General features: G+C 38.4%; 1 protein-coding gene across 5 annotated transcripts; it reads left to right on the top strand.

Moving 5' to 3' along the window:
• Positions 1-26705: 26705 nt before the first annotated feature.
• On the top strand, positions 26706-59561 carry CPSF6 (cleavage and polyadenylation specific factor 6). 5 transcript variants are annotated; one of them, XM_055394548.2, is made up of 11 exons: positions 26710-26911; positions 35468-35677; positions 37052-37155; positions 40517-40662; positions 41553-41726; positions 41856-41966; positions 42415-42919; positions 44972-45087; positions 45878-46031; positions 47873-48065; positions 54780-59561. In XM_055394548.2, exons 1-10 carry the CDS (start codon positions 26852-26854, stop codon positions 48060-48062), a joined length of 1770 nt encoding a protein of 589 aa, XP_055250523.2. In that variant the 5' UTR covers positions 26710-26851; the 3' UTR covers positions 48063-48065; positions 54780-59561. The 5 variants fall into 5 exon arrangements, with proteins under 5 accessions (XP_088693134.1, XP_055250523.2, XP_055250524.2 ...); XM_055394549.2 differs by having other exon boundaries at positions 26715-26911; positions 47876-48065; XM_088837008.1 differs by lacking the exon at positions 54780-59561 and having other exon boundaries at positions 26706-26911; positions 47873-48068.
• The last annotated feature ends 12528 nt before the right edge of the window (positions 59562-72089 follow it).

The following is a 72089-nucleotide window of genomic DNA, read 5'->3' as shown; positions in this document are numbered from 1 at the left end:
AGGACTATGTTCTCCTCCCTCCCATGCTTTCTTAAACTGTTCTTTGACAGAAAACCCGTAGATGACCTGGGTACATTCCTCCCTGCTGGAGACGTGAATTAGGAATGGCTTCAAAATTGCTCAAAGTTGGAATTTTCATGGTAGTGCTATGCCCTTTTTCCTATTTCTGTGATAAGTGATTAGTAAAGCCTCTTTGAAAATTTTCCTTGCTAAGTTACCTCATCCATACATGATGATGAAAAAACAAAACAAAACTTCAGGGACTTGAATTTGTTCATTTATTGAAAGACCAAAATAGGTACTTAAGAATGATCCTGTCTTGGTTATAGTTACTCCTTTGGCGAACCTTTGAAATGAGGAGGGTGTGGGAGATTGTAATTTACAGATGTGGCTGCAATAACATTTTTGTTCCCAAATGCTTCTCTAAACTCTACCACTTCCCCATCAATACCTCCTGGAGTCTTTATCCCTTCCTCTTGAACCTGGGCAGACCTTTGTACACTGCCTCAGTGGATGGACTGTGGAAGAAGTGACAGTACGTGGTTTCCAAGGCTAGGTCAAAAAAGGTAATGTGACTTCTACCTGACTTTCTCTCTCTCTTTCTGCCCTTCTCCCTCTCCCTCTTTCTTTCATTCTGAGCCACCATGTAAGAAGCCCAGCTAGCCTAAAGCCATGCTGCTGGAGAGATCATATGCAGAAGCCACATAGAGATACAGTTATGCAGTTGCACAGGTGCCCAGCTGTTCCAGCCCCAAGCTGAATGAGTCTCAACCTGGTACCAGACATGTGATTGAGCAGACCTTCAAGTGATTCTAGCCCCGGTCACTGTCTGCAACTGCATAACTGCCTAGTTAAGCCCATCCAACAGCTATAACTACAAGAGATACTAATAATAACCATTGTTTTATTTTTAATTAATTAATCAATTTTTGGATGCCCTGGGTCTTCATTGCTGTGCATGGGCTTTCTCTAGTTGCAGGGAGCAGGGGCCACTCTTTGGCTGCGATCTGCAGGCTTCTCATTGCAATGGCTTCTCTTGCTGTGGAGCACAGCAAGTTGTGTGGGCTTCAGTAGTTGCAACACACAGGCTCAGTACTTATGGCACACGAGCTTAGTTGCTCTGGAACATGTGGAATCTTCCCAGGGCAGGGGTCAAACCTGTGACCCCTGCATTGGCAGGCGGATTCTTTTCCACTGTATCTCTCCAGGGAAGTCCACCAATGTTATTTTTAAGCCATGAAGTTTTAGGGTAGTTTACTAGGCAGTGATGGGCTTCCCAGGTAGTGCTAGTGGTAAAGAATCCATGTGCCGATGCAGGAAACACAGAAGACTTGCGTTTGATCCCTGGGTTGGAAAGATCCCCTGGAGGAGGGCATGGCAACCCACTCCAGAATTCCTGCCTGGAAAATCCCATAGACTGAGAAGCCTGGTGGGCTCTGGTCCACAGGGTTGCAAAGAGTTAGACATGACTGAAGCAACTTAGCATGCACACACTAGGCAGTGATATATAACCCCCACCCCCCAAAAAGGGAGAAAGAATTAGTCATTCATTCTGAAGAATGTTTTGGTTAGGTGCCTCAATTTTCATAAAAGCTTGAAGAAAATATCTTTGGATAACTCTTGCATGTATTACCATCCTAAATGAACAACATAGAACAGTCACCCTTCAGGCTTTGAGAGATGATAAAAACTCCAATGATCCGCTCTCAACCATTGTAAGAGATCTAGTTCAAAGAAGTGATCTTCATGGAGAAAGTGTCTGAAGGACTTCTACTCCTCTGGATTTTCTGGATGTATTATTTGATTTAGCTAAAAGTTTAGAAGTTTCCATCTCAAACCATATTACCCTCATTTCCCATAAAACTGCTTTTGGTGAGTTGCACTATGGGTCAAGCACCAGGTTTTAAGCACTCTGTTAAGACACAGAGCTTCCCAGGTGGTGCTAGTTGTAAAGAACCTGCCTGCCAATGTAGGAGACACAAAAGCCACAGGTTTAATCCCTTGGTCAGGAAAATTCCCTGGAGGAAGGCATGGCAACCCACTCCAGTATTCTTGTATAGAGAATCCCATGGATAGAGAAGCCTGGCAGGCTACAGTCCATAGGGTCACAAAAAGTCAGACATGACTGAAGCAACTTAGCAGGCACACATTAAAACACAGCTTTAGAAACACTTTATTGAATTTGTTGTAAGAACATCATTAAGGACACTGTTTACCATGTTACTTAATGTCCCAGGTATAAAACATCATATCAGAAAAAAAATTTTAGAGCTAAGTTCCAATAAAATCTTTAAAAAATATAGAATGTTTTGCTTTTATAGTCAAGAAAAATTATGATTGACCTTTATTTTTTCAGCAGAAAATTCAAATTCTTACCTGTGGCTCAGCTTAGATAATTCTGTGGAACCCTATTGCTTATATAATTCATTCCGCTCCACTGACTTGTTTTTACTGAATAGATGTTTCTAATGATCCTATTTATTATTTATATTTTCTAATGGATCATATGTATTGTTGCAAGCTTTTCCAAACCCTTACAGAAGAGGAGAGAATAGAAATAAAATGAGAGGAAAATGAATATATATGTAAATTACTCTTCTGAGACCTTACCAGGCCTCCCACAGGTCTCATTTAATGATTTATTCATTTACCTCACAAATATGGATTAAACATCTACTATGAGCCAGCCCGGAGTAGGAAATGGCAACGCACTCTAGTATTCTTGCTGGGAAATCTCATGAACAGAGGAGCCTGATGGGCCACAGTCTATGGGGTCACAAAGAGTCGGACATGACTTAGCGCCTAAACACAACAACAACAAATGAACCAGGCATTGTATATAGGGAGAGTATGGGCTAAAGCAATTATCACACACACACACACACACACAGAGATAGCGTGCCTGACACACACACACACACACACACACAGAGATAGCGTGCCTGACACACACACACACACAGAGATAGCGTGCCTGACACACACACACACACACACACAGATAGCGTGCCTGACACACACACACACACACACACAGAGATAGCGTGCCTGACACACACACACACACACACACACACACAGATAGCGTGCCTGACACACACACACACACACACACACACACACAGATAGCGTGCCTGACACACACACACACACACACACAGAAATAGCGTGCCCGACACACACACACACACACACACACACACACACACATAGCGTGCCTCACACACACACACACACACACACAGAGATAGCGTGCCTCACACACACACACACACACACACGCAGATAGCGTGCCTGACACACACACACACACACACACACACAGAAATAGCGTGCCTGACACACACACACACACACATACACACACACACACAGAAATAGCATGCCCGACACACACACACACACACAGAAATAGCGTGCCTGACACACACACACACACACGCACACACACACACACAGAAATAGCGTGCCTCACACACACACAAACACACACACACACAGAAATAGCGTGCCTGACACACACACACACACACACAGAAATAGCGTGCCTCACACACACACACACACAGAAATAGCGTGCCCGACACACACACACACACACACACACACACACACACAGAGAAATAGCGTGCCTGACACACACACACACACACACACACACAGAAATAGCGTGCCCGACACACACACACACACACACACACAGAAATAGCGTGCCCGACACACACACACACACACACAGAAATAGCGTGCCTGACACACACACACACACACAGAAATAGCGTGCCCGACACACACACACACACACACACAGAAATAGCGTGCCTGACACACACACACACACACACACACACACACACAGAGAAATAGCGTGCCTGAGGATGGCCCAGAGGTTTGGGTGCCAACGGCGTCGGGCAGCAAATTCAAATAGTGACCTCTTTGAGTTCTCTCCCGATCTTTCCAACAAATGGGCCCAGGGTAAGGGTGGGAGTGGAAGTGAAGGTAGATCTTAGATGAAAATGCCCTTTATGTTCCTGGCCAGGAATGTCTAGAGGCTACCATCTCAAAAAACTCTTTCCAGTTCTGGAGAAGTCTTTGCTAAACTTGCCCTTAGACCTGGATTGCCACATCTACACTGACCAATTCCTTTATCCACCACAGGACAACACTTGTAACTGGTTTGTCCCACTGCTGCCAATTATACTTTACTGCTTTGTTTGACTCCTCCTCTGGTGTTCTGGTCTTCCCTAGTGGCTCAAATCGTAAAGAATCTGCCTGCAATATGGGAGACCCAGGTTCAATTCCTGGGTCAGGACGATCCCCTGGAGGAAGGAATGGCTACCCACTCCAGTGCTCTTGCCTAGAGAATTCCATGGAGGAATTCTGGAGCCTGGTGGGCTACAGTCCATGGGGGCGCAAAGAGTTGGACACAACCAACTAATGCGACTAACACTTGCACTGTTCCTCTGCTGTCTTCATTTGCACTGATTGCGTCAACTTTTGCATCTGTCTCTCAGGATACACCTGCGATCTCTCAGCTTCTTGTGCCAAGGGTGACAACAAACCTAATCTTCCTTGTCAACCTTAAACTTTTCCATTCTTATCCATTTCATTATTTCTTTTTTTTTTGGCTTGTCCGTGGAAGCCTATTTATTAATTTATCCTCTTTGTTGCATTAAGGTTTATTCAGGATATTGAATATAGTTCCCTGTGTTACAGAGTAGGACCTTGTTGTTCATTCATTCCCTATATAGATAGTTTGCATCTCTTAATGCCAAACTCCCAATCCATCCCTACTCCTCCCACCTCCCCCTTGGCAACCATAAGCCTGTTCTCTGCATCTTACTTCTTTATTTCTGACAGCATTTCCATGAATGTTTCTACTACATTTTTTTGGTCTGTTTTTCTTTGCTAGCCTTTGCCAGCAGGAGGCTCTGTACTCTTGTCTCCAGGAATTCCCTCTATCACTTGAGTCATATTTTGCTGTCTTCTAAGAGGGCTGTCCCTCCCTATTCTAAAGTTGGCAAATGTGGTTACTAATCATATTACCCTAGTATTGAGAGTACAAAGACCATGATGTTTGGTTTGCTAATGAGAATATTCATAAATATTTTGTAGTTAAATAATAAATCTCTTTTGGCTTCTCCAAATGCTGGGTTCTAGGTACTTAAAAATGAAAATAAGCTTGGGAGTTCCCTGGTGGTACAGTGGATAAGAATCTGCCTACCAACGCAGGGGAAGAGGGTTCAATCCCTGGTCCAGTAAGATTCCACATACAACTGAAGACCCTACTGAGCCCGGACTCTAGAACCCAGGGGCTGCAACTACGGAGCTCAACAGCAAGAACTAGAAGAACTAGAAGCCTGTGAGCCACAATGAAGAGTAGCCCCCACTCACTGCAATCAGAGAAAGCCCCCACACAGCAACAAAGATCCAGCGCATCCCCCTAAAAAAAAGAATTCTAAAAAAAAGAAAGAAAATAAGCCTGTCCTGTACAGGCCCTTGTCTATGGAGTTTTAACAAACTTTAGCACTCTGAGCGAAATTTAAATAGATACAAATTGCTTTTTTTTTTTTTAAATAGTCATATGCTGTCTTCCATTTACCTAATAAGAGATGCATGATCTCAGCTAATTTCTCTGACAAATCACTGTCGTAAAGTGTGAGTACTCTTCCTGGCAAACAGTCCTCATGGATGCCATTTTTTCCTCAATGGTGCATGAAAAGGAATAGAAATTCCCCTTCTGCATATAGGAAAATCATCGAAGAGGTGACTTTAGTAATTGTTCACATCACTGAGCACTCTTTGCTTAGTGATTGCTTAAAGTGTCAGTGCTACAGAATGAAGCTACATTCAGAAGATGATGGTCCCATGAATTCAATACAGCCTTGAAGGTTGAGGTCATCTCGCATCAATATGGTACTTTTCATCTCTTGTTCTAGCCCTCCATTAACACCATCCATCCGCCCCCCACCCCAACATTTTGTCAAGGAAATATCCACCTCTAAGAACTGCTGTGTTGGCTGCTATTTGAAGGATATGGCTCAAAAAGATATAATTTTTCATCTTCTTGTCCACTTGGTTGGGTGTATTGGTTACATCTTAGAGCAATATGCCATGCTGTGCTTCTACAGAGAAGAACTAGGTCTATCCCATAGCCAAAGTGGATTTTACACACAGATCACTGCATTTCACTACACAGAACACTTTCTTTCACAGCAGCGGGTTCCATGTTTGCTATTTATCCATACCTTTAAGTACCACCATTACCCGCATCAACTGGGCAGTATGGAAGAAGATATAAGCCACTAGAGAGAGCCTGCAGGAATCCTCCTACTTGCCAGAGAGCAACCTGTGCTTATTAACATGAACATCAAGGAAATACATTGAGAGGAGGACATCATCGACTAGTTATTTTTTTAATGCAAACATATTACCTGCCCATTATAAAACTGAGGTGACCAACATTGGCATTCCTCCAGGTCTTGAAAAACCATAACTTCATGGCTTACTCTATCAGTTAGAGCACTTTGCATTACAAGTGACAGAAAATCCAATTTAAAACCATTCAAACAACAAAGACAAAGCCTTTGGTACATCTTAACTCAAAGATCCAGAGTGAGGGTTGGTTTTAAGAAGCCTGAACCATCAGTACAAATTATATCATTAAGGACTGGGTTTTCCTCTCTCTGTCTCTCCACTTAGCCACTCTCATCCTCAGCCTTTGCAACAAGGTCCTCAGTAGTTCTAGAATGCTCTCATGATGACAAGATGGCTGCAGCAGTTCCAGCACATTCCATCATATCACAACATCTGGCAGATGCAAGTATTTCCTCAGGGACTGAGAGGATTTCTTAGAAGCATATATTCCTTGGATCTCATCAGCTGTGACTAAGATATATGACCATCCCTGAACAAATAACTGGTACCTAGGAAATAAGATCAGAGCTTTCTACCCCAAAGGAAATCAAGATGTGGAATGGATTTGGGGCAGTGAAAACAAAGTCTATGCAAGTATCTTACTCATGTGCCTATCTTCTACAATGTTCATGCTATCTGACACCAAGTAAAGAAATCTTTGCTTCTCTAAACTGATAAAAATTTTCTCCTTTCTACTCAGGAGGTCACCTTCCATGAGTTATCTCATCTACCACCAAGGCTTTAATACCCTCTGTAAAGATGCCTCTCAAAGTAGTACCTTCAGGCCAGACCTTTCTCTTCAGACCTTTCTCTTGCATGTTAAAGAGATATGACCAACTGTCTAATAGATATCTACATTTTTTTTTACTCAAAAGCATTTGAAACTCTTCTTTTTAAAAAATCCATGTGTTTTAGAGATATATGCTAAATATTTATAGAAGAAATGATACAATATTTGGAATTAGTTTCAAAATATTCCAGTGGAAAGAGGGGGATGTGTGAGTTTAGCTTAAATCAGATAGATGAAGTAGTTGTTGTTGAAGTTAAAGTTAAGTATCCATGACACTACCTACTATTCTTTCTACTTTGCATACGTATGACACTTTTCATAAGAAATTTTAAAGGCACCTCAAACTCAACATGCACATGAAACTTAAAATATGGTTTCGGCCATACAAATAAGACTTCAAATAATAGTGGCTTCACAGGAGAAAAAGTATTTTTCTTTTATGTAAAAGTCTGATAAGTCACTCCACAGTGCCAGGGGCCCAAGTTCCTTCTATCTTATTGTTTCCCTGTACCTATGGTGTTCTCTTGGACTTCATGGTCCCAGATATAATATCATATCACGTGTCAAACTCTTAGCAACCCCATGGACTGCAGCCTACCAAGCTCCTCTGCCCATGGGATTTTCCAGGCAAGAGTACTGGAGTGGGGTGCCATTGCCATCTCCAGAGTCCCTAGGTTATCCCATATAGCAGTTGCTATTATTGCTGCCTGGGGGATGTGGAGATCGCTCTTCTGAATCCTTGCCCTTTACTCTCCATGACCCAGATTTTACCCTATGGGAGGTTCTTTCTGTCCATTCTTGTCTCTGGTTACATCTAAAATAGTCTTTTAGAATGTGCTATACTTGGGGCTGCTTAGTTTTCAAAAGGAATATCTGTGCTACAGGCTTGGGGGCTATGGTGCACATAATTACACAGTCAAAGGTTTCTGCTAGGTATTTTTAAGCTGAAGACTGACCTTTTATCGAAAAGGCATGGAAACAGGTTCTCCACTGAAGCCTCCAAAAGGAATACAGTCCTGCCAATACTTCGATTTTAGCCCAGTGAGACCCATTTCAGTCTTCTGACCTCCGAAACTCTGATTTTGGAGGTTACCTTTAACTTTCTGAGTAACATATTTAACATATATAGTAATATAACATATAATCTGTATCTACCTTTGTTTGAAATTTTTCAATAGTTCTATCATAATGCAGAACAGAACCTTAGCACAAGCTATTATATTCTGCCATCATTATTGTGCTGGCTTTTTTCTATACGCTTACTGCCTCGTGGTTGCAATACTGTTGCCATAACTCCATTTGGTACCAAGTTTACATTCAAGGCAGAAAAAAGGAGGAAAGCATGGCAGTGAAGAAAAAGGTTATATCTATCCTATTTATTAAGAAACCAAAACTTTTCTCACATGCTGCTAGCAGAATTCCAATTAGTTTGCATTGGCCAGAACCAAGTCCCTAGCTAGAAAGGAAGTTAGGAAAACTAAGGCAACAGAGTATGTGTTGATAGTTTAGGATTCCATCTCCACTTTGTAAAACTTGATAATGGTTTTTAAAAAGGGAACAAAATGCATCCCTTCTAATTATTATCTGGAGCAAGTCACCTTCCTCCATTGTAAAATCAGCACGTTGTATTAGATTATCTTTGTTGGTGATGAAGGCCTAGGGCAAAATAATAATAATAACAGCAGAATGGAAAGTATTTGAAAAATAGAGAAAATTTTAATAGGTTTGAGACTGAATGAGCCCAGGCTTTTTGATAATTTGCTTTTTTTTTCTCTTCCTTTTTTCAACATACCTAGTAAAAACCTATATCTTAGTTCTAATTTATTTATTTATTCAAAAATTTGAATAATCTCTCTACCAGCAACCTGTTTAGGATTAGATTTTCTCTTTCATTAAAAAAAGGGGGAACTTGGATTCGTACATCCTTCTTAGCTCTGAAATTTCTTGATTCTTTTTTAAGAAGTCAATTCATCCAGCAATCATTTAATACCTTTTACAACTAAGACATTCTTCCAGATGCTGTCAAAAAATAAAGATGAGTGAAATATGTTCCTTGACCTCAAGAAATTCACAGTATAGTGTAAGTATGACATTAGGGTTGATCATCATCACCATCAATAATGCCAATGTTCTTTTCTTCAGGCCTGCTTGTTTCCAAGGTCAGTCTTAACACTGTTGTAGCCTAGTGCAGAGATAGTTTGTAACTTCACTGTAGGTATTTCCATCCCTGTTGTTGTTTAGTCGCTAAGTCGTGTCCATCTCTTTGTGACCCCATGGACTGTAGCCCGCCAGGCTCCTCTGTCCGTGGGATTTCCCAGGCAAGAGGACTGGAGTGGCTGCCAGGCTCACAGACTCTAGTTGTGTCTCACAGGCTTAGCTGCTCCCTTGCCTGTGGGATCTTAGTTCCCCATCCAGGAGTGGAACCCTTGTCCCCTGAATTGTAAGGCAGATTTTTAACCCCTAGACCACCAGGGAAATCCCTGGGATTGCTTCTTGAAGAAGGGAGTCAGCACACAGAAAAAGGAGTGGGTGGCAGGATTAGCTTTCTTTTGGAAGGATCCCTGAAAATGAGGTGGAGCTGAAGACCCACTAGCTTGCTAGTTAGAACTCAAACTCCATAATAGCTTTCTTAACTCCCGAGATGAAACATTTCTTCTTGACTTTGAGTGAAGAAGAGACAGTAAAAGAAAAAAAAAAAAAACTGGTATAAGTGCTCACTAGTGAAGAATTAAATCACTGAATTGGTCAGGTGGAGGCCTTAGCCATATTTGACTAACATGTTTTACTTTTTATTTTTCTTTATGGTTATGCTTTGAGATTTGTGGAATCTTAGCTCCCTGACCAGGGATCGAACCCACATCCCAGGCAGTGAGAGCTGTTTACTAATACATTTTAATCTCATTACTCTTAGGCTAGAATTTAGAACAACTCAGGATGTGAAGTAACATCAGCCTTGAAAGATCCATTTTCTGAAGTCCCAGTCTCCAAAAAGTTGAATTAAAGCTTTTTGCTCCCACAAGTGAACAAACATAGGAGGTAACACTTCCTTATTTCTTTACGTTCTGTGCTACACATTCTTCTTGGTCTCTCCAGATCCACTTTCTGCCATTTGGCACCCTTCTCTCTACCCCTTTATGGCACATCTTCCACCCTCCCAGTTGGCGTCATTCAATGAGAGGCCCTACCAGGAGATCCAGAGGAGAAATAACAGGTATTTACTTCCTAGGCTTTCTCTGCTGTGTGCCTCTACTGAAGGCTGCAGCCTAGGCAAGCAGTCTTCTCTTAAAAGTTACAGATTTCTCCCTGAGTTTCAGCAACTGATTGCTCTCTCTGTCCCTTCAGGCTTGCCCTACAGTGCTTCATCATCCTTAATTAGTTTCTCTTATCCCTGCCCATGCTCTCATAAATGATTGCTCAATTAAATTCTCTATTTTCCCCAGTAAGTGCGGCATCCCTTTCCTGCTGGGTTCTGACTGGCACATAGTCCCAGAGAATTCCAAAGGAATATCTGTGCTTCTAAGGATTACCAGCTCCCCCACCCCACACTGTGCATATACTTTCTAATTTGAGTTGATGCTTATAAAGCATTCATCTCAGGGTCTGGCACATATTACTAGATGCTCATTAATTGTTGGCTGTTTCCCATTTCTCATGTCTTCAACCTAGAACTCCATTTGAGGTAGATAGTACTAATATTATCCTTATTTTTTCAACAGGTCTCATTGAAGTTAAGTAACTTTTGCCCAAAATGTCACAGTTGGGTCTCAAATAACAGAGCTGGGTGTCAAACCAAGATCTGTCACATTGCAGTCTACTATGCCACTTCTTTCTACAACATGATGGAATTTTATTTACATTTGTAACACTTGTTACTACCTACTACAGTGGTCCACACACAGTAGTTGATTTAAAAATGTGTGTTGAGGGAATACCCTGGTGATCCAGTGGTTAGGACTTTGTGCGTTCACTGCTGAGGGCCCAGATTCAATCCCTGGTCTGGGAACTAAGATCTCACAAGATGCAAAACAAAAAAAGAAAAAAAAATGTGTTGAATAATGGAACGAATAAATTCTACATTATGTAGAATTTATTCGTTCCATTATTCAATTCTCTCTTTTTTTTTTTTTTTGTCTTGTGTCTTGCAGAATCTTAGGTCCCGGACCAGGGATTAAACCTTGGCCATCAGCAAAGAAAACACAGAGTCTTGGGGCTTCCCTGTTGGCTCAGACAGTAAAGAATCTGCCTGCAATGCAGGAGACCAGGGTTCAGACCCTGGATTGGGAAGATCCCCTGGAGAATGGAATGGCAACCCACTCCAGTATTCTTGCTTGGAGATTTCCATGGACAGAGGAGCCTGGCGGGTTACAGTCCTTGGGGTCACAGAGAATTGGACAAGACTGAGTGATTAACATTAACATTATACATTTATTTAGTTGCCATAGAAGTTGTAGGGAAAAAATTAAACAGTATGATTACTAATTTTGAGCCCCATTACTCCATAAAAAGTGATTTTTGATGTTGAAAAATACTTCCATTCACATTAATATTATTGTATTTTGCTGAAGTACAATCCTTCATATGGATTTTATATTTCCGTTTCACCTCCAGTAATTTCCAGAAACAAATCATTAAAAACACAGAGACAAATACATTTTACAAAGCACAAAATAAGATTAATTGTAACAAACAATACACTTTAAAGTCATGGAGAGAAACTTTTTATTGTTTTAAACATTCAGTTCAGTTGCTCAGTCATGTCTGACTCTTTGCAATCCCATGGACTGCAGCATGCCAGGCTTCCCTGTCCATCACCAACTCCCGGAGCCTACTCAAACTCACGTCTATCGCATCGGTGATGCCATCCAAACATCTCATCCTCTGTCATCCCCTTCTCCCACCTTCAATCTTTCCCAGTATCAGGGTCTTTTCCAATGAGTCGGTTCTTCACATCAAGTGGTCAGAGTATTGGAGTTTCAGCTTCAGCATCAGTCCTTCCAATGAACACCCAGGACTGATCTCCTTTAGGATGGACTGGTTGGATCTCCTTGCAATCCAAGGGATTCTCAAGAGTCTTCTCCAACACCACAGTTCAAAAGCATCAATTCTTCGGTGCTCAGCTTTCTTTATAGTCCGACTGTCACATCCATACATAGCTACTGGAAAAACCATAGCTTTGACTAGACGGACCTTTGTTGGCAAAGTAATGTCTCTGCTTTTTCATGTGCTGTATAGGTTGGTCATATCTTTTCTTCCAAGGAGCAAGCATCTTTTAATTTCATGGCTGCAATCACCATCTGCAGTGATTTTGGAGCCCCCAAAAATAGTCTCTCACCGTTTCCATTGTTTCCTCATCTATTTGCCATGAAGTGATGGGACTGAATGCCATGATCTTGGTTTTCTGAATGTTGAGTTTTAAGTCAACTTTTTCACTCTCCTCTTTCACTTTCATCAAGAGGCTCTTTAGATTTTTTTCACTTTCTGCCATACACAAATGTTGAAAAGTAGGCTATGGCAAACTACAGTGTAGCCTTCAGATGCTTTTATTTTTTAATCTGGTATGTGACTCATTAGGATTACAAGTTTCTAAATGCCAAGCTCCATCCTGAGTCCAAATGAATAGCAATACTGCATAATAAAATCTTAATTCTATGCTTTCTTCATTTTTAAAACAAAAGTTTAAAATTCTCTGGATTATAAAGTTAATAGATAGATATTAGGGCTTCTCTGGTGGCTCAGACAATAAAGAATCTTCCTGCAATGAAGGAGACCTGGGTTCGATCCCTGGGTTGGGAAGATCCCCTGGAGAAGGAAATGGCTACCCAATCCAGTATTCTTGCCTGGAGAACTCCATGGACAGAGGAGCATGGTGAGCTACAGTCCATGGGGTCACAAAAAGCCAGACACCACTGAGTGACTAACACACACACAGACAGATATTATAGCAATAATGAAAACAGAAATGTGTAAATAAATAAGAAACTAAAAATATTCAGAATCCCATTGCCCAAAAATGATATTAACATTCAGGTGAGTTTGTAGCCAGTATTTTGTCTATACATACTTGAGATGAGCTTTTTATTTTGACCAGTATTTATCATCCTGGCAGTGTGGACATGATCCTTTGCTATAGGTTTAATGTTCCAACCTTGGACATTGAATCTTGCGGGAATGTACAAAAAAAACACACCAAAAAACAGAATAGGTGCGAGGTGGCTGCAGCTCAGGCAAAGGTGTGGCAGTCTAGCAAGAAGCAACCTTTAAGGGTGGATTCCAGCAGAGCGACAGCAATTATCTAGTGGCAACAATACATAGTGAAAGCTTCCTAGGCCATTTATCTCTGCAGCAGTATCCTGACTCTACTTTGACTTCTTTGGTTTTTCTGCTTGTGTTCCAGACTTGGTTCTCAAGTCTTTTAGTGAATTTTGTTTTCACTGACACCTCACAGTGTATTTTCTTACTTTGACTGTCAGTTTGAGTCTTCTTTCTTTAACTTACGGCTGAGTACATCTTAAATGATATATTAGAGTGAACCTATGAGAAACAATGGAAGCAGTGTCAGACTTTATTTTTTGGGGCTTCAAAATCACTGCAGATGCTGATTGCAGCCAGGAAATTAAAAGACGCTTACTCCTTCGAAGGGAAGTCATGACCAACCTAGATAGTATATTAAAAAGCAGAGACATTACTTTGCCAACCAAGGTCCGTCTAGTCAAGGCTATGGTTTTTCCCGTGGTCATGTATGGATGTGAGAGTTGGACTGTGAAGAAAGCTGATTGCCGAAGAATTGATGCTTTTGAACTGTGGTGCTGGAGAAGACTCTTGAGAGTCCCTTGGACTGCAAGGAGATCCAACCAGTCCATGCTAAAGGAGATCAATCCTGGGTGTTCATTGGAAGGACTGATGCTAAAACTGAAACTCCAATACTTTAGCCACCTCATGCGACGAGTTGACTCACTGTAAAAGACTCTGATGCTGGGAGGGATTGGGGGCGGGAGTAGACGGGGACGACAGAGAATGAGATGGCTGGATGGCATCATGGACTCGATGGACACGAGTTTGAGTGAACTCCGGGAGTTGGTGATGGACAGGGAGACCTGGCGTGTTGTGATTCATGGGGTCGCAAAGAGTCGGACACGACTGAGCGACTGAACTGAACTGAACTGATGAACTTACCAATGTTAGACCATTGTTGACCTATAAAAACTGCAATTTTAGATGGTTCAGTCTAGCAGAACTTGGCTAACAGGAAGTGCAGTGTTTGAAATGTGTAAATAACTGATTCAAGGAGGGAATGTTCCCCACATTTCTGGACTTGTGATAGGTCTTTCTTATTGAGCCTTAGCAAAATAGTTGGTTTAACCAACTCCCTGAAGTGGAGTATACAAATCTGTTCATTGGGATATAGAAAAGTACTGTTATAATTTTTACTTAAAAAATTAACAAATTAAACTGAACTAATATTTAATATATGAGTTGACACTAGTGTCTTCACTCAATTTATATGTCAAATGACTTTATGTTTTTAAAATACGTAGAAGGCATGAATCGCAGTTTTCTGGGGCCTGATATGTCTATACTTAGGGAGCTTCCTTTAAAAAAAGGAACATAAAGATCATGAATACAAAATAAGGGATGAAGGCAAATTGTTATTTAGAAGAAAAGAAACACAGGAATTTCCATTTCATGTGATTTTCTCATAAATTGAAAAAAAATGTATAGTGAGTCAATAAATTTTTATGCTTCATTTTTGGTGTATTTCTGCCAGTAGAGACTTTCATTTCGACTGGGCATTCGTGAGAACCAAATCTTCCACTTATATTTTGTATGCCTTTTAGATTAAAAGAGTAGTATCTAATTTCACACATTTCAGTCTTTGTTTCTCCTCCACTACTCACTTCTAAAGCTCCTACTCACTTCTAACACTTCTAAAGCCTAGCACAGTTGAACACACCCAGATCACAGTATGACATCTGGCCTTCTATCTTTGTATCACAGAAGCTGGATAAGTTGGCATAATAGCAGTAAAAATATTCCTGGATGGTGGGCCAGCAACCCTACTGGGCATATATCCTAAGAAAACCATAATTGAAAAATATACACGTACCTCAATGTTCACTGCAGCACTATTTGCAATAGCCAGGACATGGAATCCACCTAGATGTCCATTGACAAATGAATAGATAAAGAAGTTGTGATATACATACACAGTGTAACATTCAGTTCAGTTCAGTTCAGTCGCTCAGTCGTGTCCGACTCTCCGCGACCCCATGAATCACAGCACGCCAGGCCTCCCTGTCCATCACCAACTCCCGGAGTACACTCAAACTCATGTCCACAGAGTCAGTGATGCCATCCAGCCATCTCATTCTCTGTCGTCCCCTTCTCCTCCCGCCCCCAACCTTTCCCAGCATCAGAGTCTTTTCCAGTGAGTCAACTCGTCTCATGAGGTGGCCAAAGTATTGCAGTTTCAGCTTTAGCATCAGTCCCTCCAATGAACATCCAGGATTGATCTCCTTTAGAATGGACTGGTTGGATCTCCTTGCAGTGTAACATTACTCAACCATAAAAAGGAAAGAATTTAGAATTAGTTTCAGTTAGGTGGATGAACCTAAAGTCTGTTATACAAAGTGAAGTAAATCAGAAAGAGAAAAAAATATATTGTATATTAATGCATATATATGGAATCTAGAAAAATGGTACTGATGAACCTATTTGCTGCTGCTGCTAAGTCGCTTCACTCGTGTCTGACTCTGTGCGACCCCATAGATGGCAGCCCACCAGGCTCCACTGTCCCTGGGATTCTCCAGGCAAGAACACTTTAGTGGGTTGCCATTTCCTTCTCCAGTGCATGAAAGTGAAAAGTGAAAGTGAAGTCGCTCAATTGTGTCCGACTCTTAGCGACCCCATGGACTGTAGCCCACCAGGCTCCTCTATCCATGGGATTTTCCAGGCAAGAGTACTGGAGTGGGGTGCCATTGCCTTCTCCGATGAACCCATCTACAGGGCAGGAATAGAGACACAGACATAGAGAAATGACTTGTGGACACAATGGGGGAAGGATAGGGTGGGATGAATTGAGAGAGTAGCATTAAAACATGTACATTACCATATGTAAAACAGAGTTCATGGGAAACTGCAGCATAGCACAGGGAGCTCAACCTGGTACTCTGTGACAACCTAGAGATGGGATGGGGTAGAGGTGGGAGGGAGGCTCAGGAAGGAGGGACATACGTATTCATATGGATGATTCACATTGTTGTATGCCAGAAACCAACACAGCACTGTAAAGCAATTATCTTCCAATTAAAAACAAATTTTTTAAAAGTTAAAAAATAATAAAACCAAAGTTAAAAAAAATATTCCTGGAAAGCATTCCTGTATCAGGATGGCTAGCAATAATTTATACATAAATATTTTCTTTTAACCCCAAATTAAATGTACCCCATCATTCAATTTCTACTTAGGTTAAAAAAGATGCCCGCTGCCACTCCAAATCCCATCCAGCATGAGGAGGGGTTGTATGACAGAACGGAAAATGGAGTGGAAAGGAATAGTGGTCTCAAATTGTAATGGGCCCATGAAAGTGAAGAGCTTTGTATGACTGATTTCTTTTCTTCCTACATCATCTCTCCTATTCGAGGCAATCCTAAGGAAAGAAGGGAATTTCATCTTCAACACAGAGGATTCTAAAAAGATTCCCTGCACAGGCACTTAATACACTTCACTTGCAGTGTATTATGATACATGGCAGTTTATGAGAGCCCAGTTACACAGACTCACAAATTATATTCTCTGGCCTTCCCTGGTGGCTCAGATGGTTAGAATGCACCTGCAGTGTGGGAGACCTGGGTTCAGTTCCTGGGTTGGGAAGATCCCCTGGAGAAGGGAATGGCAATACCACTCCAGTATTCTTGCCTGGAGAATCCCATGGACAGAGGAGCCTGGGGGCTACAGTCCATGGGCTTGTAGTGTATTATGATATATGGCAGTTTAAGACAGCCCAGTTACATAGACTTACAAATTATATTCTCTAATAGTAACTAAACTAACCATAAAAAAATGCCTAAGCATCTTAAACACAGTCCTAAGAAACCATGGTTACAGTTACTACTAACAAAGAAAGTATAAGCAAAAAACAAGAAAATGACAGAACCAACACTTATCATGTATGGATGTGAGAGTTGGACTGTGAAGAACGCTGCGCGCCGAAGAATTGATGTTTTTGAACTGTGGTGCTGGAGAAGACTCTTGAGAGTCCCTTGGACTGCAAGGAGATCCAATCAGTCCATTCTAAAGGAGATCAATCCTGGGTGTTCATTGGAAGGACTGATGATGAAGCTGAAACTCCAAAACTTTGGCCACTTCATGCGACGGGTTGACTCACTGGAAAAGACTCTGATGCTGGAGGGATTGGGGGCAGGAGGAGAAGGGGACAACAGAGAATGAGATGGCTGGATGGCATCACTGACTCGATGGACATGAGTTTGAGTGAACTTCAGGAGTTGGTGATGGACAGGGAGGCCTGGCTTGCTGTGATTCATGGGGTCGCAAAGAGTCGGACACAACTGAGCGACTGAAATGAACTGAACACTTACTACTTCTAATATGAACACTTGTCAAGTACCTAATAGATGAAAACAATGATGATGCAACCAGATTTGACAATAGCATATCCCAAATTTCAAGAAGATTTAAAATGTGGCTTAACACCCCACTAATGATATTAGCATTATGATTAGCAAGACATATATAAATCTTGTTTATTTCATCCTCCAGAAATTTTTGTATATATGTTCTTGGCACTAAAATGTCCATATCAGTTCAGTTCCGTTCAGTCGCTCAGTCGTGTTCGACTCTTTTCGACCCCATGAACCGTAGCATTCCAGGCCTCCCTGTCCATCACCAACTCCTGGAGTTTACCCAAACTCACATCCATTGAGTTGGTGATGCCATCCAATCATCTCATCCTTTGTCATCCCCTTCTCCTCCTGCCCTCAATCTTTCCCAGCATCAGGGTCTTTTCCAATGAGTCAGCTCTTCGCATCAGGTGGCCAAAGTATTGGAGTTTCAGCTTTAGCATCAGTCCTTCCAATGAACACCCAGGACTGGTCTCCTTTAGGATGGTCTGGTTGGATCTCCTTGCAGTCCAAGGGACTCTCAAGAGTCTTCTCCAGCACCACAGTTCAAAAGCATCAGTTCTTCAGCACTCAGCTTTATTTATAGCCCAACTCTCACATCCATACATGACCACTGGAAAAACCATAGCCTTGACTAGACGGATCTTTGTTGGCAAAGTAATGTCTCTGCTTTTTCGTATGCTGTCTAGGTTGGTCATAACTTTCTTTCCAAGGAGTAAGTGTCTTTTACTTTCATGGCTGCAGTCACCATCTGCAGTGATTTTGGAGCTCCAAAAAATAAAATCAGCCACTGTTTCCACTGTTTCGCCATCTATTTCCCATGAAGTGATGGGACTGGATGCCACATCTTAGTTTTCTGAATGTTGAGCTTTAAGCCAACTTTTTCCCTCTCCTCTTTCCCTTTCATCAAGAGGCTCTTTAGTTCTTCTTCACTTTCTGCCATAAGGGTGGTGTTATCTGCATATCTGAGGTTATTGATATTTCTCCTGGCAATCTCGATTCCAGCTTGTGTTTCTTCCTGCCCAGTGTTTCTCTTTGTATTCTGCACATAAGTTAAATAAGCAAGGTGACAATATACAGCCTTGACGTACTCCTTTTCCTATTTGGAACCAGTCTGTTGTTCCATGTCCAAGTCTAACTGTTGCTTCCTGACCTGCATATAGGTTTCTCAAGAGGCAGGTCAGGTGGTCTGGTATTCCCATCTCTTGAAGAATTTTCCAGTTTATTGTGATCCATACAATCAAAGGCTTTAGCATAGTCAATAAAGCAGAAATAGATGTTTTTCTGGAACTCTCTTGCTTTCTCCATGATCCAGCGGATGTTGGCAATTTGATCTCTGGTGCCTCTGCCTTTTCTAAAACCAGCTTGAACATCTGGAAGTTCAGGATTCACATATTGCTGAAACCTAGCTTGGAGAATTTTGAGCATGACCTTACTAGCGTGTGAGATGAGTGCAATTGTGCAGTAGTTTGAGCATTCTTTGGCATTGCCTTTCTTTGGGATTGGAATGAAAACTGACCTTTTCCAGTCCTGTGGCCACTGCTGAGTTTTCCAAATTTGCTGGCATAGTGAGTGCAGCACTTTCACAGCATCATCTTTTTGGATTTGAAATAACTCAACTGCAATGCCATCACCTCCACTAGCTTTGTTTGTAGTGATGCTTCCTAAGGCCCACTTGACTTCACAATCCAGGATGTCTGGCTTTAGGTGAGTGATCACACCTTCATGATTATCTTGGTCATGAAGATCTTTTTTGTACAGTTATTCTTGCCACCTCTTCTTAATATCTTCTGCTTCTGTTAGGTCCATACCATTTCCGTCCTTTATTGAGCCCATCTTTGCATGAAATATTCCCTTGGTATCTCTAATTTTCTTGAAGAGATCTCTAGTCTTTCCCATTCTATTGTTTTCCTCTATTGCTTTTCACTGATCACTGAGGAAGGCTTTCTTGTCTCTCCTTGCTATTCTTTGGATCTCTGCATTCAAATGGGTATATTTCTCCTTTTCTCCTTTGCTTTTTGCTTCTCTTCTTTTCACAGCTATTTGTAAGGCCTCCTGAGACAGCCATTGTGCCTTTTTGCATTTCTTTTTCTTGGGGATGGTCTTGATCCCTGTCTCCTGTACAATGTCATGAACCTCCATCCATAGTTCATCAGGCACTCTATCAGATCTAGTCCCTTAAATCTATTTCTCACTACCACTGTATAATCATTAGGGATTTTATTTAGGTCATATCTGAATGGTCCAGTGGTTTCCCCCACTTTCTTCAATTTAAGTCAGATGTCAATATAACATGTCTCAATAAAATAATATTTATATTTTCTTATATTATGGCTGCATGTTTTAAAAGTTTGGGGACCATAGGGCTAAACTATGACCAGTAGTATGTTAGAACCAAAATCATGTTCCTGTAGAGGTTATGGCCTTGACTTATTTGGGGTAAGTCAGAATGATAGCCTGTGTTAAGTATTTATGGATTGGATTTGCCGTCCCCAACCATCAGTTTTTTGTCTGTGTGATGTCATTCAATAAGGGGAATGTGTTAGATAACAACTGGAATGTTTGCTTGGTTCAGAGCAACCATCTTTCACTCACAAGACTCCACACTTCCCTAACTCACACAGTAGAAATTGTAAGCCAAGTTGTTACTCTGGGACCCCACTGCCTTAGACAAACTTGGCTGGACTAGGAGTGGACTTCTATTAAAGCTGCGCTAAACAGTTGCTTTCTCCTTAGGTTTTATAATCGAAACCAAGACAGATGGCCATTTTCTTGAATAGTGGTTATTTGAATTCTGCAGCTGAGGTTGCTGTTGTTAAAGATCATGTGCATGGAAAAGGAGAGAAGGTTCTTCCATACAGAGAAAAAGCAGATGTACAGAGAACCTTAGAACACGATCTCTCTTCTAAATATTTTAATTTTATATTATTTATATTATTAGAGTAATGAGATTGTGGAAAGGGGGTCATAAAGAAAGCATGTTGGCAGCCTCTAGGAGATGGATAAAGCAAGAAAATGAATTTTCCTCTAGAGCAGGGTCCTCAACTCCTGGGCAACAGACAGTTACCAGTCTGTTACCTGTTAGAAACTGGGCTGCACAGCAGCAGGTGAGCAGTGGGAGAGTGAGCGAAGCTTCATCTGTACTTACAGCCATTCCCCCTCGCTCATATTACTTCATTCTCACAATGTAATAATAATAGAAATAAAGTGCACAATGAAAGTAATGCGTTTGAATCATCCTGAAGCCATCCCCATACCACCAGACACACTGTCTTCAACAAAACCGGTCCCTGATGCCAAAAAGATTGGGGAATGCTGCTCTAGAGCCTTCTGGGATTCAGGCCTGCCAACACCTTGATTTTAGCCCAGTGAGATACATTTTAGACTTTTGATCTTCAAAACTGAAAGATAATATACTCGTGTTGCTTCAAGTCACTCTATGGATGGTAACTTGTTACAGCAGCAGTAGGAAACTAATGCAGGTGGGCTAGTAGGAAACTCCTCTACAACATTTAATATACGACTGTCACAAGGCACCTTGAACTTTCAGAGAATTCTCTGCAGCTTTAAGCAACAGAAATTTAGAACTGAGAGGGACCTTCATGGAGAATTTGAGGGAAAGGACTTGTCTAAGGTTACTTGGCTAATCAGTTGCAAATCCAGTACAAGAATCCAAGTCTCCTATCTTTCATCTCTGTACATTAACAACTGTAAGATGCCTAACAAAGAGACTGTTATGTAGAAGATACTCAATAAGCCACAGAGTTTGTCACTGCTGTCATTATTATTATGCATTTTCCTTTATAATTCACTACAATGCCATTTTGTGGCCAAATAAGGAAGTACCCTGGAACAACATTTTAAAATCATCGAAAAGTTGGGGGAATGTGAGATGCAAATTACTGGGTGTAAGACAGGCTCAAGGATGTATTTTAAAGTACAGGGAATATAGTCAATACTTTGTAATAACTGTAAATGGGAAGTAACCTTTAAAAGCTGTATATGAAAATTCCCTGGCAGTTCAGTGGTTAGGATGCCACATTTTCACTGCCAAGGCTGAGGGTTCAATCTCTGGTCGGGGAACTAAGATCTTGCAAGCCACTTAGCATGGCAAAAAAAAATTAAAATTAAGAAAAAAAACTGTATAAAAATTATTTTTAAAAATAAAATAATCAAAAAGCTAACCAAGAAGTGAGTTAGGAATTACCTGACCAAGAAGCAGAAGGGAATAATGTCCATACATTCACAGTGATTTTGTCCTAGGGGGCATTTCAATTTAATTTTTGTTTTTTTCTCCTTTTCTTTATTTCTTCTTGTTTAAAAATTTTATTTTTTAAAACTTTTTATTTTATATTCAAAGTGAAAGTGAAGTCACTCTGTCATGTCCAGCTGTTTGCAACCCCGTGGACTGTAGCCCACCAGGCTCCTCTGTCCATAAGATTCTCCAGACAAGAATACTGGAGTGGGTTGCCATTTCCTTCTCCATATTTTATATTGGAGTATAACCAATTAACAATGTTGGGATAGTTTCAGGTGCACGGCAGGAGCAACTCAGCCATATATATATATATGTATATCCATTCTCCCCTGGGGGGCATTTTTAGATTCAAAAGAGATGACTGAGAGGTTGAACTCCACTTTTGACAACTAGAAGAACAAAACATGGAGTCTTGGATCTGTCAAAAGTGTAATTCTGGACTCGTCAACAGCAGGTGATTTTCGGGACTTCCCTGGTTTCCAGTGGCTGGGGATCCGCCTTGCAGTGCAGGGGATGAGGGTTTAATCCCTGGTTGAGGAGCTGAGATTCTATATGCTATGAAGCAACTAAGCCTTTGTGCTGCAATTATGTGCGCCAACCTGATGCAGCCAAATAAATAAATATATACATATATTTAAAGTGATGATTTTGGTATACCACGATTTGGGCTGGTCTTCACAAGGGCAGTACTCTGGGAAGTAAAGGCCAGCCAAACTAAAGCAGTCTCCCCAAGGTCCCCAATCACCTGGGTTAGGGTGATCCTGTTTGTTGGTACTGCAACATGCCTCAAAGAAAATGAAAATCATCTTCCAATCATGGAAGAAAATCATATACATCTCACATTATTTCTTCAAATGTTTCAATTACGATGCCCAGCTTACAGTCAGGTAATAAGACAACATGAGTGAGAACCAGCACAATGAAGAATAAATAACTAGAACAATGAAGCAATAACAGATACAACAAGACTCCAGATAATGGAATTATCAGAGACCAAAACCGTATACCAGTGATGCCCACTATATTCAAAGAGATAAAACCTAAGATTGACAGTTTGAGCAAAAAAAAATTTTTTTTGATGCCATTAAAATGAACCTAAGTTTAAAAAAGAATCAAACAGAAGTTCTAGAACCTAAAATTAAAAAAAAAATTAAAAAACTAAATTACAGTTCAGTAGATGAATTTAACACTATAGGAGCTGCTGCTGCTGCTGCTAAGTCACTTCAGTCGTGTCCGACTCTGTGTGATCCCATAGACGGAAGCCCACCAGGCTCCCCCGTCCCTGGGATTCTTCAGGCAAGAACACTGGAGTGGGTTGCCATTTCCTTCTCCAATGTGTGAAAGTGAAGTTGCTCAGTCGTGTCCGACCCTTAGCGATCCCATGGACTGCAGCCTACCAGGCTCCTCCATCCATGGGATTTTCTAGGCAAGAGTACTGGAGTGGCTTGCCATTGCCTTCTCCGACACTACAGGAGAAAGAATTAGTAACCCAGAAAAGGAAAAAGCTATTCAAAATGAAGCATAGGGAGATAAAGATGTAAAAAATAAAAGAGAGAAGGTAAGAGAAATAGTGGCTAGAAAAGATCTAATAAATATTTAAATGGGAGTTATATGAGAAAAGAAAGAGTGGGGCAGAAACAATATTAAAATAGGTAATATCTGAGAATTTTTCAGAACTCACGAAAGGCATCAATCAATATATTCAAAAGGCCCAATGAATTCAAGGCATCATAAATAAAAATAAATACACTTCCAGACATATATAGTAAAAGGTCAGAAAACCAACCCCATTTTTTGAACAGAAAAATAATCTTTAAAGCAGCCAAAGGTGAAAAATACTCCAATGACCTTCAAAATAACAGTCACACTAAGAGCTGACATTTCACAGGTAGCAATAGAAGTGAGAATCTTGAAATTATTTTTAAGTGTCCTGAAAGAACAGAAACTACTTTCATCCTCACGGTCTCCTCAGACTCTTGCCTTGCTCTTTCACTTGTAAGGACTCTTGTGATTCCTTTGGGCCACCCCCAGGAAATCCAGAATTCAAGGTTCTTGTTTCAAGGTCCGTAACTTAACCATATCTGCAAAGTCTGTTTTGGAATGTAAGGTAACATAGTCTCAGATTCTAGGAATTGGGATGTGGACCTCTATGACAGGCCATTATTGTACCTACCACATTACCAGTCTAAAAAGTGCTCTTGCCTTTTATCAGGAGTGGTTCTTTTTTCCTATAAAGCCTTTTGGAAAAAGAGGAAATCAAGTGTTTCCAAGAAGCAAAGTGGATAGGCATTTTTTCATACATTAAACCACTATCAACCTTCAACCTTGATGTGGTAAACATTCAGTTCAGTTCAGTCACTCAGTCATGTCCGACTCTTTGCGACCCCATGAATCACAGCAGGCCAGGCCTCCCTGTCCATCACCAACTCCCGGCGTTCACTCAAACTCATGCCCATTGAGTCGGTGATGCCATCCAGCCATCTCATCCTCTGTCGTCCCCGTCTCCTCCCGCCCCTAATCCCTCCCAGCATCAGACTCTTTTCCAGTGAGTCAACTCGTCGCATGAGGTGGCCAAAGTATTGCAGTTTCAGCTTTAGCATCAGTCCTTCCAATGAACACCCAGGATTGATCTCCTTCAGAATGGACCGGTTGGATCTCCTTGCAGTCCAAGGGACTCTCAAGAGTCTTCTCCAGCACCACAGTTCAAAAGCATCAATTCTTCGGTGATCAGCCCTCTTCACAGTCCAACAGTTGGACTGTGGTAAACATTACCACCCCAATTTTAAAGATTCTGAGATTGAACCTGAGAGCCAATAGGTATCTTGACTGAGATCATCTAGCTGGTAAAGTAACTGACTAGAAATTTATATCCAGATCACCAGACCCGTCTCTAAAACTTCAACCCACCAAAGTTTTTCACCATTTCAAGTACTGCTGCTGCTGCTAAGTCGCTTCAGTCATGTCTGACTCTGTGCGACCTCATAGACGGCAGCCCACCAGGCTCCCCCGTCCCTAGGATTCTCCAGGCAAGAACACTGGAGTGGGTTGCCATTTCCTTCTCCAGTTTCAAGTACAGTTATCACTTTTGCTTACTATTGTATGAGTAATTTCTGGGCAGGATGTATCTTATAAACACACTCTAACTTGGTGGGCTTTTAAAAGGATGAAAAGAATAGGAGGAGGTTTCAAACTGGAGAGACACCTTTGAATTAAAGTGGAGTAGTCCCCACTTGACTGGCAAGCCACTCCAGTACTCTTGCCTAGAAAATCCCATGGATGGAGGAGCCTGGTAGGCTGCAGTCTGTGGGGTTGCTAAGGGTCGGACACGACTGAGCAAGTTCACTTCCACTTTTCACTTTCACACATTGGAGAAGGAAATGGCAACCCACTCCAGTTTTCTTGCCGGGAGAATCCCAGGGACGGGGGAGCCTGGTGGGCTTCCGTCTACGGGGTCACACAGAGTCGGACACGACTGAAGTGACTTAGCAACAGCAGCAGTCCCCACTTGGGGCTTCCTAGGTGGCTAGCAGTAAAGAACCCCAGAAGGGATATGCTCCAAGACCCCTAGTGGATGCCTGACACTGCAGTAGTACCCAAACCTAAACATACCATGTCTTTTTTCTGGACTAACAGGTAGTGTATAAAAGGTGCTAGACAAAAAGATGATTCATTTCCAGGGATGGTTGGTGTAGGATGGCTAAAGATTTCTTGGATGCTACTCAGAACTACAGCTACTTAAAACTTAGGAACTATTTCTGGAATTTTCCATTTAACATTTTTGGACTGCAGTTGAACCCAGGCAACTGAAACTCTCTTTCAGGACAGACTGCTACACTGGCTGGCAAACGCTTTATTAACCACGTGACTCCTGTTAAGCCACTTAAGATTCTTTAGGCCTCAGTTCCCTTTCTCATCTGTAAAATGAGATGTTTGGACCTAAAGTCATCTTTTCCAGTTCCCTTCCTTCTCTGACATTCTATGAGCCTAAGAGACGAGTCCCCTCGTCTGAAGATACCTCCACTTTATAAGGTGGGCCCAAAGGGGACCGCATTCAAGTTTGAGGCATTTAAACTATCCCAGGAACAACCAACTGCAGCTCAAAGGAGGTTAAAAATGACGGGTGATGAAAAGGGGACGGGGTGAGGAGATGAAAGAAGATGAAAGGAGACGAAAGAAGACGATGGAGAAGATACAGATGGAAAGATAAACGGTATGCAAATGACATAAGTAGCATGCAAATAGCTCAAGAAAACCATCAACCGGTAACTAGCATTTACAAGACCAAATTCTGCTGGTGTTTGAGGATGCAGAGGTAAGACATCCTCTGGAGGCGCTCACGGAAAGCCGGGCTACACTTTTGGTGTTTCATCTAGACATAAAACTTCCACCTCCCTAAAAGCCCTGGCTGTGAGAAAAGTAAGAAAAACTGAGAAATGAAAATATCACAAAATGCGTACGTGTGCCAAAGACCACGTGGAAACCGTCTGGAGACAACCGGGACCACCCCCGCCCCGCCCCCCAGGCCTAATCCAGACACACAAAAGAAACCGCCAGCGCCCTCGGAGACGCAGCTTCTCCTCCGCCCGCCGAGCCAGCGGCGGCCGAGACCCGCGCCCCCGGCGGCCCCCGCCGCGGGCCTCGGGCCTCGGAAGTGACGCAGGGCGCCCCGCCCCCGCCGCTAGATCCGCTGCTGCTGCCGCGGCGGGCGGACCTGCAGGAGGCGGCGGCGGCGGCCGAGGCCGAGGGAAGATGGCGGACGGCGTGGACCATATAGACATTTACGCGGATGTGGGCGAGGAGTTCAACCAGGTACGTGTGGGCCCGGGCCCACGCCGCCGCCGCGGGCGGCGCTGCGGCCGGGACGCGGACCTCGGGCCCGCTGCGGGCCACGAGCCGGCGCGGCTGCAGACCGTGCGCCCTTGGCGCCCGTGGGCCGCGCCACCCGATCCCGGCGCGGCGCCCGCCTCGCCCCTCGTTCTACCGCGGCGTTTCGTGGGCGGCGGGCGCCGCCACCCTCCGCGGGGCCCCGAGCGCGGCCGCCGGCCGCTGTGCAGCCGCCGCCGGCCCCTCCCTCGCCGCCGCCCCGCTCCCCATTGTTGGCGGAGGCCGGCGGGCGCTTCCCGCCTCGCTAGGCCGGAGCGGCGGGGCGGCGTGTGCGCGGCGGGGAGCCCGGGCCGCCCCTGCGCCCCCTCCCCCGCGGCTCGGTGGAGGAGGAACCCCGGCGGGGCGCGCGCCGGCCCTCTCCTGCCCCCGGCCCTGCCGCTCGGGCTCCGATTCCTTCGGTCGCTCCATTTTGTGTCTCTGTCGTCGCTCGGCCGCCTCATGGAAGGCCGCGTTCACGGCCCTTTGTATCCCGCGCGCCCAGCTTCCTGAGCTCCCTTGCCCGCGTTTGCGACAGGTTTCGGCGTGGCGCCATCCCTCTCCTGCTCTCACTCTTTGGGAAGACGGCTTCGGTGCGGGCACGTTTGCAACAAGTCCTCTGACTTTCGGACCCATGGATCGTGCTTAAAAAGTCGATGCACTGGCCCTACCTCGGTGGTCGAGGGCTTGCAGTGCCTCTGAGGCCCAGTCGTTCTCGGTCTTTGTGATGAAAATATCAGTGAAGATAGGTGGCCCGGGCCAAAAGGAAGACTTGGAAGCGCGAGGCTTGGATGGAACAAAAAAGATGGTAGCTCACCAAGAGAAGAGATCAGAGTAGTGATTAAAGAATCTTACCCGAAATTCACATGGTGTTTGCTAGTTTTAGAATAAAGGATTATAGCTGTTTCCCGATTGCCGAAAGCAAAATGTATATTGTTCTCCGAGGGGTTTGGAAAGGCTGGAGAAAGTGAGAATTCAAGGTTTTTCCGGTATCTCACAGGCCACAGTTGCCTAGAAGGACAAGCCATGGAGCTATGATGTCTTACGTTGTGCATCCTTGCAAAAGGTTGTTACTAGAGCAGTGACGTTTAAGCTATAAGCATTCTGGTCACATCTTCTGTCGTTTATATAGTAACACACACATAGAAAAAAGCAAATAGTGTTTAACTGCAGTGTTCCTAATAGCTTTCTTACACATTTTCCAGGTCCATGTGAGGAGCTTAGTAAAATTCTGGTTAATGTATTTTTGTGGGTTTTTTCCCCCCCTCCATTAATGATTTTTTGTTAGGAGTTAAGGATTTTTTTAAATAGGGAAAACTAGAATTCCTGTTTTTTTTTTTTTTTTTGAGGGCTGATGGTGCCCTTAAGTTTAAATATTAGAAGAAAAGTTCAATTAGCTGTAAATGTTTTCTACTCCATTAAAAAAGAAAGTATATTTAAACGTAATTCATTGTTATCAAATGTTAAGTTTTAAAATCTTTATTGTGTTGCGCTTAAATTGTTTTTTTTTTTGCTGTGCCTGAGTTGTGTCAGTGACAATTTAGAAAGTTACCTTGAGTGCTAAACACAGTCGGGTTCTAATGCTTTTTTTTTAAGGTCAGTAAACAAAGATCTCTGGGAAATTTCTTTTTCTTTTATGTATTAAATGAGTGTAACATTCCAGCTTCAGGAGGTCCATATCTGCAAGTAGAGAAACAAATGTTCAAGGCAGTCTTCATTAGCTGTCTTCCAGGAAAATATATTTCCTTTTGTCTTTCTCGTCACAGTAAAGGAAGAGCTGGACTACAATTTTAGAGGTTGAACATTGTTCACAACCTTTTAATGAAATACTTTTTAGGCTTTTGCGTACTTAATTTTGGATGGGCATTTTTGTCATCTGTATATCTGGATGGAGTGATACTTGCTTATCCCTGTGCACCAGCTAGTGCTGACCAAACAGGAGGTAAGACGAGATTAAAATTTGGTAGCCCTGATGAACTGCTTTATAGGGTTCTTTTAAAAAAACAATTTTTTGTGGATTTTACCTATAGCATTATATTGCACATGTATTTGAATTGTTTTTACCTCTAATCTTTATACTTTTGAATCAATTAATGGCATTAAATAGAGGCTTTGTTTTTGTTATTATTTTGTATATCATTGGCCTTTGTAATCTACTGCTTTCTGTGATAATTCCTGTTCACAATATGGCCATAAAAGGATAGTTGATGGTTTTTTAAGGTTCATTCTTAATGTTTAAAAATGTTTAGAAAAATGGTAACCTGAACCCTGTATAAGAGACTGCAAAAGAGACATAGGCATTTAGAACAGTCTTTGGGACTCTGTGGGAGAGGGTGAAGGTGGAATGATTGGAGAGAATGGAATTGTAGCATGTATATTATCATAAGTGACCAGTCCAGGTTCGACGCATAAATTTTCCTCTGTTCATTTCTTTGAAAAAAAAAAAATGTTACTAGTACTGAAATATTTACGTGAAATTTTATCAGAATTAGAAGCAACTACAAAATTGTTGTTGGTTGATTTAATTTGCATTCCCATTAGCTGCTGACATTACTTCTATTGGTTGCTGCTGCTGCTAAGTCACTTCAGTCGTGTCCGACTCTGTGTGACCCCATAGATGGAAGCCCACCAGGGTCCCCCATCCCTGGGATTCTCCAGGCAAGAACACTGGAGTGGGTTGCCATTTCCTTCTCCAATGTGTGAAAGTGAAAAGTGAAAGTGAAGTCGCTAAACTGACTATTTTGTTGTAGTTGAGTAGAATGTTTTGCTAAGTATAATGGGTTTTAGTTTTCTAATCTGCTGTAAACATTAAAAAAAATCTCTTCAATGTGAGCTGTAGTTTTAATTGCATTGTATACTTTGAAATTCTTTGCAATATATGTGTTTTTAATTTTTTCTGTTTTAAATAATTATACTTGCATGATGTTTGTTTCATGTATGTACTTTGGTAAAAAGCAGTGTAAACCTATTTCAAAAAGTGAGACATTCAATTGTCTTAGAAACTTTAATTTGGAGATGGTGTGAGAAAAAAGTTACTGAAGCTATAGAACAGCTCCTTTCTTCACCAGATGAATTTAGAATGAAGAATAAAATTGGAGAAGGGAAGAAGGCACAAGGGCCTCAGTTATCCTTTATAGCTGCTCTTTAGTTCTTAAGTTGAAGATCTTTGGATGGAACTAAATTGAGAACAGTTGCTCAAGTGGAAGAATTTGAACTCCTTCCAAACCTCTATATCACTTGGATTTGGAGTTGAAAAGAAAGCTGTTGGTTTCAGTCTCTCACACTATCAACTGAATTGATAGTGTGTATCAGTTCTGTTTGAACTGGAATTTGTACTTGAAGGTAGTAGTTACTAGCCTTGTATTTAATAATTACAGACTTTGATTTTGACCTAAATTTTTTAAACTCAGTTGTTCAGTATACATTCTTGAGTATTTTAATAATGCCAACAAAGAAGGATACAAAGTTTAGATAGTGTCTAGACTAAGTGCACTGTAGTAGGATTACATAAAAAATATGACACACTGACAGGTCATGTGTTACAGAAACCACTCTTATGTCTATGTGTAAAATTTTTGTTGGGAGAAGAGAGGGAAGTCAAATTCTGAACTTGAGGAAAGCTTATGCTGGGCGCACTAGTGTGTATTTTGCTTGTTTGGGGAGCAAAGCTCTTCATGTAGAATTTAGTTTTTATTGTACCTGGTGGTAGGTCACTGTGAGCAGTGCTCATTCAGTGATCTGACAATCAGACTTAAAATGAAAACCTATATAGATAATGGGAAAAAATTCATTCAGAAGTTACAGACTTAGACATCCTTATAAGTGTGTTTGTCTTTATATCATGACTCATTGTACTTTACATTTAGTTATTGGGTACCTACTATAGCCAATGTTTAGCTAATTTTGGAAAATAAGTTTTATTAGGCAAATACTTGTGAAATCTTTTTTCTACCAAATTTATATTGAATAGACAACTCTCTAAAATAAGGCATGTAAGATGGAAACTGAGGTAGGTAGAGACTGATTCAGAAACTTGGGTACAAATGTTTAGGGGAGCTGGGACTCTTAATTATTTTATTATTTATAAGTAGTTCATTCTGTTGTTCACTTTGTGGTTTATTTGCCATATTTTTAGTAACAGATTGACTTCCTTACCATTAGTTGAGCTTTTAACAGGGATTGCAAACTGATTTTAATATCTACTTGAAATGTAAACACAATCAGAAAGTGAAACATTTTCTAAAAAGATAGGTATGAATTAGATTATCTGTTTTGTGGATTTTTTGTGTTAGTGTATTCTTTTCCATGGTATAGAAAGCATTTTATAAGTGCAAAATTATATTTTGCTTATATTTCTCTAAATGGAAATTTTTTTTTTTCTCCAATAGAGGAACTTTGAACAAGTGGCCTTTGCTGTGACATTAGTGGTGGTAACATATAATGCAGGAGTGGCATTAATACAATTTTAGGAATACCAAAAGTAGTGTTGTGCCTGTCAGGAAGAGTGAAGGTTATAGGACAGCTACCACAGTCATCCCAGTGATGTACAGTATGTCTGACGTTAAAATTAAATGGGAGGTGATTAGCAAAAGTGTGTCCCTCTTCAGAGCAAGGGCATGGTGATAATGTTGAGAAACATTGCTTTTAAGAGGAGCTAATTGAAATTTGGTTATTTTACTATCCGTCTTAATTTGAGTATTGTCTCTGACCTGGCTGCTGCTGCTGCTGCTAAGTCACTTCAGTCGTGTCCGACTCTTAGCGACCCCATGGACTGCAGCCTACCTGGCTCCTCCATCCATGGGATTTTCCAGGCAAGAGTACTGGAGTGGGGTGCCATTGCCTTCTCCGCTGACCTGGCTACAGCTACTCATATGTCATGAGGAACATGATCTAGATTTGCAGAATCTTGAAAGGCTACCTTACCTTTAAAATGATTATTGTAATCAAATGTAGGGAATGAAATAACTTAGTGGATTTTTTTTTAAACAAACCCTAAGGGCTGTTGCCTGCTGGAAGTTAAATATAATGTATAGTTCTATTGGTTATTAGTTGCTATGAACAAATTGGGCAGTTTTTGGTAATTAAAATAATTAGAGGGGTAATATTGATTATTTTTTGTTTTTGAGTACCATTAAAAATTTCCCAATGGTAATAATTCAGAAGACTGCGTATAGAACTTGACACTGTTGACTGTTTTTCTTTGACAAAGTTTGTCCAATAGACTTTCAGAGCTCACCTTCTTTGTATGTGATCTGTGGTATTATTGTTGTTGTTTAGTCCCTAAGTCATGCCCAACTCTCTTGGGACCCCACGGACTGTAGCCTGCCAGGCTCCTCTGTCCATGGAATTCTCCACACAAGAATACTGGAGTGGGTTGCTGTTTCTTTCTGGGGATCTTCCCCACCCAGGGATCAAACCTGGGTGTCCTGCATTGCAGGCAGGTTCTTTACCACTGAGCCACCAGGGAAGCCCTGACTTGTGGTACTCATTTTACATCATTTTAGAACGTGCATGTTTTCCCCCCTGTTAGAGTGGGAACAGAAAGTAGGCTGTGTTCTGTACACTATTGTTTTTTAATCTGGAGGATAGGTGTGATGTGGTGAAGTTGAAAAGGAAGGTTACTGATACTACAGAAGAGTGTGTTTTCAGTTGCCTCTTAGTCATGGTGGTAATATATTCAAATTCGTTAATATTTTTTCACCAAGTCCAAATGCACACCATGGGGCCAGAAGCACAGGCTGTGGCCTTGGAGCTGAGCGAGGCTAACTAGTCTACTTGGAGAGCAAACCCCAGCACCATGGTCTCAGTTAGCATCATATTTCAATCAGTTGGAAGCAGTCCAATTACCAGACCAAGTGACTGATTGTAAATTACGGTAGAAGCATATCAGTATGGAAAATTGGTTGGTGTCAACATAGGAATTCATGGAGGGACAAAAATAGTAAGTCATGATTCTTCAGGTTAGTGTAGCTGCAATTATTATGCCTGTAAATTATTGTCTACTTATGTGAGCATTTTCCTAGGTTTATAACTAGTGAAAAATCAAATAATATTTCATGAAAGTATAAATTGAAATACTTTTAGTGTTGCTATTAATAACCCTTGCATTCTGTTTTCAGTTCAGTTCAGTCGCTCAGTCGTGTCCGACTCTCTGCGACCCCATGAATCACAGCACGCCAGGCCTCCCTGTCCATCACCAACTCCCGGAGTTCACTCAAACTCATGTCCACAGAGTCGGTGATGCCATCCAGCCATCTCATTCTCTGTCGTCCCCTTCTCCTCCTGCCCCCAACCTTTCCCAGCATCAGAGTCTTTTCCAGTGAGTCAACTTGTCGCATGAGGTGGCCAAAGTATTGCAGTTTCAGCTTTAGCATCAGTCCTTCCAGTGAACACCCAGGATCAATCTCCCTTAGAATGGACTGGTTCGACCTCCTTGCAGTCCAAGGGACTCTGAAGAGTCTTCTCCAACACCACAGTTCAAAAGCATCAATTCTTCGGTGATCAGCTTTCTTCACATTCCAACTCTACTCTCCCTCAAACCATATATTGTGATTATAGTCTCTGCTGAGGAGGATGGAAACACAACTCCTTTTGAATAATAGTAACAATAATTGTACTTGATGTACAAAACTGGATTGCAAAAGATTTCAGAGTGCCCGCTACCCCTTGCGGGAAACTTTTTGGTATCTTAAGTGTGTGGAATCATTGCTGCAGCCATGCCACCTGAAGCTTTAGCTACACTGAAACTTCTTAACAAAACTCACCCTTCTTTTTTCTAATTTTTACTAACACTGCAGTTTGATCGTGTTTCTTGGTTTCAAAAAACTCAGTTCTCAAAGGTTATTTTGGTATTGCTGTGGAAACAAAATTATGGCATTATTCTGTGATTTGTAGTCTTAGTTTCTGCTCATTGCTAAAGACTGCTGTCTTCTCTGACTTAAGATCTTGTCCCTTATTAAATAAGTTTTACATTCAGCCTCATAACAATACTGTAATGTAGAGATTCTGTTGCATAATCAGCAAATTGGATAACTTCATTATGCAGAAGATTACCTGATATGCTATGTGTTACAAGTGGTATTTCCCCTTCTAGATTTTGTTTGTTTGTTTGTTTCTTTTTAAAAAAATCTTTTTCTGGCTTCCTTCTGAATAGCACAAGAGTCATGTTCCCTTGGGACTCTTATTATAACAGTATTTTGTTGATCTGTTCATAGTCATTCTACTAATACCTTTTCAGTGTCATTCTTTATCCATAAAATGGTTAGTCCCTAAAACTGTTAGCTTCTCCTTATCTGCCATTTGTATTCATTCTTACTGAATTGTGTTAATGGAGAAGATAAGAATTATATTCGTTTTCTAAGTGTAATTGGCTCTCTTCTTTTATTACCTTGACAGAGGAGCCTGCTAGGCGACAGTCCATGGGGTCGAAAAGAGTCGGACAAGACTGAGAGACTTCACTCTCACTTTTCAGAATGAAATAGTTCACATCCATTTAGGTACTTTGTGGTGGAAAGGAAGATAAAAATAGAGCTAGTCAAGCCAGTGGCCCAGTAACTGTTACCAGAGGCAATTTAAATGATGCTCAGTGTTCTGCCAATACCTGCGTTTCATTTTTCTTGTGCTTATTTACAGGTTGAACCCTGTTTTTCCATTTTTCTCCTGTTCACATATTTGCTTACTTTTCATTTCCCTCTTACTTGCATATCACTTAGGCTTATAAGTGGAATCTGCTAGCTTTGCTTTAATTCTGCTGGTGACACTTGCTGGCAAAACTTCATTCACTAGGTTCTTCTTCCTTGTTCTTATCCCTTTTCTCTTGACCATGTAGATATGTTTTGCTAATTGACTATGTATCTTAAGAAGTCAGGTAAGCATTAACTCTTTGTTGACTGAGAATAATAAAACTATTAATATATATACTAATTTGGATAGTTTAACCTGTGTTTTATTTGTTTCTCTTTCCCCTGTTCATTTGTTGTGACATATAGAGTCATTTACATAGCCACATTTCTTTATCCCTTTCCTGTGGCTTAGCTTACTCTGCTTTTTCTAAAACTAACAGCTTCCACAGAATTGGGAAGCATGATCCTGAATACTATAGAAAATAATAGTTGTATTTTTCTGCAGTTAAAAATACTAAAGATTCATAATGGTTCTGATTTTTGTGATATTTTTGTATCAAAAATTTGTAGTCACTGTTGTTACTTTTAGAGTATTTTGCTTCCATGAAAAGTTTATTTTATTTTGTCTACATGTTATTCTGTTCCTAGAGGAACATTAGCTCCTATAATAAATATCAGTGGGGAAATAGGATTCATTGTATAGAAATTCACTTCATAGGCACTATTCAAGATGTGGCATAAAATGAAAGATTTATACTGAGATCTTTGACCTGTGTCTTCTACCAAATTTTTAAAAGAAAATAGTTGAATAAATTTGCATTCACATCTGTTTTAGAAGTCGTCTGACTCTTGTATAATCTAGAACATTATTTCTGTATCGTAGGAAGCTGAATATGGTGGACATGATCAGATAGATTTGTATGATGATGTCATCTCTCCATCTGCAAATAATGGAGATGCCCCGGAAGATCGGGATTACATGGACACTCTCCCACCAGCTGTTGGTGATGATGTGGGTAAAGGAGCAGCACCAAATGTTGTCTATACGTATACAGGAAAGAGAATCGCATTGTATATTGGGAATCTAACATGGGTAAGTGACTTGATTTGAATTAAATGCTTGGTGATTGATTTCAAACTATTCCAGTAGTTAATTTTTTCTCCAGTATATAAAATAAGAATTTCAAATTATTAAATTGGTTCTACGTGCTTGCTTATGCACCACGGTGGGGTATATACATGTACCTTTTAAATATAGTGAGTACCAGAATCTTACAGTTATGAATTTTGTAGACATTCGACTTGTTTTGGTAGAGATTCCAGTTAAATGTAGTTCAATTATTTTATCTTTTACTACTCCTACACTTCAGCTGTCCCAGTTTACAAAGGAAAATGCTCACATAAAGTCCCAAACCAGGATTCAGAAATGTAGAAGGAAAGATACACAATATGATTCTTGTTTTTAAGAGTTTTCATTATCCAAATCATAATTACAGACGTGCTGAATTTTTTTTTGCTCTTAAATTTCAAATCTGATTTATAGAAATACTGCTATTATACATTGTATTTTAATTTGGTTTATGAGACTGTAGGTTTATTGATTGGAGTTTCATTAGCTGAATGTTTAGTAGTAGTATTATCTTTGTTTTATTAGCATTGAATCTTAAATATTTACTAAAATAGTCCTGTAGAGTTCTTTCATCTCTATTTAGAAATGTTTATTACACATACTTGAAAATGTAAAAATTGCCTAGAAATCAGTTGTTACTGTACATTTCCCTAATAGTATTTTATTTTTAAATGTTTACATATTTAAAAAACTGGCCAATCTCCCATCATCTGAGCAATTTTTATAATGTTGGAGACAGTAGCATTGTAGATATAAAGACTGTGGTTGCTAAGTAAGGCTGAGTCTTGGCTCCTGCATATGTTTTATAACCTTGGACAACTTCTTTAACCTCTATTGCATAGTGTGTAAAATAGGAATTATATGTAAAATGGGACTTCTGTGTTTTGAGAATTAAATATTTGATAAAAGGGTATGGTAGGCACTGAATACACGTTAGGATTTTGTTTTGTATACTTTGAAACATAAGGTGGAGTTCATTTCCCCAAATAATTTCTTTTAAGAAAAAAAGTGGCAGGTGAGATTGGTTTACTGAAAATCTAAAGTCATAGCAGTTGAAAGCTGGAAGAGACCAAATTAAGGGTCTTTTTTGTTTTTAATTCTATATTCTCTCAGAGTATGTACCTTCTATTTCCAAAACTCTTATCAAGGGACGAAATTTCGTCTTCAGGTGCTTTTATGCTATTTAAAAATTGGAGACTGACTGGCGGTAATTGTACATAGCTTGCACTAAGGATTAATTTTCTCTTGTTTGTCCTGAGTTTACCCTTACAATCTAAATTGAAACAATAACAATCTTAGATATGTTTTGATGGTTAATGAGGGGGAAATATCTTGCAGTGGACAACAGATGAAGACTTAACTGAAGCAGTTCATTCTTTGGGAGTAAATGATATTTTGGAGATAAAGTTTTTTGAAAATCGGGCAAATGGCCAGTCAAAGGGGTAAGAATTTTGTTTTAATTCTTTTTTTTTTTTTTTTCACCCAATGGGAGTTAGTAGCTTGCAATTACAATTTTAGGGGTGACTTTCCTTGAAGTTAATACTTACCTACACATGTGTAGGATGTTTCTTTTCCACACTGACAGGAGGTTCTTGGGCAAAGATTCATACTCATTTAGTGTATCCTGTGATCTACCTCCCTAAAACTAGTGGAGCTGGGGAGATTAGGTCTCTTTTCCAGTTTTCCTGCGATTTCTCCATTGTGGTTGAACAATGACAGTTTGAAGAAGCATTACTATCCCCGTGGTTAAGGGGTATTGGAAGATGGGCATCTGAAGAATAATGTAGCATGAATGTTTTGCATTATTTTTTTAACTATTAAACTACACAGATGAGGTAGGATAATTATAAAATACAGATGTCCAAAAGTAAGACAGTAAAAAAATATAATATCATCTGTAGGTGATTACTCTGGTCATTTTAGTGAATATACTTTCAGGTATTTTCCTAGTGCTTTATTTTTATTGTAAAAAAATAGGATTGCAATTTATGTCTTATAGTGTGTTTGATACAAAGTAAAAAAATAAATATACATCTTCTCTATTGTATTAATTTTTTCCATCATACTTTGCGACTAATTTATTTTACCGTTCTTATTTTTGGTTAATTAAGTTTTCAGTTTTTGTCTATTATAAATAATGTTTTATTTAAATCTTTGGTATAGATTTTGGATTTTTTAAAAGAAAATTTGCTAACTACAGAATGATGAAAAAATACGCTTAATGTGCTTATTTTATATACAGTGTGCCAGTGTGCAATAACTAGGAATATTTTCAAACATGTGCAGAATCTGACTGCTTTTCATGAACTTCACTTCTACTGCCTGGTCCAAGCCACTGTTACCTTACTTGAACAGTAGCTTCCTACCTGGTGTACCTGCCTTCACTCTAATTCTCTACAGTCTATATAGAGACATAGCTGCTGCTGCTGCTAAGTCACTTCAGTCGTGTCCGACTCTGTGTGACCCCACAGACGGAAGCCCACCAGGCTCCCCCATCCCTGGGATTCTCCAGGCAAGAACACAGACATAGCAGAAGTTGAAAAAAAGTGACATCAATATTTGTCTCCTCAGAATGTTCTATTGATGATCCGTTTTATTCAGAGTAAAACCTAGAATCTCCACTGTGGTCTATAAGGCACTAAGACTTGTTTACCCACTACATCTCTGACTTTATTTCCTACTGCTGTTTACTTTGCTGTGCTGCTTCAGCTACGTTAATTAGTCTTTGCTGTTCCTCAGACACACTGCTACTTAAGACCTTTACACTGTTTTTTCTGTTCGACTTACTTTTCCCCAAAATATCCACCTTTGGGATCTATCAGTTCAGTCAGGATTCTGCCTGAGTTCCCCTTCTCTGGTCACACTGTGCAAGATCTTCAGCTCCCATCACTGTTTCCTTTTTTCCCGCTTTTCTTATGTTGTATGTTATTCGCATATCGTCTTGTCTCCTACTTGATTTAGATTGTAAGCTCCAAAAGAACTTTGTTCACTATTGTATTCCCTTACCCTAGAATGGGGCCTTTCATATAGGAAGTGGTGCTCAATAAATGTTTCTTAAATTAGTGAATTAATTGTTTCTAAATGTTGTGACCTGAGGTAATCTTGAATCAAACAGCAGACTTTGTTGACCAGGATCTAATTAAAGAACCGTTTTGAATACTAGGGAGTAAAGGCTTCTAAGAGGCCTTCTGAGAATAATTTAGAATATTGTATAACTTTATGAATTGACATTCATTTTTTTCTGTTCTAAATTTATTTTTCCTAGTGAGATAAAATTCACATACTATAAAATTCCTCCTTTAAAGCATTCAAATCAGTGGACTTTATTTATAAATAAAGTTGTACCACCATTATTATTATTGTCTATTTCCAGAGTGTTATTTTCAGGTCTCATCATGTTGTAATGTGTCAGTACTTATTTTTTAAAAATATAATACTCCACTAAATGTTATACTATGTGAATACACCACATTTAAAATTTCAAAAATTTAAAAATTCTGAAAATTTCATCCATCATTTGGTGGACATTTAGGTTGTTTCCATTTTTGCTATTATGAATAAGGCCCCTATGAATATTCATGTATGAGTTTTAGCATGAGCATTTTTTTAAGGAAATTGTTTCTTTTATCTAAATAGATTACACTGTAGTTCCCATGTGATTTGCAACTGTTCCAAAGCCACCCTTTCGTATAGACAGAAAAATCTTTAGTGAAGTTAAATTTATCAACATTTAGAAAAATTTCTAATTTTGTTCTTAAGAGTAATACTCCTCTGTATTCATGTACCAGTTTGTATGATCATAATATTTTCAGTCAGTTCTGTTAGGTACATGTATACATTCAGGAGTTTTGTTTTTTTCCTGCCATAAGGCTTGTAGGATTTCAGTTCCCTGACTAGGGATTCAACCTGGGCCATGGCTCTAATAGCCCCAACACCTAACCATTAGACTGCCAGAGAATTCCCAGGAGATTTATTGGGTCATATTTTAAACTCTGTTATATTTAACCGTTTAAGAAGCTGTTGAGATATTTGTCAAGGTGTCTGTATCATTATATATTTTTTCATCAAGCAGTGTATGAGGGTTCTAGTTTTTCCCACATCCTCACCAGCACTTGTTAATTGTCTTTTTGATTAGTGTGTGAAGTGGTATCATTACAATTTTGATTTACATTTTGCTGTTAGCTAACAATGTTGAGCATCTTTTTGTGGTGATGTTATTCATAACAATTAAAAAGTGGAAACAACCCAAATGCTTGTCAGTTGGTGGATTTTGAGGAAATGTGGTATATCTATATAATGAAATATTATTCAGTCATGAAGAGGAATTAATCACTGACACATGCTTTAACATGCATTAGACCTTGAAAACATCATGCTAAGTGAAAAAAGCTAGTCCCCCTGAAGGACCACACACTGTATTATTCACATTTAATGAAATGTCCAGAATAGGCAAATCTACAGATTTGTTCTTTAGGGTTGGAGGATGGGAGGAAATGGAGTGACAGCTAACAGTTATGGGGTTTTTTTTTTTGAGTGATGAAAATGTTCTTAAAATTGATGAGGCTATGATTGTAAAACTCTTGAGTATGCTAAACAAACAAAGCATTGAATTCTGTACACTTTGAATAATATGATGTGTTATTATAAAAAATGTTAAAGATGGAAGTGTGACCATTGTATTCTAAGCAATATTTTGTTTTCTTTGGTAGGTAAAATTAAATTCAGACCATTTCATTTTTAATAACAGCAATAACAGTTAATCCCTCCTCACTTTCTACCCACATCCCTTTAAACACCTTTTAGGTTTGCCCTTGTTGGTGTTGGATCTGAAGCATCCTCAAAAAAGTTAATGGATCTGTTGCCTAAGAGAGAGCTTCATGGTCAGAATCCTGTTGTAACTCCATGCAATAAACAGTTCCTGAGTCAATTTGAAATGCAGTCCAGGAAAAGTAAGCACCCCCTCAGAGGCTTTTATTAGAAGATGTGCATTTTAACCAGTCTTGTTAGCATTTGTTTTGTGTTGTATTGGAGAAGTCATCTTAATATTTAGTTCATTGGAGAATCCATTTTAGAAAATCCATGCTTTGAGTTTGATTTAAATTACTGGTTATGACTGGTTCCGTGTACTGGAAACCTATTCCCATTTTTCTCTAAATGTTACAGACCCAACATTATACAACAGTGTGCAAGTTTTATAGCCCTGCCATTCTTATCCTGTCATTCCCATTCTAAAGAAAGGAAGAAACTACATTCTAATCCTTAGGTTGAAGGAAAGTTATGTGGATGTCTGTTATGGTGGGGGAGAAACTACTGATAACCAGAAAGTATTCGTTGATTTTCTGCTTGGCACCAAGACCTATCACCACTTGGTAAAGTGACTATAGAAAAGATTTGCCATTATATACTTAAGAATGTTATCACTTAAAAGAGATAAATGGATGCTTATGTTTGAGTGGTTGTTTTTCTTAATGTTCTAGCACTTAAAACTTAACTGATGAATGTTAAAGAGTTTGAATGATTTATACTTACTGAAATTTAGATTTCTGTTAGAGAATTTTGGTCTTGGCTGCTGCAGAATACTGGTACTTTGAAAGTAACTCATTTGTTTATCAGAAATACATTTAAGCGTAAATCTTTTGAGACTTCAAAAGAATTTAAATAGATGTGAATGTTTTCCTAAATGGGTACTTCTCATGTAGTTTGGACTGGCCCAAGGCATCTGGAAGTTAGTAAGCAGTATACATAAACTTTGATTTAGAGTTGTTTCTAATATCTAACAGTGGTTACATATCAGAACTATTTTAATAAATGCTATTTATGAGTATTTGGATATTTGCAGCTACACAATCAGGACAAATGTCTGGGGAAGGTAAAGCTGGTCCTCCGGGAGGCAGTTCACGTGCAGCATTTCCACAAGGTGGTAGAGGACGGGGCCGTTTTCCAGGGGCTGTTCCTGGTGGGGACAGATTTCCTGGGCCAGCAGGACCAGGAGGGCCACCTCCACCTTTTCCAGGTAAAATTTTTCTTAAATTGCCATGGATAAAATGTGTCTACCTAATACCTCTTTTCCTTTTCTCTCTTTTTCAAGTAATGCATTATTAATGTGACTTACTCTCCTTGTTATGCTATTTTTGGAATCCAGGAAATTTGATCAAGCATCTTGTTAAAGGAACTCGGCCTTTGTTCCTGGAAACTAGGATTCCATGGCATATGGGGCACAGCATAGAGGAATTACCCATTTTTGGCCTAAAAGGTCTTTATTTTTCTCCAAACTTGCTTGACTTATATATAGAATATTTACATCCGTCTTATTTTCTTACCTCTTAAAAAATCCTTTCAAGACCATTTTTCCTTGTTTCACTTTCTAGCTTGACATCAGAGTAGACTATAAGGTGGGTGATTTCACTGTAAGAAGTGTGTGTATGCTGAAAGATGGAAACTATCTCTAAGCATTGTAATCTGTTAAAGTTTTTGTTTCAGTAGTTTTTCTTAAGCATTACATTGAGCTAGTTAAATGTGTAAGGATATACTTCACCTTTGTAACTTGTTAGTGTAGCATTTACCATATGGGTTTCATTTAAAGAGAAAGAGTCTTGGTCTATGAGTTATGCTTTAAAAGTATAATTGTGGCATGAAGATTAAAATACCTTATTGAAGTGTTTTTCTTTTCTTTCTCTCTCTCTCTCCTCTTTGTTCTGTAGCTGGACAGACTCCACCACGTCCACCCTTAGGGCCTCCGGGTCCACCCGGTCCTCCAGGTCCTCCACCTCCTGGTCAGGTTCTGCCTCCTCCTTTAGCGGGGCCTCCTAATCGAGGAGATCGCCCTCCACCACCAGTTCTTTTTCCTGGACAGCCTTTTGGGCAGCCTCCATTGGGTCCGCTTCCTCCTGGTCCTCCACCTCCAGTTCCAGGCTACGGTCCCCCTCCTGGTCCACCACCTCCACAACAGGGACCACCTCCACCTCCAGGCCCCTTTCCACCTCGCCCACCTGGCCCTCTTGGGCCACCCCTTACACTCGCTCCTCCTCCGCATCTTCCTGGACCACCTCCAGGGGCCCCACCGCCAGCTCCACATGTGAACCCAGCTTTCTTTCCTCCACCAACTAACAGCGGCATGCCTACATCAGATAGCCGAGGCCCACCACCAACAGATCCATATGGCCGGCCTCCACCATATGATAGGGGTGACTATGGGCCCCCTGGGAGGTAAGTTAGTATGAGTCTATAAAAGTAGACTTGGTATATTTGATCTGCAAAAGCTATTTTTCACTCTGTCTGTGAAGTTTTAAAAAATTAGGAGCTTTCCCCAGATACATAATTTTCTGTATGTTTTCTCTTACAAGAAGCAGTATGATATGATGAAAAACATACTGAACAGGGTTGGGAATAATCCAGCTCTACCACTTCTACAGCCTTGTGATTTTAGGGCAAGTCACTTTATTTCCGTCATTTTTAAGTTAAAAGGTTCATAAAGATACTGAAGCAAGCTAATGGGATCCTCAAGCTACTTTTAAAATTTAAAGTCAATATCATCTACCATTGATGACACTACATAGAAAGATAAAGTTTCTTCACTGTTTTAGAAATTATGTTAGTTTATTAGATAGTATCTCATGCTTATCAGGAGTCCTGTATAGCAAAATTACTAACTTTTAATTAAAATGGGAACATTAAATAGTTTATAAGCATCTTTGGGTAGGTAAAACACAGGCTTTATTGCAATTAAAATAGTTAATGGCAATCCTTAGAGAAAAGCTGCATGGAAACTAAAGTACTTTTAAAGCAGTCCATGCTCAAATTGTAATCTTTAGACCTGTATTAATCTTTAAGAACTACTTGAATTTGTCCCCTTCAGTTTCTTTTGAGTTTATCGTTTGATTTTATATTCTTTAACTGTTATTGTTGAATTACTCTGTATTTCAGTTTGTCTGACAATGTCCTGCAGGGATGGATTTGAGCATCTGCCTAATTTCATACAAGTGTATAGGGCCGGGGAAATAAATTTGATATTGTAGATAAATTCTTCTGACAGTTATCTATCCGTAGACATTGTGTCTTTTTGAGTGCCTGAGATACTTTGTTTTCTTTTGAGAAATGTTACATCTAGGAAGGTAGCACGGTTTTTCTTCTATTCAACTTAATTCCAGTGAGCAACTATTAAGTTTTCATTGTATGGGGGTGGGTTAGGTGGCTTGGTTTGATAAGTTTAGAGTTTGAATCGCATGTCTTTTTTCTAACATAATTGAATTCCTGTAGTATCAGTTTTTCTAAAAATATTTGTGTATATATACTTGGTTATTATTGAGTAATTTTTAATTGAAAGTGGGAGAAAACTGACTTTTTTTTTTTTTTTTTTAAGGAAATAGGATGGGTATGAACTGATGAGTCACAGAATTTATCTGAAATCATACATGGATGTTGGAAAACTTGTAATTTGGTTAGACTGCTTATAAAGTTTTGAGAATAACAATAATACCTTATAAATATGCAGAAGGTTGTATTAGCTTTTCCTCATCTCATCTGAATGAACTGCTTCTGCTTGCCTTGATTTCAACATCCTGCCTAGTAACTAATAACTAAGGTGGCAAAACGTCACCTTTTCTGTACTACACATGTAGTCACAATTTTTTAAGTTGTCCAGCAGCTTTAGAAAATCTTGGGATTTTGTTAGGTTTTTTCCAGTAAATATTTGTAGGTACTGAGGGTCTTATATTTGCCAGATATCCTGGGGATTCAGTGGGGCATACAAGATAGGTCTAAGATCTTGTTCCTCCTGAAATTTTATTAGTTAGATATTTATTATTCTTCTGTTGTGAGTTGGGCTGTGTGCCTAAAGGATACAAATATAAATGAAACCAGATTTCGGCCCTGGCTTGTGTAGGGTTGGTTGTATTTTTTGCAGTCAGCATGTTTTGCTTAGATATACATACATATATAGAGAAACATCAAAACAATTTTTTACATGTTTTTCTATGACTGAAAAAATATTTTATTACAGTTAATGTAGATATAGCATTTCTGACCTCCAGAAAGATAGGGTTTTTAAGTTGCTACTTTATTTCAGCTGAAAGATAATGGTACAAGGGAATTTTGCATACACCTGCTCTGTTTGTGTGGAAAATAGCATATTTCAATATGAGAAAATAACTATTAGCTCTGAGGCACTTGTTAAAAGCAGTTATTTGAATTGCATTACAGTGCTATGACTAATTTGGAAAATCTTTTGAGAATGATTTAAGGTTTATTTTGATTTTATAGGGAAATGGATACTGCAAGAACGCCATTGAGTGAAGCTGAGTTTGAAGAAATCATGAATAGAAATAGGGCAATCTCAAGCAGTGCTATTTCAAGAGCTGTGTCTGATGCCAGTGCTGGTTTGTATATTTCTTTCTGTATTAATATTTCTTATTTATGTTATTAGGAATGACCTAAAACTTTTTAAAAAATGATTCTGGTTTTGGCTGTGGGCAGCTTTCCCTGGTTGCAGCACGCAGGGGCTCCTCTCTAGTGCACTGGCTTATCGTTGTGGTGGCTTGTCTTGCTGCAGAGCACAAACTCTAGGCACACAGGCTTTGGTAGTTGCAGCATCCTGGGTCAGTAGTTGTGGCCCTTGGGTGTAGTTGCTCCAAGGAATGTAGGATCCTCCTGGACCAGTGATTGAACCTGTGTCCCCTGCATTGGCAGGCAGACTCTTTTCTACTGTACCATCAGGGAAGTCTAGGCATGACCTAAAGCTTTTATGTACAACTTTGAAGATGGGTCATCTACATGTAGTAGTTATTTTTATATTTCCCAATCATTATCTATCTTTTATTTAAAAGGCATTGAAGGGAAGTATATGTCACAGTGTAGTGAAATACCCCTAATTTAAACATTTTAGGTATAAATTTAAGTATTAGCCCTGACATTTAATGGCTCAGGGGCCTTAAGGCAGCTCATTTATTCCCATATTTACTAAATGATCACGTGTTTCATACAGCTATAACAATAACAGACTTCATGTACATTAAAGCCTTTCCCAAATGTTGAAACTGAAAAAATTAAGACATCATCTATAATCATTTTAAAGTGCATTGCTTTTTTAAAATGGTTGCCTCAAATGGTTAGGTGATATTTTTGAAAACAAAATTTGTTTGACTCAAACCTCTCTTCTTCCACTCACAGGTGATTATGGGAGTGCTATTGAGACATTGGTAACTGCAATTTCTTTAATTAAACAATCCAAAGTATCTGCTGATGATCGTTGCAAAGTTCTTATTAGCTCTTTGCAAGATTGCCTTCATGGAATTGAATCCAAGTCTTACGGTTCTGGATCAAGGTAAAACTTTCCTGTCTCATGTGTATTTAAAATTGCTGCTTTGCAAATAGAGAAAAATATTGTGTTTGGGACTCTATAGGACTTTGATTTTACTTATTACTATTTATTTAGCAGCTAATGTGATTTTGTTGTTGTTTAATAAATATTAGGTGTTTGCTTTCTTAAAACACCTCAAAGGCTTTCAGTTATTCTTACAGTTCTTATTCTTAGAATAAATGTAATAATGTAAATGTAAACATTGTAAACAGTATGATACAGTTCGCCTCATTATGTACCTCTCTTGCTCACTATTCTCTAGCAATATTAGTTTTCCTTTTCTTCCTCTTGACATATCAAACTCTTGTTTCTGTATTAACACTTGGTGTTTCTTCTCCTGGGAGCCCTTTTCCTTGGCTCTTCACATAGCTGTTCATTGTTTTCTCAATTCTGTCTTTCTAGGAGGGTGTCTTCTCCCAGGTTATTCTGATTATTCTGTTTATTTCTTTAATAATTCTTCCTGCAATCTATTCTTTCTTATTGTTAAGTATTGTTACTTATTGTTCTTACTTGTTTTCACTAAAACACATTGAAAAATGGGAGGGGTCTTAATATTTACCTGTCTTGTTCATTACTGTGTTGGTAATGATGTAGAGAATGGGTGCTAAATAAGTATTTCTTGAACAAGGGAGTTTATGATCTATTTCTTAGGGTCTTTTAAAATTAGGCAATTCTTTTTTTGGCATTACTGCTAACGTTGAAATTTTATGTATTGTAGAAACGTAAAACTTATTCTTGACTTGATACTTCTAGGTCTTTAGTGTACTTACCAGGTGGTAGAGTCGTCTTCATTAAGTTAGGAAAAGGAGCTTGTCTTTTTCATGGTCCTCAACTTTATTACTTTTGTGACCTGGTTTAAGGATCTTTGGATCTGAATAAATTTTCATAGCTGAAGACTGTATCTTACATGGTCTTTTAACTTTTTAAGTCCAGAATAACTTCTACCTTGATCACAAGCTTAACACTTAATAATGTTTGCTAAGTTGAGCTGTCTGGTACAGAAATACAAAATAGAGATTAAACTAATAGGCAGTTATTTCCCAATTGTGAATTTTAGAACTTAGATTAGTAGGATTTCTAAGATATATACTTTGCTTAAAGTACCTGTTTTTTGTTTGTTTCTAAAGGAAGTTCATGCAGCATTTCTCTTTATTAAATAACAGTGTGAATAGTTTCTCAATCTTTTCTAATGGTCGTGTTTATTAAGTTTCTTCTTTGCTTCCCACCTTGCTTCTCTGCAGTACCATTCTCCAAGCATACATATGTATATATTTCTTCAGAAAGTTTCTTAGCAGGGTAGCACTTACGATGAACCATATTTTGGCTAATTATAAATGTAAGATTGATACTTACGTATATGTTTAGGTAACCTACAGAAATGGGTGATAATTTTAAGTATTTAAGTCTCATTGTGTATTGAGTGATTTCTTGAATTTTATTTCTAAAAAACTACTTTTCTATATATTCTTTCGGTTAAAACACAAGTCCTATGAGATTTTCTCTGCTTTACCTTTCTGCTTTTCATTCAGTAAATATTGCATGTCTCTTTTAGGCTCCTGGTTATAATAGATGATATGATGTATTGCCATGGTGGGTTTGGTTCCCAATTTTTAGGTGAATGTTTTTTAAAATGGGATTTCTAGTTCATGCTTGTTGCTCAGTTGGTAAATCATTATTGTCTGTTCAGGATATTTTAGTCTAGACTATATTTGTAAGTTATTTTTTTGCCTTGGGTATTTTTAAACATCAAAATATTACATTTTAAAGCTAATTATGGAGAGCATTAATCCAGTAATTTCTTTTAGAAGACGTGAACGATCAAGAGAAAGGGATCATAGTAGATCACGAGAAAAGAGTCGGCGTCATAAATCCCGCAGCAGAGATCGTCATGACGATTATTACAGAGAGAGAAGCCGAGAACGAGAGAGGCACCGGGACCGGGACCGGGACCGGGATCGAGAGCGCGACCGAGAGCGCGAGTATCGCCATCGTTAGAAGGTGGGTGTTCCCTGTTTTGTTGCTTTCAGCACACCTCTCTCTAATAGTAATTATAACTCCAAGGCTGTTGTTTATACAGTATATACCCACAGTTTATATCGTCCAACTACTTGTTCTGAATTTAATCTTCTGGAATCATCTGAGGTAAATGACAGGTGAGTAATGACAGGTAAACATTTTGACCTCTTATCCTTAAATGTTGCTTGCTTGAGTTACAGCTTTTAGGTTTCAGGCTGTTAATGTTGCTTGCTTGAGTTACAGCTTTTAGGTTTCAGGCTGTTAATGATCCTAAGAAAGCAAGAAAATAATCAAGAGGACTCATTGTCTACTTCTAAAATCTGAAAATTGGAATTATCTTAATCACATACATAGTTTACATGTGATTTAAAATATAAAATATGAGTTAATTCTTAATATAATATGCTTGGACTTCAAAAAATAAATTTAAAGTTTCTCTCCTTGAACAAACTTTTATATATCCCTAAAAATTTTATAGACAATCTGACACTTGTTGCTAGTTGGAAGGTGGTTTGTTAGCATTGAGAAAAGCTTTTTTTTAGAAAAGACACTTTTCCTGCCTTCTGGGCTTTGTTTTTAAAAGAAAAGAAACAGTAGTCTTTGATTTGCAAAGAAGATAAGAAAGTTACTCAGTTAAAATGAATTCAAGTATTCCATATAGAGAATTTTAAGTTGTATCAATTCATACATCTCAGGTTAGAATAACCTTGAAGTGATTTTCTTTGATGTTTCATTCATAAACCATAATCATTGTGTCTTTTTTTTTCTGTATTTTAAAACTATTGTATACATTTTTCATAAAGCGGGAAGAGTTGTCTGTTTATACTTCATTTTCACGTGTAATTTTATTTTTATATTTGTGAACAGCATTTATTCATGTGAAGAGTGGGAAGAGGGCACTATAAGGCTTGTACGTGTGACCCAAAAGTTATTCTATAAACAGATTTCTTCTTCTTCATAGGTTGGTGGCATATCCAAATTAAATTAGACTAAAACAAATCCCTTATAGGTTACTACTCTTTATATGATTATTTTCCATAGCTTAAATTGGGAAATACTGAAAATTCAGTAATTGTTAGTGTTTAAATTGTTATGGGCAAAACCAAAGACTTGTATGTAATTCTGTGACAGAATAGCAGTTTCTTTAAGTAAAGTAGATATATTTCAGCAAATGAGATCCTTTTTTAAGTAATACTACTTAGAAAACAAGCAATGTAAATCTTATTTTTGTGGTATACAAATAAAGTTATTATATTAATTACAGTTTTAAGAGCTTTTGGAAGGGAAAAGGCAAGTTTTAATACTTCTCCTTGCATTTTGAATATGCATCTTGAATATATATCAAACTGTAATTTTAAAATAGTTCTCCATGTACTGTATTATAGAACTTAATACAGTTTTCAAAACATTATTTTAATATAAGGCAAAATTTTTTTTACTTTTGAAACTAAGCTTTTTGGAATTGATACTGCTCTTGGAGGTAAGAATCGAATGTTGTGTCTTGTGAAACTAAACATTAGGCTTTTTAGATGTAGTCCCCCGCCTCTCCCCAAGTTGAATGGGCCTGATCCCATCTTAAAAATACTCCCAGTGCCCATCAGTTGCTTTAGGTGAGTTATGGCCACCTTAGTGAAATGCTTAATGTTCATCAGCCATTTCATTTAAAGTAAGGTACAGGTCCTTCAAGTTATATTTTTACTTAGACTTTATCAGTTACCAACAAGCTTCTAGTTACTGAAGTCATGAGAATGGAACTTGCATACATTTTCAGTCTTCTCCAGGATTGGACATGCCCATCAGGGGCATTCTGAACCAGTTTATATCCGAAGTTAATTAACAGGTTTTCTTACTGATCTTAGTTAAACTAGCATAGATAGATAGGTAAACTCTTTCTGAAAAGTCCATTGTTAATTTTAAATACCTTGAATTAACTAACATTACATTCCAGTAATGGGTACACCTAACTTATATCATGGTTTGAGTTTCATTATATTCAGACATTAACTATGAATTCTTAACTTGCAAACTAAATATTGTCGGCATTTTTTTCTTAATCGCTGATGTGTACCATACCAAAATTCCCATGTTTTGTTTGTACATTATAATCAGAATTGAGTTGTAATATTGTTATGTGCCTTCATCCAAGCAAAATTTTACATACGCATTTCCAGTGCAAAAATTTTGTTAACCTGGAATATTGTACCTTTGCTATAAACCAAAAAGTATTTATTGCTGATGTAGACATGGAATAAATGGGGTGGGAGGAATTGGGATTAAATATATCCAAGTGAAAAACTTTTCTTAAGCAAATAAAAAATATTTGCACATTTAATCACCATCAAAATAAGGTCTATTGACCTTTTTTAGAAGTTTTAAAATATGAGTCCTTTTGAACTTTCATGTAAACCTTAAATGGACTAAATGGAATAAGAGTAATTTGGAAGCTGAAGTGAATGTCACTGTTAAGTCTGTATACAAATAAAACAATAATGTGACCTATTATGAAAGTGATGATGAATGGCTAAAAGGGCAAGTTCTTAATTTAACTGGAAACTTAATGATGTTGGCAAGCTGTTACTGTCTGTCCCATCTTAATTTTTTTGTGTTTGAACTGTTGGTAATGTTAACTGCATTCTCTCATTTAAAAAATGTATGAGTTTTTCTAAAAACATTTAATATCTAAGTTCAAATATATAATATTTTAATGAGAATATCAATATTGTGAATTTCAGCATGTAAATACATTGTGCTTCATATTCTGTAATTTCTGCTTCAATTCTCAGACCACTCTGAGCAAAACAAAAGTAAAAGTAGTTCAGTGTTTTTAATATTATGTGCTTTTTACAGAAATAATTTTATTTTCATAGTTATTTTCTTTCGTGTTTGTGTTATTACTTGTTGGGAACAACCCTACTCAGCAAATTTCTGTTAATGGTTCTGCTTTTGTTTGTATACTGAAGAGTAATGAAAGGATTTTTTAAAAATACTTTTTTATTCATGCTTTTTCTCTCCCCGACACATGACTTGACACATTCTCAAATCATTATCCATTCTTTTGATTAGATTATTAAGCATCATGTATGGGGTATAGGCTAAATAATTATACTTTCCTTTGCTATATGATTTCTTCTATCATAAATATTATGATCTTAGATTTTGTTGTCATTGTACAAGATTTAGGGTGTTTTGCATTCCTTACTCAGTTTTTTAGCTTTGCATTAATTTGGGAAAAACAAAAAAAGTTTCGAATGTTCTTTTTTTAAATGTTAAGATGTTTTATCTCCTTAAGAGTTAGTGTTACTTTGAGTCGTAGGTGAAAATTAAATACTTCTAATTATCTGATGAATGATACTGGTGGTGATGAGATTTAAAAATTATTTCTGCAACTCTTAGGTCATCTGAGATCAGACTAATATTACCCATCCCTGTGTTTATGGTTTCCCCATATATTCTAACTGCTTCATCTGGATATGCTATCTCTCACTTTTACTTTTCCTTGCTTTTAGTATTATTAGCAAAACCTGTATGACTACACAGGTATGTTAATTGCAGTGAGAATAAGGTAGTAAGTGATCCCTAGAATGTATGTGTAGTGTGTTTTGCTCACTGTGGTTTAAGAATATGGTTTTGTTTACAAATAATGTTCCTGTTTTCTTTTAAAAAAAAAAAAATCAGTACCAATGTGAGTCACCTTGATCTCTCACCTTCATTTCAGTGTAAAATTTGCTACCATTGGTTTAGTTTGTGAATTAGATTGTTTTGAATAAATATTTAATTAGAATGAACAGTTAGCGTTGTTTAAAAGAAGTCTAATAACCATAAAAGGAGTAAGGGTGTCATGTATGCTCTCCGGATTTACTAATATAATGTGCCGTGGTGGCAGCATGTTCTAACTCACAGTGAAATCTAAATCACAGCTTATTTTGAAATGGCCATTTTGTCAGATTTTGGAGCAAAGATGAGTATTCTTTGTGAAGTTTATTTCTGCCATTTCATGGACTGCCTGGAGCAGCAGTCATGTTATATTTCATAGTGTAATAAAATTCTTTAGTTAAAATGAGGTAAGTACTGTCTCTTCAAGTGGAAAGATGAAAGTACAAAATGTTTTGGTAGTAAGGGAGTTTTTTGTAAATATTTACCATAAACAAGATTTTGTGTACTGTGTTTTAGTCAATGCAAAAAGGGCTGTTGATTTTAAAGAGTTGTATTTAGATACTTTTCTGTCTTCTGCCCACCTCATCTCCATTCCTCTCATCAAGAAATTTTCAGATTAAAAAGTGAATTTTATTATACTGAGTTAATAGAATCCTTCAAATTCAGTATATTAATGTGAAAACCTGTAAGAGATCCATATCTAATATATATTTGAATCTTTTACTTGAAAGATGAAGTAACTGATACCAGTAAATTTTCTTGGATAAATTTCTAACAGAAGCATTCATAATTTGAGTTGTTAATACTGACTTGATCTTAAATTATCTTGGGATTCCCTGGTAGCTTAGCTGGTAAAGAATCTGCCTGTAACGTAGGAGACCCCTGTTTGATTCCTGGGTTGGGAAGATACCCTTGAGAAGGGATAGGCTACCCACACCGTTATTCTTGGGCTTATCTCAAAATGCAGGTGCTTCTCTGTATTGAAATTTTAACTTAGTGATCACTTTATATACTCATTAAAGAGCCATAGATTCCTTCTCAGTTTTTTTTAATATCTGTTTACATAGATCTTCCTTCTATAACTGATAGCTAAAGCAAGACATTGTGTGGTTTTGACATTCTAGATTTGACTGCATGGTATTCTGAAAATATGACCACTGAATGTATTTGTTACTTTTAAGCTTCTTTTGAATATCTTTGTTTATGTAGATTTCTGCCTAGAAATTTGAGACTATAATATGAAATTGGGTTATTGGAAATGGGTTGTATTGCCTTCAATTTTGCCTTTTTTTGAGATTGTAAAATTTGTATTTCCAAATGGATACATGTAAAGTGTTTAGAAATAGAAATAAAAACTGTCAGATTATCCCCCAGATTTTATGTCTGTATGGTAATAGAGATTTATTAGTAGTAAAAGCCTTATCTTTAAAGCAACCAATGAATGTATTCATCCTAAAGATATATGTTGTAATTTCACAAACAGGATTCTTTACATATAAAGTAGTAGAACTTCTCCATTCAGAATGATATAAAATTGCAGAATATGCCATATGGTTTTTGGAAGGGTTGGGTATTTTTGTTTTGCTCATTGTCACTTAATTTTTCCTTCCTAACCCTTCCAGTATGACAGAATAATTAGGGAGATAGTGTTCTCTTACAGTAAGAATTGAGAATTTCCTATTAATGTTTTTTGGTTAGAATATATGCTTTGTCTCTCTCTAATGCTTCAATACCAGTTTGTTTAAGTATATTGAAAAGTAGTAAAGATATGTGAAAGCCAGCCATCTTCCAGATTTTTTCCGAAAAATAATTCCATCAAAAGCTTTATCAACATAAGATAAAGTACAGTAAAAGGTAGCATTAAAAAAGGCTTAAGTATCTATATGAAATATAAGGGCAAATAAAAATAGTTCAAAAGTTTCAGGATTATAGTATTTGCTTTTCTCCTTTGCAGTTGTAAAATTCAGGTTTTTACTGCTAGGCAATGTGAATATGTGTATTGATGCTCTTAAGATGCTTACACCCTAGTTGAGGAAAGTACATGAAAGAAAATTTATAGTTAGTTGTGACAGAATACTAATTATTCTTAATTGTAGAGCAAAAAGTATTTTTCTTAATTTTATGGAAGACTGTCACTAAACATTGTGCCCTTTTGCCTCTTACATCATCTAATTATTGACATGCTCTCTTGAAATTTATATTTCAAATAACTGGTGTTTCAGTGGTCACCAGTATCACGTTAATTGCATATGTTTCCTTTGTGAACCTCTACCTGAAGTTTGCATTTTTATGTATTCCTAAAATTTTAGTTTATCTCATTTATTGGGTTTTTTTTTTCTTTTTGTGAGTTTTCGATGAAATTTGTAGATTCCCATTTAGCTTGTTTTGGCTTAGTTTATATACATTAGATATTTTGATATAGGTGAAATAGAGTGACAGTACTGTTATAAATTTGTATATGTCTAAAGATTTGTACGTGAATGTCATTATATTTATTTACATGTGCATACTGAGCTTATATTTACAAGTTTTGTAACATGGAGGTCCGTTTGATTTATATTTGCAGAAGTTCCTGTATACTGTCAAATACAACTAATTTGTAAAATAATTTATTGCATTTATATTCAGTTCTCATTTGTTTATGAGTTATATAGAATTTATGTGGATGAATGAAAAATATTTACATTAAGATAATACAGGCATTTTCCATTTTTGTAGTATGAATATTTTAGGAAATGACTTATAAATGTTTCCATTTTCATAGAAACAGTAGCTGCTACATTTTCATTTGTTTCAGTCATTAAATTTATAAGGCAGTAATACTTAAGAATAAGGAAATCAGAATGTCTCTTTTAATCATCACATAAATTGGGAGCATTCTCCATCACAAAGGCAGCTACTGTTTCAGTTAATTCTTATTTTGTGTTAGAATACGTAACAGTGAAGTAGATGCACGACTTGTGTATGTATAGTTAAGCCAGCGTTTTTCTGTGTATTATGGGGAATAGCAAAATCTACATCATAAATTTTGACACATTACAGCTGAAGGAAGAGGAACACCTTCCAAGACAAAACAGTCTTCTGGAAAAATGACGCTTGTCCAGCAGTTTGCTTCTTGTGATTGAACTGAACCTGTAAGGATTCATGGATAAAATGAACAGGAATAGATCTGAATAAAGCAAATCTGCATAAATGGTAACCAGTAGCTCTACTTTTATTTTTTATGTTGCTTAACTGTTTTATTTGAAGGAAACCTGTGTGATTTAAAAAGTTAAAGCTTTTGCAACTTTATTACTGGTTATATACATTTGGCCATTATAATGTGCAAGCAATTGGAAAAAAAAAACGTCAAGTAAATGCTTGTTTTATAGTAGTTTGTTCTTGTTAAAAAAATGTTCATATGATAATGTCTGTAAACAGCACCACTTTGATTACAATAGATGTAGTGTTGTAATAAACTGTTTAATGGGGCTGATGTGTAAAGCTGTTCAAGTTATTTGATGTTTACACCTCAGGGAAAGTCTTGTGTTCAGCAATATCTAAAGATAATGTTACTATGACATTTATACTGTCGTTTAAAAAAAAAACATTGCAATAGCGTTTTTGGATATGCATCAACCTAATCTTGCGTTCAGTGAATTAAACATACTAATTAAGTGTCTCTTGCCCTTGATTTTGATATTAGAATAGGTAACCTGGATATTTAATATTTCTATATTCTGCTTTTCTAGCTGTTTTTACCTAGTTAAGCTTGTGACTTTGCTGAATGGTATGTAAACTTGTAAAAAACTGAAATTTCACGACATAGCAATCCAGTCATTGTGTTAGGGGTCAACAAAGATTTTGTGATTTTAACATTTTAGTAAAAACCCACTCGTGATTTGCTATAGTAATGCAGCTTAATTACAAGACACATGTACTGAAACGCTTAATTGTAAACTGCTAGCATTGAAGAAATATTTTGACAATTCTGATTTGATGCAGCGGTTATTTGCTATTTTATATTGATAGTGCTTATGGTTTATTTTTGAAGCCATGGGCAATGTAAATAGACAGTTGTGCAGCAGACAGATGTGAGTAAAGAAAGCCTTAGTTTTATTTTCCAGTTACAGATAATAGACTTCTGAAGGGTGTGATGCTTATTAACATTGGGTTGTATTCTCCTGTATGTGTAATGGGAAATTATAGGTGTACCTGTCTCCACAGTTTAAGGAGTTCTGTGTATTCATGGAGTCTGTTTAATTCACGCTAAAGTTACCTAGTTAATCAAAGGTTTTTTCCAGACTTGCCTTGCATATGAGCCCACATTAAAAGCACCTGGCTAGCATGTGTTCTTAATCAGCATAGGCAGAGTGTCAATTTAGGAAGGTCATTCTGAATCACTGCTTCAAAAATTTGAGTTAAAACCTTTAAGCTTGTTTTTAATGTTTTTAAAATCTAATTATCTTTGAGAGATCTTCTGATAATACACATTTTTAAAGTATAGCTAAATTTTAGGACAGTGCTAATTTAAGCACCCTGGATATTATGTAACGTGCAACCTTAGAAGCCCTCCAGAGAACTGCAGTTCTTCACTTTCATGTTGTCCACTATCATACTAGCTCTTGTAGAATTAGCTGTTCCAAATATTGCCAGCTTTATTTTAAAACATTTTGTGATTAGGCTGTTTATGCATGGAATCAGTGGTGTTCATCAAAACTGTTTGCTCTCAGAAATGATTTTTCAAGTGTTCTATCTTGTTGAAAATGCATTTGGCTTTTTAACATTTGAGAGTTGTATCAAAATCAATTTTCTTGCTTTGTGTATAGGTGTTGTTAGTTTTTATTATTTCTTAGCTTTTTTAATATTACAATGCCATAATACGAAGAAGTATGGACATAAATATTACAAGGGAATTAGTTAATAGTTTAAAAGGTAAGTAAATGTCCATGAGGATACAATTTTCTCTGAAAAGTTTAAAAACGGAATCATAAAAATCTTAACTGTGCTTGAACTTGAAATGAAAACTGGAAGTTTTATACTAATTAAATCCTTCATATATGTTTTCATTTTTTTAATCAGTGGAACCCTTTAAATTGCTCATTCTGTCATTCTTCTCCCTGCTTGGCTGATCTCATTATGTACTTTTGTTGCAGACAATGTGAGTGTACTATACTTGTTTGCTGTTAGTCTATTATTTTTAAGTGTCATCAAAAGGGAATAACTTTGATTTGACCAGTTTTCGCAAAGTCTTTATCTGATACATGAATGTATGGCAGTAAAGGTGAAAATGCAAGCTTTGTTTTATTCTTCATACCCCTCCTTTTTAATGGGCTGATGTTACTGAAAACTTTTTTAACGTTAAAAACAATCCAAAGAGATTAATCTTTACATAGACACCAAAAAAGAGTCCCAGAGATCTTTTTTATTTCCTTCTGTGATAATAATTGTAATGGCTATGAAATCAAAACTTGAGTTTAATTTTAACCCATAGCATTTATTAGTGCTATGCAGTCACATTCCTTTCAGCTGGTGAAGTTATGAATGAGTGATGTAGCACCTAAATGGTATTGCTGCTGAAGCAATCCTTTGAATTGAATGTGCTTTTGATTAAAGGACATAGGTTATGGAAAGGATATTCCAGTATAAATTTGTGAGTGTTTTGTTGAGTTTCATAAGCAAGATTTGGAGTAAGTTGCAGTGGCTAATGATCATAATTTAGCCCATTTACCTAGAATATTCTTAAGCAGTTAACTACAATTTGGAGTTCATAAAAAACTTATGAATTGTAGCTTAAGGTATTATTTTCAGTTAATTCTCCTATGGAGAATATTACTTTGTTTTCTACTAGTTTATGGTCCGTTCTTAAACATGGCGGTTTTAATCAATGTTGTATAACATTTTATAGTGAAAGGGGAAAATTGTTGGAATGGTAAAGACTTTCTTTCCTTTGTGTGTTAAAATGTGCCAATAACCTAAATACATACTGTTTTATACAATGAGATGCTACTGCTAGACTTTCTGTTGCAGTGCTCTCGACATTTTGGTTTTCATACCTGAATGATCATTGTGTTTTCTGTATCTTGTAAGATGGCCTCACTTTTGTGTTTTAAACATTAGCTTGTTTTTTTAAGAGGGAGTTTATGTTCTAATTCTTTACTGAGGACAGAGTATTGAGATCCTAGCTGTTTTACATATAGCTGCCTTTTAAATTTTATCCATTAAGTTCATTTGCATCCCATGGCCATCTGTAACGTTTCCTATAGTTGTATGTACTTTTAAGTGCACGCTTATCCATTTGTACACATTAGATGTTTTTGTGCTGAAATATATTAAGTGGGATTTTTGTAGCAAAGCATTCTATTTTTCTGTTCTACCGTATTTGTGTTGTTGTTTTCTACATTAACCTTCAGTTTAAACACTGGTGTACTTGTTTTATTTTTTTAGCAACTTGACTCTTAGAAGCCTTAGACTAATTTTTTAATAAATACTAAGCCAAAAATTATAAATTTATTAAGATGTGGCCTTACATAACAGCATTCCTTGTGTTTGTAATGTGAGATTTTTGATTTATAGATTTCAAAAGATTCAGGATTAAAATAATTTATTGTAAGCTGAAATGGAAAATATGTTTTAAAATGTCTAGGCTTCTGGGAGGAAGTTCTTATACTCTTCTTTCTTGGAATCAGAAAGAAGTAATATGAAGTTTTATAAATACTCAATATTCAGGCAGTTGTGTTTGGATTGATTTAGGTTTGTCTTAACCAATTTCTTTAAAATTTCAGGTTGTTGGTATTCACTCTGAATGTGCAGCTATTATGGTTTTTTATGGGACATATAAACACTTGGTTAGGTTTATATAGATTTCAATGTTTTAAAGACTTCCTGCTATATTAATTAGCCTCTTGTAATGGGAGTTTTTAAAAATATTAAGTAGAGTTTAATTGAAGTCACACAAATCTTGAAACGGTATCTGCAGACAGTAAATACTTAAGAGGGTTTTTCATGTGGGAGTATCCTAAAACTCCGCCATGGATGTAAATGTTTTACATCAGTTTCATAATTGGACAGACCCTGCGTTTAGTGGAAACATTTCATTTTGAAGATATGTTCTTTTCGTCTCATTGTTACTGCGTAATCCTTCCCAGCATTTGTAAGTTAAATTATTTTAAAATGGTGAATTCATGTTTATTTTTTTACTTTGAAAATTGTAGTACTCAGGTGGTATTTAATGGGAAAAGATCCTTTGGGGTAAATCATAATGTGTTCTAAGGAATGCATCTATAACATTGACGACTTTAGCCTTAAAAAAAAAGGTCTATCATTCCTCCTTCCTCTTCATTCCATAATATATTAGCAAAGTAGTTTACAGCCTTGTACAGCCTTACAAAGTTGTTTTACAATTTTTTAATGGAAAGCCCTTAACAAAAAATTGTATCATATTATCAGTATACGTGAATTACTGAACCACGGTTTGTAAATAATTTTATCTAATACCAGAAGGCCAAAGAAAGTCTTAAAATTTTAGCTACTGACTCTATGGTGACTTCACAATAAAAATTTCTGTGCAAAAGGTAAGGTGATATTTGATCAAATATACACATCTTCTTGATGTCCATGAGAAATAAACATCCATATTAGCTTCTATTAAAAAGCTCATTCCATTTTATTAAAATTATTGTAATTGCAGTTTTGTGTTTAATGTTTACTTTCTGTCTTTTCTTTCTTTAGCATTTAGGTGACTGTTCAGCAGTTTGCTATATGGCCATTGTTGGCCTTTAAACTGCACTAGTAACAAGCATGGTATTTATCTTGTATTGAAAATAAAACACAGTTTTTATAAGACTTTGCAGTTTGTCTTTTTTGTTTGACTTATGATTTGTTAACCATTGTGTATGGTGTGAATAATAATCCACATATATGCAATATAACAGAAATTGGACTGTTGGTATTTCATCTTTAAGCCACCCTCCTGGATAGTGTGGTGTTTTTTTTTTTTTTTTTTTGTATTGCCATTTTGATGGTCTTTAAAGCAGATGATATCTGACTAAAATTAGGATTTAGAAACCTAAAAGATTTTTAGGCTGCTTTATTTTTAAATCTAAGTTTCAGAGAACATTTAATTTTAGAGGATTTTAACCTTATTGGACTTCAATCAGACCTTTTTCTCCAACTGGAGACTTAACTGGCAGCTAGACATCTCTACTTGAATGTCTGATAGGCATCTCAAAGATATCATGCCAAGGCTGGATTCTTTTACCCTCATGCATTCCCCACCACCTGCTCAGCCCCAACAGCTAGCATCAGCATCATTTCAAATGCTTAGGGCCAATACTTTGAAATTATTAACTCTTTTCACACCCTACGTCCAGTACAGCAGGAAATTTTTTCGTCTACTATAGAATCTAACAACTTAATTACCACTCCCACTATAATTTTTTGCCTGTATTACCGGAGTAATTCCTAATAGGTCTCCATGCTTTCTGCTCCTGCCTCCCTATAGTCTGTTCTTGGCACAGCTGTCAGAGTTTCTGTCATATATCTGTTCAAAGTCCTGCTATGACTCCCCATTCCTATTAGAGTAAAGCTTCAGTCCTTAAAATGTTCCTCTGTGATTTGACTCCTAGTACCTCTCTGGCCAGGCCTCCCAGAACCTCTCTCCCTGCTCACTGCATTCCAGCCATTCTGGCCCTCCTTTTTATTATTTTTGGCCACATCACATGCCTTGTGGGGTCTTAGTTCCATGGCTAGGGATTGAACCTGGACTCTCAGTAGTAGTAACAGCTTGGAGTCCTAACCACTGAACATCCAGGGAAGTACCCTGGCCTCCCTTTTCAGTCCAGGCATGTTCCTCTAAAATTCTTAAAGAAGAGGGTGGCGAAGGATGAGATTGTTGGATGGCATCACTGATTCAATGGACATGAACTTGGGCAAACTCTGGGAGACAGTTAGGGAAAGGGAGGTCTGACGTGCTGCAGTCCATGGGGTTGCAAAGAGTCAGACATGACTTGGTGACTGAAAAACAGCAAATGTTCCTCTCAGCATTTAGGCCATTTTCCTTGCTTGGAATGCTTTGGATATCTGCATGACAGTGTCATCCTAATGAGGTTTATTTTCACCTTTCTATTGAGTGGAGCCCACTACCTTCATTCTGCTTTTTCTAAAGTGTTTTTTTAGCTAACAGTACGTATTATTAGCACAGTGTTACTTTTGTTGTATGTCAGACTGTAAGGCATATGAGAGCACGGATGTTCTAAGTCTCAAGTACCTACATAAATAAGCAGATTGCATGTAGATGTTCAATAAATAATGAATATCCTGAAAGTTTAGGTCTGCCACATTATCCTGTTAACTTAAGCTTATGACAGTACAGTGGTAAGAGCTGATTCATCATCTTTCAAATTGTATACAACACAAGAAAACACTGGTCATGGCAAACACACTCTTCCAGGATGCAAAAAGCGACTCTATATGTGGACATCACCAAATAGTAGTACCGAAATCAGATTGATTGTATTCTTTGCAGCCAAAGATGGAGAAGCTCTGTACTATTAGCAAAAATGAGACCTGGAGCTGAGTAGCTCAGATCATGAGCTCTCAGATCATGAGATTCTTAGCAAAATTCAGGCATAAATTGAAGTAGGGGAAAACACATAAGCCATTAAAGTATGACCTAAATCAAATCCCTTACGATAGATAATACAGTGGAGGTGACAAATAGATTGAAGGAATTATATCTGGTAGACAAGAGTGCCTGAAGAACTGGACAGATACACAGGAAGCAGTGACCAAAACTGTTCCAATTGCCTCAGATACACAGATGATACCACTCTCATGGCAGAAAGTTAGGAACTCAAGAGCCTCTTGAGGGTGTCAGAGGAGGGTGAAAAAGCTGGTGTAAAGCTCAACATTTAAAAAAAAAGATAATGGCATCCAGTACCATTACTTCAAGGAAAATAGAAGGGGAAAAAGTTGAAGCAGTGACAGATTTTGTTTTCTTGGGCTCCAGAATCACTGCAGATGGTCACTTCAGCCATGAAATTAAAAGACCCTTGCTCCTTGGAAAGTTATGCAGGCTGAGATGTATTTAAAAAGTTACCACTTTGCCAACAAAGGTCCATATATTCAAAGCTATGGTTTTTCCAGTAGTCCTGTGCAGATATGAGAGTTGGAATATAAAGGCTACTGAGTGGAAGAGTTGATGTTTTCAAATTGTGGTGTTGGAGAAGAGTTCCTTGGACTGGAAGGAGATAAAACTAGTCAATCCTAAAGGAAAGGAAAAGAAAGGGAAGTGGAGTCATTCAGTCATGTCCAACTCTGACTCCATGGACTGTACCCTGCCAGGCTCCTTTGTGGAATTTTCCAGGCAAGGATACTGGAGTGGGTTGCCATTTCCTTCCTCAGGAGAATCTTTCTGACCCAGGGATCGAATCCAGGTCTCCCACACTGCAAGCAGACTCTTACCTTCTAAGCCGCCAGAGAAGCCCTCCTAAAGGAAATCAATCCTGAATATTCATTTGAAAGACTGATGCTGAAGCTCCAGTATTTTGGCCACCTGATGCGTAGAGCCATCTCATTGGAAAAGACCCTGATACTGGGAAAGAGAGGGCAAGAGAAGGGGACACAGAGGGTGAGATGGTTAGAGAGCATCAACAATTAAACGGACGTGAACTTGAGCAAACTGGGAGACACTGGAGGACAGAGGAGCCTGGCTTACTGCAGTCCTTAAGGTTGCAAAGAGTTGGATAGGACTTAGGGACTGAACAACCACCACAAAATAATGAAAATTGGCCATTTAAACCATTTTAGTGGCCTTAAGTATATTCAGTGTGCAATGCAGCCATTATCTCTATACATGTCCAGAAAGTGAAAGTTGCTCAGTTGTGTCCTACTCTTGTGACCTGATGGACTATACAGTCCATGGGATTCTCCAGGCCAGAATACTGGAGTGGATTGCTCTTCCCTTCTCCAGGCCATCTTCCCAATCCAGGGGTCAAACCCAGGTCTCCCGCATTGCAGGCGGATTCTTTACCAGCCACAAGGGAAGCCCTTCATGTCCAGAACTTCATCCTAAAGAAATCCTGTCCCCACGAAACAATAACTGGCCATTCCTCTCCCACTTCTAGACCCTCCCTGGCAACTTCTATGCTTTCTATGAATATGTGTATTCCAGATGTTATATAAGTAGAATTATAGAATAGTGGCTGCCTTATTTCACTTAGTATACAGTTTTCAGGATGCATGTTGTAGCGTGAGTCAAAATTTCATTCCTTTTAAGACAATATGTGTTGTATGTATATACCACATTTTGTTTATCAATTTATCTGTCAGTGGCCATCTGGGTTGTTTCCACCTTTTGGCTATGGTGAATAATGCTGCTTTGAAGATCAGTGTATAAGTATCTATTTAAATCTCTTCTTGCAGTTCTTTTTAGATACATATATGGGAGTGGAATTGCTGAATTTTATAGTAATTCCCAGGTGGTGCTGGTGGTAAAGAACCCACCCACCTGCCTGTGCAGAAGCTGTAAGAGAAATGGGTTCAATCCCTGGGTCGGGAAGATCCCCTGGAGGAGGGCATGGTGACAGTCCAGTATTTCCTTGAGAATCTCATGGACAGAGGAGCCTGGGTTGCAGAGTCAGACACGACTGAAGCTACTTAACTTGCACACACATGATAATTCTGTAACTTCCCAGGTGGTGCAGTGGTAAAGATGCTACTTGCCCATACTGGAGACACAAGAGACATGGGTTCTATCCCTGGGTTGGGAAGATCCCCTGGAGTAAGAAATGGCAACCCACTCCATTCTTGTCTGGAAAATTCCACGGACAGAGGAGCCTGGTGGGCTACAGTCCCTGGGGTCACAAAGATTCAGACACAACTGAGCACACAGACACAAGGTAATTCTATATTTAACTTTTTGAGGAAACCTGAAGCTTTCCCACAACAACTGTACTGTTTTATATTTTCCGTAAGCCATGCATGAGAATTTCAGTTTCTCCATATCTTGAATAAACTTGTTATTTTCCGTTTTTCTTACAATAGCCATCTTTTGGGTGTGAAGTGTGACACTATGAACTTTGATTTTTGTTTTTACTTTTCTTTGAGTTTTATCAATTTTGCCTAATATAGTTTGACAGTGTTGTGAGAGACATACACATAAAGCGTTGTTATGTGTCTTGAAGAACTGACCCTTTTCTCATGTAATGTCTCTCTTTATCAACCGTGATTTTTAAAATGACTCATGTTTAGCCAGTCTTTCCAAAACATTTAATGAAGTTTTCTTTGAACCACTTGTGTTTGCACTCATATTTTGTTGCTTTACATAATACTAAGTCATGAAATCACAGAAAATACTATCAGTGTAGTTTCATGACACACATACTGAGTCTTGTGTAATTAGTAAGAATTTTTTCTCCATGAATGTGTAAATGAGTTTTATAGAGACTGTATAGCTAGGTGAGGTGGCGGGCATTTTAATCAGTTCTTATCATTGGGTTCAGTTCAGTCGCTCAGTCGTGTCCGACTCTCTGCGACCCCATGAATCTCAGCACGCCAGGCCTCCCTGTCCATCACCAACTCCCGGAGTTCACTCAGACTCATGTCCACAGAGTCGGTGATGCCATCCAGCCATCTCATTCTCTGTTGTCCCCTTCTCCCGCCCCCAACCTTTCCCAGCATCAGAGTCTTTTCCAGTGAGTCAACTTGTCGCATGAGGTGGCCAAAGTATTGCAGTTTAAGCTTTAGCATCAGTCCTTCCAATGAACACCCAGGATTGATCCCCTTTAGGATGGACTGGTTGGATCTCCTTGCAGTCCAAGGGACTCTCAAGAGTCTTCTCCAGCTCCACAGTTCAAAAGCATCAATTCTTCGGTGATCAGCTTTCTTCACAGTCCAACTCTCACATCCATACATGACCACAGGAAAAACCATAGCCTTGACTAGACGGACCTTGGTTGGCAAAGTAATGTCTCTGCTTTTTAATATATTATCAAGGTTGGTCATAACTTTCCTTCCAAGGAGTGAGCGTCTTTTAATTTCTTGGCTGCAGTCAGCATCTGCAGTGATTTTGGAGCCCAAGAAAATAAAGTCTGACACTGTTTCCACTGTTTCCCCATCTATTTCCCATGAAGTGATGGGGCCAGATGCCATGATCTTTGTTTTCTGAATGTTGAGCTTCAAGCCAACCTTTTCACTCTCCTCTTTCACTTTCATCAAGAGGCTTTTTAGTTCCTCTTCACTTGTTATTCCACTAGATTTTTGACTTGTATGAAGGATACTATAATGAATATTCTTATGCATAATTATAAATGTACATATTCTCCAGAAAGTAGTTTTTTGTGCTTGATTTAATAAATATGAACAGTTGGATGTTTTTGACACATAAAATTGCCCTCTGACCACAGCTGTATGTGAAAATGGATATTTCTCCATTTCCTTTTGAATAATGAATGCTTTTAAAATTACTAATTTTTAGAGGTGAAAATTGGTATCTTTTTTAAAAATGTGTTTTTACAGTAGTTTAATATTTTAAAATATTTAGTTTTAAAAATACCTTACAATGTTTGCTGCCATCTAGTGATAATTTTATTTAATAAATAAAAGGGTAAGTCATGATTTAGTAATTTCATCTTATAATTGAGGAAGCAGTTAAGTGTATGCATTCGGACCCCAAGTAATATAACCAATTAAGAGCAAACTCAAGAACTGAAAAATCCAAGCCAAACTCTCATCCAAGATCTGAAAGATTCTTTTCTAAGTCTTTGTCCCTGTTAAGTCACAGCAGTACAGTCAAACCAAAAGATGAGGTGATGATGAGAATAATACTCTTGATCATTCTGATGAAAGCCATTAAAAAAATTTTATATCTTTATATTGTAAATATTTAAAAATTTATTCAGTCACATAACTGTTACTTGAAGGGAAGAAGGTTTGTACCTACATATTTTGTATTTACATGTAGATTATTTGGAGAATATATTTAACTTTTCTTTGAAGAGTATATAGTATTCTAATGCCATTCTGAATAGAATTCTCTGGGTTGGTGTAAGAGTGTGGGCTTAATTTGACTTAATTGCATAATAGCTTTTATTTTTAATCCTAGGTGAATAGCCTATCATTTTTTCTTTTTCTTTTTTTTTTAGCATTTGAGTGTCCACTCTGAACTATATGTGGCATTCAGAAAAGATATATAAGCCAAGGGATATTCTTTTTGCCCTTTGAGAGGAAATAATTTATACCCAGTGAATATTCAAAATGACTGCAATGTGCAAAATACCATGAGAACACAAAACCATGTGCTTTCTGGAAAAAAGCAGTTGAAGAGACAGACATCTACTGGTCACTGTCCCATGTGGTATTTTTAACAGATCAATTCCATTGGAGTTCCTCATTTTATAGGTGAGGAAACAAGTTTAGGAAGATTCAGTACCTAAGTAGTAATCCACTTTTGGGTCAGAAGAGCTGATATAGAGAATGTGACAGCGGAACTTAGTGGTCATTACTTAGAAAAGATAGGAGATAGTGTGAAAGACTACAGTTATTAGAATAAATTACAAAGCTCTGAACATCAATATAGAAACAGATTAAGTAGTATTAAATTTAAAAAATGATGTGCAAGTCCTTTTGGAAAAAGTTTTGAATATTTTGAGTCCTTTTGATTTGATATGGACTCAAATCAATGGACAAACCCATATTCATGAATCAGAAGATTTAATGTAAGTGTAACAATTCCCTCCAAATTGACTTAGCATTAATACAGATCCAACTAAAATTCCAAGAGGTTTGTCAAATATTACTGTATATTACAGTCTGATTCTAAACTTTATGTGGAATTAAAAGCAAATAATATGGACTTCCTGGGTGGTCCAGTAGCTAAGACTCCTGTCCCCAATGCAAGGGGCCCGGCTAAGTTCCATGGTCAGAGAACTAGATCCCACATGCCACAATGAAGATAGAAGATCCATCTTGCCGCAACTGAGACCTGGTGCTGCCAAATACATTTTTTATTTTAGTTAATAAAAATTTTAAAAAGAGAGGAAGGGAGGAGTTGCTGTCACATACCAAAACCTGTAATAAGATAGTGCAAACTTTATACAGCAATTAATAGGCCATGGAACAATACAGAGGGACCAGAAACCACATATAAATGAAAACTAGAGTTTATGCTAAGATGGAAATTGTAAGGATTATGCTGAAAAAGAAAAATGGACTCTTTACCTAATGCTACACATAGACATCAATTCTAGGTGGATTAAATGTGGATTTAATGGGACAGACAAAGCTATAGACTATTAAGAAAAAACACATAGGAAATAATTTCATGACCATGGATTAGACAAAGATTTTTTAAGTGTAAATGATAAAGGGAAAGATTGATAAATATGAATAAGAACTTCTGTTCATTAAAGATACATTAATAGAGAAAAGACAAGCCTCAAAGTGGGGACTTTCCAAAGAGCTGACTTGTTAGACCCTGATACTGGGAAAGATCGAAGGCAGGAGGAGAAGGGAACAACAGAGGGTGAAATGGTTGGATGGCATCACTGACTCAATGGCTGTGAGTTTGAGCAAGCTCCAGGAGATGGTGAAGGACAGGGATTGCAAAGAGTTGGACACAACTGAGCGAACGAACAAAAAGTGGGAAAAAATACTTGACACATAAAACTAATAAAGGATTAGTATCAATAATAAAAACTACAGCTCTATAAGAGAATGACAAAAATCCAGTGGAAAAATGGGCAACAGACATGTTAATATTTCACAAAAATATTCCATAAATACATGAAATGTTCAACTTCATTAGGAATCTGAGAAATGCATATTGAAATCACAGGTGCCGTTTCACACTTAGTATATAGGCCAGGGAAAAAAAAAGTTTGATCAGTTCTAAGTGTTGGCTAGGATATGGTGCAATGAAGAGTACTGCTGGAAAGGATGTAAATTGTTAAAATGACTTTGGAAAACTTTAGCATTACTTTGTAAAGTAAATGTGCATATATATACACAGGAGAAACTTGCTTCTTTGTGTGTGGAGGCTTTTACGAGAATGTATATAGCAGCATTATTTCTAATAGCAAAAAATTAGAAACAGCACAGATGTCCACCAACAATAGATTAATAATAGGACATCTGTACAATGAAAATACTACTCGAGCTGAAAAGATAATTCTAGCTGCACACAGCAACATAAATGAATCTTAAAATTATGTTGACCAGAAAAAGCAAGTCACAGAAACATTCACACAGTATATTTATATAATGTGCCAAAAGAGGCAAAATTTTGAAAATGTATTAGAGATTCTGATACAAGGGTATCAATAGAAAAGTTCAAGGAAGTCATGAACAACATTTAGTATAGTCCTGGAGGCAGGGAGGCAGAGGCATACAGTGAAGGGAGCATGCCACTGGAGACTCATGAGGTGGCATATTGCATTTGTTAATTGTATGGTTTGAACTGTAAATACACATTAGACATTTAATACAAAATAAGATTGCAATTATAGAGATTGCCTGTTGTGTAAGTGCAGCTGAATTCTAGATCATGCTATCATACTTAGATAATGCCACTAACAAGTATTTAATACTTAAGGTAGATCTGCAAAAACGTTGCAAATGCTACTTTAAAACAACTGATTTCCTATTTATGTTTGTAGATTCATTTGACTACCAGTTTACTTGAAGTATGAGTTAGCACAATCTTTTGAGGGCATAATGATGGGTAGACAGATAATGTTATAACCAGTCTCCTGGTTTAATCAGATTCTTAACAAGAAAGAAGCATGCATAGTCTAGAAAAGTGTATTTTAAACTAGTATTGCTTTTATGTTTCATTTCAAATTTTCAAATAATGTAAAACATTGTTTTTGTTCAGTTGCTAAGTCAGTGTCTGACTCTGTGCCCCATGAACTGCAGCACACCAGGCTTCCCTGTCCTTCACTGTCTCCCGCAGTTTGCTCAAACTCATGTCTGTTGAGTTGGTAATGTCATCCAACCATCTCATCCTTTGCTGCACCTTTCTCCTATTGCCCTCAATTTTCCCAAGCATCAGGATATTCACCAATGGGTTGGAGCTTCACATCAGGTGGCCAAAGTTTGGAGCTTTAACATCAGTCCTTCCCAGTGAATATTCAGGGTTGATTTTCTTTAGTATTTATTGGTTTGATCTCCTTGCGGTCCAAGGGACTCTCAAGAGTCTTTTCCAGCACCATAAGGTTTATATTGATCAGAAGTGAGCTAATGACAATACTTTCTCTGAGAACAGCCTTAAAATACAGTATGGGTTAAAGGAAGCCAACTGCTTGGTGACCAGTGTCCTAGGGTACTGGAATAGGTGTTGAGAGAAGTGCAGTTACCAACAATAGTCACAAAATAGACGTTCTGAAATTTGAGTTAGATGTGAGGCTACACAAAGGTATATTCTGTGTATCCATTGTCTTAGAGGGAATGCAGTGGGCAATACAATCAATGTACATGGATGTAGACTCAGCAGTCACCCTCCCTCACTGAGCAGACTATTCTGGAGTTTTCTGCCTCCTAGAGCCACTCTTGCCTGGAGAATCCCAGGGATAGAGGAGCCTGGTGGGCTGCTGTCTATGGGCTCCCACAGAGTCTGACATGACTGAAGCAACTTAGCAGGAGCAGTAGAGCCACTCTGGGTGAAATTTTGTACTTAGTAATATACCTGTGCTAAGCCATTTCTGTCCTCCTTATGTGATGTGGTGCCGCCTTTTTTAAAAAACTGTTTGAAAAACAACTATTCATGATAATGACTCCCACATTGGAGGCCGTCTACTTCTTGAAGAAATTAACTAAGATGGAGATAACCGGAGCTAGACTCATCTGGAGACAAAAGGGGGCCCTCCTAGCATAGTGTTTGGAGAAGGCAATGGCACCCCACTCCAGTACTCTTGCCTGGAAAATCCATGGACGGGGGAGCCTGGTAGGCTGCAGTCCATGATGTCGCTAAGAGTCGGACACGACTGAGCGACTTGACTTTGACTTTTCACTTTCGTGCATTGGAGAAGGAAATGCAACCCACTCCAGTATTCTTGCCTGGAGAACCCCAGGGACGGGGGAGCCTGGTGGGCTGCCGTCTGTGGGGACACACAGAGTCAGATACGACTGAAGCGACTTCGCAGCAGCAGCAGCATAATGTTGGAATCACCTACCACTAGGTGGCAGGCCAAGATGGGTTAGGGAAGCTGGTATATGGATGGCAGCGAATGTCTTCCAGTTGAAAGGCCTTAATTACCAGTTACAGAGTGCTTCCTAGATGCCAGGCACTCTTCTAGGGCCACATTAAAAAAAAAAAAAACCCAACAACAACCTTCATCTTAAGATTAGTGAAGAAAAGGTAATTTTTCTTTGAAGCAATGGATATCTTTTCCTCAGTTTGGAGGGCTCCTATCTGTGACTGAGTTCTTTTTGAATATTATGGAGCTAAATCGGCAGAAGAAGATATAGCTCAGGAACTTAACTTTTTGAGTGTCTTTATATGTGCACTTTTCAGGGTTAGTCCCAAAAAAGGTATTGCTGCAGTATTTAGGAAATCTTGGGAAGAGAGGTTTCTGTGAAGTCAAATATGGTGTTCAAATCAGAATCTGTATAGTTAGCATCTCTCTCCAGGTAGGAGAGATTTGTTCATTTAACAGATGTGCTGACCACAGATCCAGGAGCTAGACATGCAGCCCTGGGTGTGACAGATAACATCCTTCTTCTCTTGGAGCTTGTTTTTAATGTCAAATTTACCAACTGGTGTTAAAGTTATTAAGTGACGCAAAGCAGGGTATTTTTACACAGGTTCATCAGGGAAGGCCCTTATAAGGTGCAGTTTGAACAGAGATGCAAAGACAGTGAGGGTGTCAGCCACGTGTGTATCAAGGAGGAGACCATTCCAATGGAGGGAGTTGCAGGAGCAAATGCCCTGAAGGGTAAGTGAAGCAGCAAAGGATGGTAAGGTGAGGGAAGAGGAGAATGGTTGGAAATGGATTTGGGAAGATGTTTGGGGGCATGAATGGGTAGGGCTTTATAGGGAATGGTGAAAGTTTTAGCTTTAACTGAGGCTGTGACAGGAAACAGGGAAGGGTATGAGTAGAGGGGTGTTGTAATCCCCCTTTTATCACTGGTCATTATCTGGAGAAGAAATGGTTAGGGAAAAGTTGTGGGAGCAGGCAGACCAACTGGAATGATTTTGCATTAGTGTAGTGAGAAATTGAAGTGGTTTGATTGAGGCAATAGTTGTGAAGAAGCAGTAAGGCAGTATATTTTAAACATAGAGCTGACTTCATTTGTTGATGGACAAAAGCTGAATGAGAGAGAAAGAAATCAAAGATATCTCTATAGTCTTTGACCTAAGAAATAAAAAAATAGCATTGTTTTCTACTGAGATAAAAGACTGGAGGGTTGGGTGGGAATTTTTTTTTTTTTTTGGTGGAAGCAAATAAAAAGTTTCATGTTGGGCATGTTGAGTTTGAGACAACAATTAGGGTACCAAGTGGAGCTCGGTACTCATTTGGATGTACATATCTGGAATTCAGGACAATTTCATGACGAGAGGTACAACTGTGTTAGGTATCAGTGTCTAAATAATATTTAAAGCAGTGGGACCAGGTGGGATCACCAGGAGAACAATGATGGATAAAGGAGAAAGGTCAACAGTCTGAAAAAGGGGGCTCCTAGCCCTAGAAATAGGGAAGTTAGAATGATGCAACCAAAAGACAGGCAGCAGCTCGTGAGGTAAGAGAACCAAGGAAGAAAGGAAGAGAGGAGAGAAAGAAGAGAGAGATGGAAGTGTGGCGAGGCAAGGAGGGAGTGTGGGATAGAGAGGGAAGGGAAGGAGAGGAAAGAAGGAGGGAGAGAGGGAAAGAAAAGGAGGGTGTCTCAGAAGCCTCGTTTCACAAAACGGAGTGAGTTGTGTCACATGCTATTGACAGTTTTGATAAAATGAAGACTGAGTTGACCTTTTGATGTGACATCTGGAATTCATGGTGACTTTGAGGGGAATGATATTAATGGAGTGGTGAGGATAAAAGGATGATTGAACTGAATTCAGGAGGGGATGATTGGAGAAAACATTTTATGGGAAAGTAACTGGAAGGGAATGTTAATCAGTGGATTGGGTCTTACACGATCTGAGTGTCATGTTGTATTTAGGAATGGTCAAGCCACATTTGAAAGGCCATCTTCCACATGTTGCCTTGTATAAAGTTGAAGCTCCCAAGGAGCCCACATTTTTACAAGATATCCACCTCCCAAAGAGCTGGTCAGGGAGTAGTGAGTGTGTATAAAGTTCTGGAATAGTGACCTCATTAAAGCCTCCGCAGTCCTAATGATGGACCTTCATTTTGTTCTCACATAGTAAGCCAGTGTCCT

The sequence above is a fragment of the Moschus berezovskii genome, chromosome 6 (genome assembly GCF_049115385.1).
Source record: "Moschus berezovskii isolate FMDL1 chromosome 6, NW_MosBer_1.0, whole genome shotgun sequence".
NCBI lineage: Eukaryota > Metazoa > Chordata > Mammalia > Artiodactyla > Moschidae > Moschus > Moschus berezovskii.
Note: the sequence above shows the minus strand (reverse complement) of the source record. Positions and strands in the feature narration are given on the sequence as shown.

Excerpts from the sequence above, each read along its gene's own strand:
- CPSF6 (XM_055394548.2), top strand. The coding sequence starts at position 26,852 with ATGGCGGACGGCGTGGACCATATAGACATTTACGCGGATGTGGGCGAG. Across the intron at positions 35,678-37,051 it reads ATATTGGGAATCTAACATGG|TGGACAACAGATGAAGACTT; the intron begins GTAAGTGACTTG and ends AATATCTTGCAG. Across the intron at positions 45,088-45,877 it reads TGTGTCTGATGCCAGTGCTG|GTGATTATGGGAGTGCTATT; the intron begins GTTTGTATATTT and ends TTCCACTCACAG.